This window comes from Schistocerca americana, chromosome 2 (genome assembly GCF_021461395.2).
Source record: "Schistocerca americana isolate TAMUIC-IGC-003095 chromosome 2, iqSchAmer2.1, whole genome shotgun sequence".
Classification (NCBI taxonomy): Eukaryota; Metazoa; Arthropoda; class Insecta; order Orthoptera; family Acrididae; genus Schistocerca; species Schistocerca americana.
In genome coordinates this window covers 425,370,336-425,442,424 of record NC_060120.1, presented here as the reverse complement: position 1 = coordinate 425,442,424, position 72,089 = coordinate 425,370,336, and positions in this window count along the sequence as shown.

Here is a 72,089-nt window from a genome sequence, read left to right as displayed (position 1 = left end):
TATAAAGGTCATATCTGACTAATGTCACGAAATATGTGACCTCGTCACTTACCGGCACATACTTTGCTGCATTTTAGATAGTTTTGTTGAGTTCGGTTTTTCCTGTCTACTTTTTCATTGTATACGGTGAGAGCTCCAGTAACTATCGCGGCGACCAAGGGTAATGTTTAGCGGCGGCATGTTATTTTCCGTTTGGACTCGCTTTCAAATCAGTAAATGCAAATATAACACTGTTTTCATGTGCTTTTATGTAGTTTTATTTGAGTACGGTCTTTCTTTGTGTGGATCTGAAAACCTTTATGTTACAGTACAATGAAAATTTCTCGCAGTCGAGTTTAAAACTTAGTACTATTTGTTGAAGCATATGCTGCGTCACAATTGCTGATTAGTTATAAAATTTTCTGTCAGGTTAGAAATTCTTCTATGATTATGTTAGTAAAGGGTGTTGTGAGCTAAGTGTTTATCAAGTTGCATTTGGTAATCGGTTTTCTGATTGTAGGGATGAAAGGGGGGATATCCCAATTATATAGAACTCTTCGTTGCTTGTGGTTAGTAAAGGATTAGTGGTGGGGAAAGTTACACAGAATTAGTTATTGTACCAGTTGCAGTTGTTTTCAGATTCTCACTGGTTCCAATTTTCTGTGTAAAAAGGAGCCTTTCAGTGCTTTTGGTAGTGATGGGTGAAAAAGGGAAAAAGTTACGGAAAATTGCGTACTTTATCAGTTGTGGTTGTTCTGAGAATATTACTAGTTTAACAATTCTTTGCTTTCAAAATAAATAGATAAACTTAAAAAGAAAATGAATTATGATCAATGGTTTTACAGAAATTACCTAAACCGCGAAAATGGTTTGCTGTTGGCACCCTACAGTCATGAGCATCTATGAAGAGTGCTTGAAGGATGATGAAACCAAGAGTAGGCAAGGTCAAGGCATTGGGCGTCCACTCATTCTCAGAGAACATGGAAATCGAAAGTTTGTCCGTTGTGTAAAGCAGAATAGGCGTCAGTGCAAGACCTGGAAAGTACCGTGCTGGTTCAGGCACACTGTTGAACATGGGGCACAACTCAGACGACCCCTACGTTTTCGAATTTTGCTCACCGACGTCGTCAGTTAAGACTGCAGTGGGTACGCCACTATCCAGATTGCACCGTGGATCAGTGCAAACTTGTAGCCTAACAGCATAAATCACGCCTCTTGTTACACTACGCCCATGTTTGTGCCCGGATACACTGTCATTCAGGCGAACTGCTGCTCGAAATCATGTGGCACTACACTGACACCGCCCTGTTGGTGGAGGCAGTGTTCGCCATGTAGGACGCTCAACTGGGTTGCCAAGGGAACAGTGGTCGTAATCGAAAGCGCAGCGACAGGTTTGGACTGCAGGAATAATACTGCGGACCATCCACATCCCTTCATCAATGATGTCTAACGCGACAGAGATGCCATCTTCGAAGCGATAATCGTGCTACGGTGGTTTTAAAAGGAGGACGGTGAACTTACGCTGATATCGAGGTCACCAAAGTTGTCCGATCTGAATCCGATGGAATACATCGGCAACGCTCTCAGGCGGCAGGTAAGCAGCCCCGAACCACCAGCCCGAAATTCACGGAAATTGCGTGACCTCTGCGTAGACATTGCATGGGCGCTTAATTATTTATAACGCAAATAATTTTTAATTTTTAGTAGCTGTATGTCCGGCTACGAAGTCTCGTAGCTGGTTGGCCCTGACTAGTATTAGTACGCAATCTGACTGCATAGAATAACAACAAAGAATGAAAGAAAATTTCCGTTAACACAATTAATTAATTAAGTCCCCAGCAGCTATGAAACTACGAAACAACAAGGCACAAGTGTAACTGTTCTGTGTGTGGAAGTGTGATTCAACGTACACATCTGGCACGGCTCTTCCTCAATAAGACAAGATATTTTAAATTCCATTTACAGTGAATTAATTAAATAAAACTGAAATACTATAATTGCACATAGAAACCCGAATTACAGTCTGATACATGAACACAAGCCAGATGCCTTGTTTACTGAACCTGTGACCTAGAGGCATTGTTAGTCAGGAAATTTAAAAAAAAATTAAAAAAATGTTTTTTACCTTCGTATATATTGACTAAAAATACACTCTGATCATCACAACATCCCCATTCGAACAACATCTGCTGTCTAGCCCATGAAAACAACTGCACACGACATGGCCTCAAATAGTACAGCTATCAACATCCTCTCAGCAAAGCACTAACCACCACAACATCTGAACAAGCACTGCCAGTGGAGGCGGCGGAATAAAACTCTTTGGCGCAATCACTGGTGCTGTGACTCAGTGTAGCCACCTTTCAACATCTGTTGCTCCTTACCTACGGAGACCTGCCAATGACTTGTCAAATCCATGCCAAGCGGACTCGCTGCTGCAGTGTGTTCCAAATTTGGACCAGCACGCTATTAAAAACGTGGTCATAATGTTTTCGCTCATCAGCGTATACTAAAAAGTAAACACGGCAGAGAGTGAGAAAAGTTATACAAATTGGATCACTGCTGCTTGGTGAGTTGGTCTCCAATAATTGTGAAGGACGGTCTCTTCACAGCCTGAACAATGTTCCGTATCTTACATTGAGGAATGTGGAAGGACCTTAGCGGTATGGTGCAAAAACTGGGTGTCCTTTGGAAACTGTTATTCACTATCCTGTCTTTCCACATCAGGAGCAAAAACGGAGGCTGAATTTATTCACATGGTTCTTTTTTGAACCTATTGTACGTTATAGAACCGTAAATCGTCATTGTCTGTGATGAACGTAAGATCATCTAACAGTTACTGTCACTACAAATGCAAAATCTTGCCCATTCAAGAACCCCGTGAGCTGCTCTACAAAGGTTCCAGAAACCTTGCTAAGGTTTGAATGACTACATGGTCAAGTAGTTGTAGAGGTCATCAGACATTCGTCATGGGCATCCGCACACAATTTCATGCAAGAGCGGGAATATTGTAAATCTGTCATTTTTATGTAACTGGTTCCATGACATGTTAATTATGTATCGTTCCCCACAGAACCAAATTTGACAGTATATATACAAAACTTACTGTATTCCATACTGTTGACAGTAGTCCATAGAACGTTTTTAAGGTAGATTACTTTGAAACCTAAATGATACGCCAATTTAATTAGTATAAACAAAGCACATTTTTTACGTTATTAATATTTATATCAATGCCATGTTTTTTCCAGTGAAATACAGTTAGTTTCTCGGAGCCAGAACAGTGCTACACTCGTTTTAGGGGCATTATAGTGAACTGACGTTGATGTCTCGGCGACCGAGTTCACCTGCTGTGATTCCTATGGAAACCATGTGGGTCGCTGTCACGCGCCATCACCGCGTAAGCAAATCAGTGGCCCGTTATTTACGCGAATTACATGACCTGTGCCACATAGCTTCATAGACCTACCACCAAATTGTGAGATGCCCGCTATGCAGAATCAGTGACGTATTTCAACCCAATCTATTAAAGCAGGTGGTCATAATGTTTTGACTCATCAGTGTGCGCAGTATGGTTCTGATACAATAAATTAACGAATGAACTATACAATTTATTTACACATCATCAGTTTAAGCTAATTTCTCATATACCTATACATATATTTGTTGTGTTCGTGCCTCCCCCCCCCCCCTCGCCCCTTCCGCAGTACATTAAATATTTACGTAAGGTATCCTGTACATGATCATAATTTATCAGACAGAACTTGTACCAAGACTAGACCTTAATGTTATAGCCCACGATCAAATGTAGGCGTTTCACGTGGATAGCATCTCAGCCTTATAACGTATCGGAAATGAACCTGACCAGTGTACTGAGGTGACAAAGGCATAAGTAGTAAGTGGTAACTAGGAATTCGGGTGGGAAAATTTGGGACTGGGTCACCCTAATGGGCAGGACTTGGGACCCTATCTAACTGCCTCAGTACTCAACATGTTTAATACATAACTTGCCTTTATTAGAGTCAAACGAGTTTTAAAAATAATCAGCAATGAAATAGAGCGAGTGGACATCCAAACGATGACTTTTAAAAAGCTGCCACTAATTATAAGCGCCAGCACCAAAATGACAGAATTTTAAAACAACTATATTTAGGAAAATTCACTGAGCAGTCTTTTTATCTAAATAGCCTTTAGGCAGCTGTATTAACGTGAACTAACTGTCAGTCAGTAGACGGCAATGGTACATGAAATATGTCTGTCGATACGTCCCTCGTATCGACGCGAATCAGAGAGGTTTGTCTGTGCTGGTCAGGAAACGCGCCGGGCTGATAACATCCGTGAGTGGCGCGAGCGGTAGTTGGTTGGCAAGGGGCAGAGGGAGCAGTCTGCCCTGTGCGAGCGACGAGCGGAAGGACCAGCCGATCTGAAGTACAACACTCTGTCGGTTGGGGTCTGGTGTGCGAAGTGACAGAAAGGAAGCGGCGGTGGCCCTCACAGTCGTGAAGTGCAATTCGGTTGATGCTGCAGGATCCCGGCAAAACCCACGACAAGCAGATGACAGCGGGTGAAGTACTAAGTTATGTGCCTTTCACTGTCGATTTGAAAGCTGCTTACAAGAGTCGGAGGCTTCCCATGGTTCTTCGTTCGACTGTCTCCTTAATTTTGCTGTGGTAACTGTCACAGTATTTAGTGTCCAAAAATTTTAATAGAACAGCCAGTAAAAAACTGTATCGGTTTGGTGACTAACTGCCACAGTTTGTCGGTGCACGTAAATATATTTGAACATTTCTTGCAAGTTCGAAAACTGATGTCACAGTGTGTTAGTGGTTGAAAATTTCATTTGAATAGCCAACATAAGGCTGCATCTGTGTTGCGAGTAACTGCCACAGTGCGTTAGCGCACGTCACTGTATTTGAACTATTTGTTTCAAGTTAAAGTATAAATGTCACAGTGTATTAATGGCGGAGAAGTTCATTGGAACAGCTAGCACAAACCGTTTCTATTTGTTAGTAATTGTCACTGTGTGTCAGCGCACGTAAATGCATTTGAATGTGTGTCTCTAATTAGAGAGGACGTGCTACCATCAGTTAGTAGTAGTTAACTCACTTTGTTAAAGACAGTGTAAAACTGTTACTACTTTGGAAGTAACTGCCCGAGGTTGTAGCGTTCGTAAATCGAGTTGATTTTTGGTTATTGTCAAAGTTTGTCATATAGTGTTAATGGATGGACACTTTGCACAGTGTGTATATACCGGTTAATTGTTAGAAGCCAACTGTTCCAGTGACATGATGTTTGAAAGATCAATTATTTATTTTCAAGGAAGAGTAATTGCTGCTATGGGATACCACCCTAAGTTTATTATTCAGTATATGTTAGTTCTTACAAAAATTATTGCTGTAGGGGAGTAGTCCCCGTAAATTACACTTTGGAGAATGATTTTTAAAACACATGTTCCTCAGTGACAAATTGTTTGCAACTTTTATTTTTAGTAAATTGTCGTTCTAAAAGTCCAGTGGCTTTCACTCCAGGATCTTGTGTATTAGTTTACCAGCTCTACGGTACTTCCGTCATTTCACCCTACGTTCATAGGTGGTATCAAATGATTACACAGAACGTGGTTACGATCTATTGTTATTGAGTAAATGAGCTTTTGAGGCTCGTCATAAGGTTAGAAGAACGAGATGAGGTTTTTCAAATAACAGAAGTGTCAATATGTCAGACTGTGTACCTATCGGGGGAGAAGTGCTTAAGCTGGCTAATAGCTGTGGTAGATATGGAAGGAGCGACTTTTATTCTCCTTCGTAAAAAAAAAAAAAAAAAATAACTTAGATGGGGTCGTGCGGCTAGAAAGATCTGTGTGATAAATATCTGTACGAAGCTCGGGGCATTGCTGAAAGCCTGGCCAAATGCGTGGAAAGGTTTTGGGTTGCTAGGGTGGCTCGGTACCTGGAAGTATCCGAGACGGAGGCGATAATGAGCACATTCGACGGTTTGAGGCGGGTGGGGGGGGGGGGGGGGGGAGTGGAAGGTCACAGATGATAGAATGACATTTTCACTCTACAGCGGTGTGTGCGCTGATATGAAACTTCCTGGCAGATTAAAACTGTGTGCCGGGCCGAGACTCTAACTCGGGACCTTTGCCTTTTGCGGGCAAGTGCTCTACCAACTGAGCTATCCAAGTCGAGTCGCTAGAGCACTTTCCCGCGAAAGGCAAAGGTCCCGAGTTAGAGTCTCGGCCCGGCACACAGTTTTAATCTGCCAGGAAGTTTCACGTCACAGTTTATGTTTGCTAGTAAGCCACAGTCATTTGTGGACTTTGATCATTAATACAGAGAATGTTAGGTACGTCGATGACAAACAGTAAGGAGTTAAAAGGGGTCGCAGGGGATGCAAGAAGGCAAGGGGCAGGCTCCCTCCAGTGGAAAAAGGGATATGAGTCAAGATGCGTTTGCGTCAAGCGCGGTGATACAGAACACCTGGTAATGGATTTTAAAGTTTCCCATGGAGCGGGCAGCGCAGATAGCTAACGCCAAGAACCCACAGGGGCTTCTGGAAACAGGAGGCCGCCACGTGCATGCAAATGGGTTTGTGCTGTAAACGCTGGGGGATAGCCATATTTGTGCGTGAACATGGAAAGGGAAACTGTGTGTACGGTTACTGACTCTGGGAGTAGTATCTCCATCAGTGATTGTGAGTGAATGAGGTCTGGCTGGGATAGGAAAGGTATAAACAGGAAGGGAGGTCTATTGCAATGTATTCGGAGACCTGTTGCAAGTGATCGGTCAGGTACAATGCAAGCTTGACATTTGTGGGTTTACCTGACCGTCTGGGTCTGGGTCTGGGTTGTAAGAAAGTTAACAGTTCGGGTTTTGTCTGGATGTGATTTCATAGAGCAGTCCCAGAGTTGACTGGATGATGTCTGTACTTTAAATTTTGCAAGGGCAAGGGTGTTAAGTTTTGTCACTAACAAGAGAATTTGGGTGTGTGTCTGACGGAGAAAAAGGTTGGGGGTTACAGAGTTGGTCAAGGAGAAGAAAATGAAAGGCAACAACTCTTAGAAGTCTTGGACAGGTTTCCTGAAGTCCTGACTGAGAGTTTGGGAGCTACTAACGATATCAAGTGCAATCTTAAATTAATCGACCAGGTTCCGATAACGCAGACTCCGTACAGACTCTCACCGCTCAAGAGGCAGGAATTGCGCAAACTCATAAATAAACTATTAAAGGATGTCATGATTCGCCCATCTGTATCGCCATATGCCATCCCACATGTTCCTAAGCCAAATGGGGGAGGGTACCGTCCGGTAGTGGATTATCGTTTGCTTAATCAATTTTAGTCAGTACCTCTACAGATTTATACAATTGTTTCACCTGGTTTTAGGCGCTCACGTCTTTACCGTATTGGATCTTAATCGGCATACCAACAGGTATCCTTGGCTGAGAAATCCAAAGCAGTGGCAGCCTTTTGTACATTTTTGAGTTTAACCGAGTAACATATTTCGGGCAAGAGAGTTAAAATTTGTCAATCACTAACTCGAGTCATGGCTAATTACTTCAACAAATTTGTCCCCAATTTTGCCAGTTTGGCAGTTCCCCTAAACCAATTACGATGGAATGGAGAGAAATTTGTCTGGGAAGAGAGCCAGCTCTGAGTAGTTTCACTCTTCCTTTCACCGTATGGGCCGATACATCATGCAGAGGAACCGCAGCTGTTCTTTTTCAGGAGCAGGAGGGAAATCGTGGACCGTTGGCTTATACATTAAGAGCTTGAACCGGTCCGGAATTGCAATACTCTTTATATGAACAAGAAGCTCAAATGGCTCTGAGCACTATGGGACTTAACATCGATGGTCATGAGTCCCCTAGAACTTAGAACTACTTAAACCTAACTAACCTAAGGACAGCACACAACACCCAGTCATCACGAGGCAGAGAAAATCCCTGACCCCGCCGGGAATCGAACAAGAAGCCTTTGGTGTGTATTTGCCGTGGAGAAATTTGAATTTTACATTGAACATCGCAAGTTTCGTCTCGATAGTGATAATAAAGCTGTAAGTTGAGTGCTCGCACTGCTGCACAAAACAGGGCATGTAGCTCGGTTGGATGTTCAAATATGTGCTTCCCAGTCTGAGATAGCTGATAATGGGAGAGGTGAAAACAGCCGATGCGTTGAGTTGAAGACACCGAGAATAAAGGAGCAGCGCTGTGCCTACTGCAGGCGACAAGGAGTAGGTGTCCAGACACCAAGTAGTCACTGCGGTGTTGACAGAAATTCCTAACCTTTATTGTAACCTGGAGTCTGAACAAGAGTAGGAGCCAGAGTTGCGCAGGTTTCACATATAGGTTAAAGGAGGTAGGTATGACAAGCGCTACTTCAAAGAGCGAGAGATTTTCTGTTATAGAACAAAGCAGAACGGTAAAAAGATCTGTTTACCCAGTAGTCTAGTCCCAGTCGTGTTCGCGCATTTTCACGAATCTTTATGTGGGAGGCATCTAGGCGTTAGTAAAACCTTCGCTGAGATAAGCGATCAGGTCACCTGGAGAGGAATGAAACATAACATTCACAATTTGGGAGGATAACGAGAATATTGTAAGAAAAAAAGGATTTATACAGTCGACCCGTGAATTCCGCCCCCTCGACAAACTTTTCACCGATTATTTAGGTTCCTTGTCACGCACTAAAGGCCAGCCGCTGTGGCCGATATGTTCTAGGCGCTTCATTCAGGAACCGCGCACCTGCGACGGTCACAGGTTCGAATCCTGCCTCGGGCATGGATGTGTGTAGTGTCCTTAGGTTAGCTAGGTTTAAGTAGTTCTATGTCTAGGGGACTGATGACCTCATATGTTAAGTACCATAGTGCTTAGAGCCATTTGAACCATTTTGAAAGCATTAAAGATAGAAACCGTATCTTGTTTGTCGTAGTCGATGCCTTTGTTCGTTTCGTATGGCTAGTTCCGAGCTGGCGCACGACAACAGGAATTACGATTAATCATTTGAGCGCCATATTGGCGAGTTTTGGTCCACCTCGGCAGATAGTCAGTGACAATGCGACTACTTTCAAATCGAGTGAGTTAAAGGGGTTCTGTTTTAGCCGAGGAACTCGACATGTGACAACGACACCTTTTAATCCCCAAACTTCTTTCGCAATTTGAAGGCGCCACTCATAATTTACCACGCTACCTCGCAAAGAAAATGGGATAATTCCTTAGACTGAGTCTATCCTTTAACACAGCTTGCCATCGAGCTCACAAGAGTACTCCAGTTCGACCGATGTTCCCCTATGAATTAAATTCGCCTTTAAGCAATTTGTGATCACTGAGAGATCTTCTACCAGAGCAAGTGAATCCTGATAAGATGACAACCAGGTGGGAATTTGCACGGTGTACCTTCATGCATGCCCATAGGCGGCAGTCTCAGGTCTATAATAAAGGACAACAAGACATAGCAATGAAAATAGGGCAACGAGTGTTCATGAGAAATGTGTGGGGACAGAGCAAAAGAACTGCCTATGAAATGTCGGCAATGTTATCAAAGCCCTTACACCAGTAACTTTTTTGGTGGACACGTCAGAACCGTAAACGGGTTACCTGTATCAGCTCAATCGGAAAAGTCAAGGAATCAATAAAAGCTGTGTTTCTGGTTCTTCGGTACTCGCTACTATTTCCTCACCCACGTCCCTGGGTGTTCGCCCTCAAGAGGAGGAGATTGATGCATGTCTGTTGATACGTCCCCGGTATCCCTAGGAGTTGCCGACACAGTCGTGAAGTGCAGTTTGTTGATGCGGCAGGACCCTGGCACAACCTGCTACGATCCGAGGACAGCGGGTGCTATACTAAGTTATGTATCTTTCACTGTCCACTTGAGAGCTGGTTACAAGGTTCCGAGGCTTTCCGTCGTTCTTCGTTGGTTTATCTCCGTGATTTTGGTTTAGTAACTGTCGCAGTGTTTAGTGTCCAAAAATTGTATTTGAACAGCTAGTACAAAACTGTATCGGATTGTAACTTCCACAGTATATCAGTGCACGTAAGTATATCTGAACATTTCCTGCAAGTTAAAGATAGATGTTACAAAGTGTTAGTGGCTGAAAATTTCATTTGAATGCCCAACATAAGGCTGCATTTGTTTTGAGAGGAACTGCCTTAGTGTGATAACGCACGTCAATGCATCTGAACATTTATTCCGAGTTAAAGCATAAATGTCAGTGTGTTAACGGCGGAAAAGTTCATTTAAGCGACTAATAAAAACCGTTTCTATTTGGTAGTCACAGGGTATTAGAGCCAGTAAATGCATTTTAATGTGTGCCTCTAATTAGAGAAAACGTGCTACTATCAACTACTTAGTAATAACTGCCCCAGACTGTAGCCTTCGTGAACGGAGTGGAGTTCAGTTTATTGTAAAAGCATGTGAATGCTTTCACCGTTAATGGTCGGACAGCTAGTACATTTAGCCAAAATAAATTGATTAGTTTTTAACCAAATCACTTTTGAACAGCTGCTGTTAATTATGAGCGGTTGTTGCATAACCAACACCGGGGGAGGGGGTGGCACAAGGGATAGACCGAGGGCTACGGATAAGCGGATGTTACTAACATGGACAGGATGGCCGCCTCACTTCCACTCAAGTCTTCAAGAGACTGGACCGCCTTCACCTTTCTCTGGTGTGTTTTCCCAAGTATCATGTCCACTCCCATAACCGGCAGTCGAAACAAGTCTCGGTGTGTTCACACGAGCCGATTAGTTCTCTCGTGCACGACCCGGAACTCCAAACCTGTCGCGTCCCCGACCGACTCGCTCTCACACCGCACGCTCACTGCCGGAAACCTTATTGTTTCGCGGTTTTTGTCCCCCACTGATAGCTCCACCAGCGCGCCTCCAGTGTTATTAAGACAAAGATCGTCAACGAGAGGCGAAATTGTAGAAGGTCAAGCTCTTATCGCTACTCTGATACAATAAATTAACGAATGAACTCTATATCAATTTAAGCTCGAAGACTAGAACCTTATGTTTCACTTGAATACCAGCTCAGCGTTAAAACGTATCGTAAATGAACTTGACCAGTACATTGTGGTAAGAAAACTCAATGGATATCGATATGCACGTTTGCAGATGGCGGTAGTATTGCGTTCACAAGGTATAAAAACGGCAGATTCTTATGAAAGACTGCCGACCTGGTTATGGCCGCACGATGATAAGAACAGACTTTGAACGCGTAATGGAACTTGGTGCTAGATGCATGGGACATTACATTTCGTAAATCTTCAGGGATTATGATATTCCGAGATCCAGTGTCAAGAGTGTGCCGAGAATACCAAATTTCAGGCATTATGTCTCGCCACGGACAAAACAGTGGCCCATGGCCTTCACTCAATGATCGAGAGTAGCGGCGTTTGCTACTGTTGTCAGTGCTAGCAGACCAGCAACATTGCGTGAAATGGCGACAGACATCAATGTGAGACGTACGACTGATATATCGGTTAGGACGTTGCGGAGGGAGTTGGCGTCAATGGGCTATGGCAGCAGACGACCGATGGGAGTGCCTTTGGTTACAGCAGATTGCCTGCAGCGCCTCTCCTACGCTCGTGACCACATCGGTTGCAACCTATGCGACTGGAGAATCGTGATTTGCTCAGAGTCTAGATTTCATTTGGTAAGAGTTGATGGTAGCGTTCGAGTATGGCGTAGATTCCACGAAACTGCGGACCCAGCTTGTCAAGAAGACACTGTGCTAGCTGATGGTGACTCCGTGGTGGTGTGGGCTATGTTTACATGGAATGGACGGGGACCTCTGGTCCCACTAAACCAATCATTATCTGGATATCTGCTGCCATTCACGGACTTCATGTTCCCTAACAATGACGGAATTGTTATGGTTGACAGTGCGCGATCTCACAGGGCTTAAGTAGCTCGCTATTGGTTTCAATAACATTCTGGATAATTTGAGTGATAATCTGGCCACCCAGATCGCTTGACATGAAGCCTATCAAACATTTCTGGGTCATAATCCATGGGTCAGTTCGTGAAGAAAATGCTGTACCGGCAACACTTTCGCAATTAAAGACCAATATTTCTGCAGGTGGTTTCCAACGTCTTGTTGAGTCCACGCCAAGTCGAGTTTCTGCTTTACGCCGTCGAGCACGAGTTCCGACACGATATTAGGAGGTATTCCACGACTTATATCGTCTCAGCGTAAATCACTATGGAATCAGATAGAACTGTACACAACGAAATGCAATAGCAACTTGACATCTCCACACGAATTTCGTTTGCAGGTGTTTGTATAAAGGAAATATAATAAATGGGGCCAAATTCATTATCCATGAGATGCTATTCAGCCATTCGTCAAATCACTTGATCAATTCTAGAAGGACAGGAAGTTTCTTTAAGAATCGCATTGTTATTAAGAATTAAATGCCGATGTGATGTATTTATCTGGGCGGTGCTTACAGCGATATTCCTTCTTATGCGGTGCTGTTTTCTGAGTTCACTCTCTGGACTCGGTCAGAACAGGAGAGTGGTATCGAATGCTTCACTAGAGTCTTTCACAGGCAGCATCATTGAGCAGTGTGACCAGAAAATTGTGCTGGTCTCCAGAGCAGCTGTTAATCCGGGAGCGGCGTGAGGGCGCGCGAAAGGAGCAACGAAACAATCGCTCGTTAGGGACGGCTGCTCGTTTAGCGGGCCATCACGCCGACTACGCAGGCACCCTGGTGTCTCCATGACAACGGCACACTGGAGACGCGGCGCTAAGGCCGCTCCTCCCATTTGAACTCGTAGTGTACGGTCTGCCGCCGACTACGTAGGAGAGACACCTTCCTTCTAGGTTGTAGGACACCGATTTACATTTTAAATAATCAGCATAATCTAGCGGCGCCTGGAGAGACACATCGCTTTCAGAGATTCCTGTGGCTGCAGAAGACTGCAGGGAGGGGCCACGGCGCGCCAGCGGCGGATTACGGCAAATGGAGGCGCCGTAATACGGAGGTCGCGAGACGGCGACTCGTAAAGCGCCGAAGCGCTGGCTGCCCCTTATCCGCCACGGCCCGCAAATAGTGATGACTTCGAGGAACGCTCCGGAAATACTGCCTCTAATCGCGGCCCCGAATCGCTCCTGCCTGTTACAATCCTACAGCTTAATTAGAAACCGCTTTCTGCGGCGACTGCAAAGAAACAAAGAAGGCTTTACTGTCTCGACGTCGGTGAGAAAAGACAGAAGAGGGAAGACTTAGGACGCATAGTCACAGAAGGAACCACTGTATAATTCTTTTGAATGTCGATGCTTGTGATCGATGGTCTGTGGGACTTCCACCGTTCACTTACGTAATAAAATGAAACACCTGAAGCCGTCGTTTTGATGTTATTTTATCATATCGCAATCAGTTTCAATAAGTCAATAAACCACCTTCGGGCTTTATATGATGTTGAGAGGATGAATTCCGATCGGATACACGATCTCATCAGTGAACAACATTTGTGAACTGGCTACTTTAGAATACTGTAACAGTGATGTTGTATCTGCAGCCAATTGATGGTTGCAGACACGGCATCGCTGTTACAGTTCAGGAGGAAGTTGCCCTGGTAAATAACAAACTCAAACCCTAAAATGCAGCAGCCACCGACGGAATTCAACCAGAAACTATCAGAAATACAGTACTGCAGATCATACCATTCCTGACTCAATTACTGAATGACAACAACAACTCGAGATACCCACAACATGGAAAACTGCAAATACAATAATCATCAAGAAGACTGAGGACAGATACCCGACGGATCAGAGGCTATACAAACCTACCTGCTTGACAAACATGTTGGTCAATGTTTAGGAGGCGCTGCTGTACAACGGGCTTCAGTCGCACAGAGAGCTCTTTGGGGTTAGCCCCCGCCAATTCTGGTTCAGACCTCAGGAATTCATAGATGATGCCATTAACAATGCACTGCAGGTAGTACAAACTACACAAATACGAAGTTACGATAGTAGTTGTTACATCCGGCGCCTTTAATGACCTATAGAGCCCTGCATAGTTCGCAAGATTTAGAGAAATGCTGGTACCCACAACGTTACGTTGCAGTCTCCTAGACTACTGCAACAACAGAGCTGTAGAATGGCGCACTGGCAATCAGAAGGTTGTCAAAAAAATTACGAAATGCTTCCCACAGATGTCTTTATGCTGTCCCATATTCTAAAATTCTTTGAACACTCTTGATGAGGACAACAGGGTGACAGGAATAATTGCGATGCAGACAACATAATGGTGATTACATCGGCCAACTCAAAAGTAAATATTCAACTAAAGGCAACACAGATACCGGAAAACTAATTAATTGGTGCAAGAACAACTGACTTAAAGTATCAGCCAGCAAAACTGCCTACAGGGAGCATTGCAAAGAAACTCAACAATCAGACTTGGCAATAGCACCATATAACGAAAGCTTAAGACAAGATATCTCGGACTACATGTTGGCCGGCCGTTGTGGCCGAGCGGTTCTGGGCGCTACAGTTTGGAACTGCCTCGGGCATAGATGTGTGTGATGTCCTTGGGATAGTTAGGTTTAAGTAGTTCCAAGTTCTAGGGGACTGATGACCCCAGCAGTTAAGTCCCATAGTGCATAGAGCCATTTGAACCATTTTGAACTACATGTTGACAGAAAACTCTCATTCAATGACCACGCATAACTTGCAACTTACAAAGCGACGAAACTGATGCATAAACTAGCCAGACTCAACAGACTCACCACTGCACAGTTTAGACTACCACTACAGATGATACGAACCTATTGCCTTGTTTGAGTCCATTCTGAGTTTTGGAGCCAGCATCAGAGTCCATGGTCTCTACCTCGCATCATTCTAAACCGATGTTCGGCGCGGGTGGAGAAGCATCGTATTTAGAATGTCAGGAGCATTTGGGACAACATCTATAGAGCCATTACGCGTCGTAAGGGCTGTGTATGTAATAGATATTACCGTACGTTTGAGTTGCAGCATGCTGGATGGAAAAGGGAAAACAGGACAAAGTACAGGGAACTTCAGGCCAATAAATAACTGACAAGAAACAACTTAACGAATGGCAAAATAACACCTGATAGACCGAATGGGGCACAACAGACAGGGGACATAGTATGCACACATTCGTCTCGAGCATCCGAGAACGAATAAGCATAAAATATAGAGATCCTACATGTGGTATGGTTCACTTACTTACAGGGCATGGACCGTAGCCACAACATCTCAGTCGTGTTGGACTAAGTGACACAGACATATGAACATGTGGAGAAATCAGCACATGGTACGATTCCGACAAAAACACAACCACTGACTCGGATGCCTCAACAAACTCAGAACAAGACAACATGGATACATAGAACATAATAAAAGTAAATAATACAGCAATGAAAATAATAAAAGTATGTACAGAATATTATCAAAGTTCGAAAATGTATAAGGATCCTAACTATAGACTAGTAATACGTAAATAACTGCTAAATTTAATTTAATAACGGCTTGCCTTGAAGAAATACACTGAGCTAAAACATCGTGGGGAGGCGAGGCTCGACAGACTCCTGAAGCTCTCCTCGCACAGAAAATGCCATGTAACTGCTAGCAATTATTCAAAACAGTATGTATCTCACTGTTGAGTGAAACGAGGCACCAGAGTGTTTAGCGGCCGTCTTAACAATTGACATAACAAGGATATGTTTCCAGAGTGTGCTCATGAGATCCTTACACCCAAAGCAACTTAAGCCGAGGACGAACTGGAGGTTTAAATACTTCCACGTTATGACTGAAACGTTTCAGACATGTATTTAATATATCGCATGACGAAACTGTGGCTCTGCGCACTATGGGACTTAACAGCTGAGGTCATCAGTCACCTAGAACTTAGACTTACTTAAACCTAACTAGCCTAAGGACATCACACACATCCATGCCCGAGGCAGGATTCGAACCTGCGATCGCAGCGGTCGCGCGGTTCCATACTGAAGCGCCTAGAACAGCTTGGCTACACCGGCCGGCAATGAAAATATGTTAGGAAGAATATTTTATGTCAGTTGTTGACGGGGCAGATAATTTAAAGGAAGAATACAAAAGCTGTTGTCAGTAATCGAATTAATTAGAAGTGGAATTTCAATTACCGAAGGAAATATGCGTACGATAGTCCAGAAGGAACCAAATTGTGACGAGAGTGAGACAGTTCAGAGCATAGATACAGAAGAGGGAAAACAAAGCGTTAATACTCAGCTGGCCAAAGACACTGGCTCATTCTATTACGTTGGGTCGGTATCGAAACCTGCTCTACTCACTGAAACAATATTAGTAACAGTACAGGCCCTATGCTCCGTTCTACGTAATCCATCTTTTAAAGGTCAAAACCATTTAATCTTGCCCTAGAATTTCTTTATTCGTCATGAGGTAGATTCTTGAAGACAGGTATGACAGCATCGTTGTAGGGGCAGACAAATTAACAATATCAAGTTTGCAGATGATTTTCTGGAAACTACAATAGACGATCATCAACTGAAAATCATTATGCTAAGGTTGGCCGAACAAAGCAGATAATATGGTATTGAAAACAACAACACAAAAACCAAAGACATGATTGTTGACCGACCTAATAACAACAGACGTGACATCGCAAGAATTATTAGCTATTAGGTCGATAGTGTGTGTTTCCACTGATACTGTAGACGGCGAGCCTGAGAACAATAGGCGCATTCCGAGTACGAGAAGTTCTACACCAAAACTTGCTCTTGTGGAAGCAAAACTCAGTCGGTGTCAAGACAAAGTTCACCTGTTACGAACTGCAATCTTCCCTACCGAACGCTATACAGCAGAAACGTGGACGATGAAAACAGAGAACCATCGCAGGATTAATTCTACGGAAATGTGGTGCTACAAAAAATTACTTCTTGTACGATGGATAGCATATCGAACTAATAAATCGATCCTGAGATAGGTTGGCACCACAAAAACGCTATCGACTCATGTCGATGAAATCAATTTAAATACGTTGATCACATTGCCAGTAGGTATGAGGCAATGGAAAGAACCATTATAGAGGCAAAAGTCGACCGCCGAAGACTTAGTGGACTGGCACCATTGCGGTGAAAAGCCCAGATTAAGAGCCTGATGGGGATGGGCTTGCAGCAAGCAAGTCAACACCCCCGAGACAGAGCTTCGTGAAGAAGCATACCACGTCATGCCACTATACCACTGCGTAGAGTTAAACCCTAAGACAAGTGGCTCCGGTAGTTAAGACTAGAACCGCAAGTCTTTACAGAGACCCTTTGTTTATACACTCCTGGAAATGGAAAAAAAGAACACATTGACACCGGTGTGTCAGACCCACCATACTTGCTCCAGACACTGCGAGAGGGCTGTACAAGCAATGATGACACGCACGGCACAGCGGACACACCAGGAACCGCGGTGTTGGCCGTCGAATGGCGCTAGCTGCGCAGCATTTGTGCACCGCCGCCGTCAGTGTCAGCCAGTTTGCCGTGGCATACGGAGCTCCATCGCACTCTGTAACACTGGTAGCATGCCGCGACAGCGTGAACGTGAACCGTATGTGCAGTTGACGGACTTTGAGCGAGGGCGTATAGTGGGCATGCGGGAGTCAGGGTGGACGTACCGCCGAATTGCTCAACACGTGGGGCGTGAGGTCTCCACAGTACATCGATGTTGTCGCCAGTGGTCGGCGGAAGGTGCACGTGCCCGTCGACCTGGGACCGGACCGCAGCGACGCACGGATGCACGCCAAGACCGTAGGATCCTACGCAGTGCCGTAGGGGACCGCACCGCCACTTCCCAGCAAATTAGGGACACTGTTGCTCCTGGGGTATCGGTGAGCACCATTCGCAACCGTCTCCATGAAGCTGGGCTACGGTCCCGCACACCGTTAGGCCGTCTTCCGCTCACGCCCCAACATCGTGCAGCCTGCCTCCAGTGGTGTTGCGACAGGCGTGAATGGAGGGACGAATGGAGACGTGTCGTCTTCAGCGATGAGAGTCGCTTCTGCCTTGGTGCCAATGATGGTCGTATGCGTGTTTGGCGCCGTGCAGGTGAGCGCCACAATCAGGACTGCATACGACCGAGGCACACAAGGCCAACACCCGGTATCATGGTGTGGGGAGCGATCTCCTACACTGGCCGTACACCACTGGTGATCGTCGAGGGGACACTGAATAGTGCACGGTACATCCAAACCGTCATCGAACCCATCGTTCTACCATTATTAGACCGGCAAGGGAACTTGCTGTTCCAACAGGACTATGCACGTCCGCATGTATCCCGTGCCACCCAACGTGCTCTAGAAGGTGTAAGTCAACTGCCCTGGCCAGCGAGATCTCCGGATCTGTCCCCCATTGAGCATGTTTGGGACTGGATGAAGCGTCGTCTCACGCGGTCTGCGCGTCCAACACGAACGCTGGTCCAACTGAGGCGCCAGGTGGAAATGGCATGGCAAGCCGTTCCACAGGACTACATCCAGCATCTCTACGATCATCTCCATGGGAGAATAGCAGCCTGCATTGCTGTGAAAGGTGGATATACACTGTACTAGTGCCGACATTGTGCATGCTCTGTTGCCTGTGTCTATGTGCCTGTGGTTCTGTCAGTGTGATCATGTGATGTATCTGACCCCAGGAATGTGTCAATAAAGTTTCCCCTTCCTGGGACAATGAATTCACGGTGTTCTTATTTCAATTTCCAGGAGTGTAGTAGCTACAGAATGAGTGACCGAGATGGACCGATCAACACGTAATACAGGATCGTCTATTCGTCAGTTAATTACGAGAATAAAGTTATCATCCTGGTATCGAACTGGGGTTAATAGACTGTGCTGTGCAATGTAGCAACACAGCTGTGAACTTGAAGTATCGACTGTGGACTAGTTTGTAAGTATCTTTAAAGCAGTCGTTTGGTACGTGCTTAGTAGGAACCGATAAACTGGAGTACAATGCTGAAGCGTTCCCTTCATGCTTTAAGTACCTCTTAATATAGTTATGATATCGATAATAATTATCGAAATGATATACCTCTAGGATTGTCTGGCACTGACATTCTTTGCTTAATAGAATAGTGGAATCATTTAAAAAATAGGAGTTCAAGTTTAATATTTCTTCTTAAGTTACTCTCGTTTGTTAAATGTTGTTAGTGCCGGATAGTACAGGCCAAAATGCAATGTTGGTCATCAGTTCGCTCGACTGCATTTGACAGCGTAAGCTAACTAATGTTACCACATACATGTAAAAATACTTTGAATACAAGGTTACCGGACTTCGTTAGAAAATGCCGGTTTAATTGAAAAAATAAAGCGCTGAAAGCGCCTTAACATTACGTCAACAAATTTACCACCTCCCGCTCATTTTGAATGGCTTAATTTTGTATTTCTGTATTGAATTTATCAGCAAAGGGACTTTGATATAATCAAGAGTGAAATAAAATCAGTTTGAACACACACAACGGTTATTATTTCAAACAGCAACAAGCTACATAACACTTACGTGAGCTCTATTCATCTTCTAGAAATAGAAGAAGCGTCGATGATTGTCAAAGATACAATTTTTGATCTGTAATGTAGTTTCTATTGTATCACTGTATCTCTTGCTTAGTGTCAGTGGTAAGACATTATCGTACGTACCGGCATATTTTTAGTAATGAGTACAGGATGGGTCACAATTGATATTTTACATATGAAAATATAACCATTCTTTATGAACTTACATTCTTATTCGATGTAAGGGGTTCTACACATAAAATAGCGCTATTGTGCGGATGTGGGTTTATGATCACGGAAAATTCCTCCAAGGTTATTACGCTCGGTAAGGAATGTGCCCTGACTTTTCATAAGATGCAATAAATTTCACAATGCTGATTTTGAAAGTGATCGGCATCAGAGGTGTGTCAGATCTAAGAAAAACAGACAGAAAATGAAGAAAGTGCACAATCTGATGTTGGACTATCAATTTTTAAGGCTATCAGAAAAAACTGATTCCGCAGTAATATGAGAAGATAAAGGACACTGCAATTGACACTGATAATGAAATGTGAAAAATATATTGATCATCAATCCGCCGACGAACTGTTATGAGTGATAGGTCGTTCTGTTATTTCAGTATATGCAGGCTACGCAACGGATGGAAGAAGTTCTGGCCACAGACAGGTTAGTCAAGCCGGACCAATCGCCATCAGCTAGTGGCGTCAATTGGATGCGGTATTCCCATGCCGCAAGCAATCCACCAGAAGGGGCGAATGCGATTTCAGCTATCGGAAAGAGTTCGAATTACTTGGTAAGGGGAATTAGCACTTGAGTAAGGAATGTTGTACAAAAAGTCCTAGTAAAAATGTAATAAATAAATAAAAATAAAACTTCAGACGTAGTGAGATAGTTCTGTTCTATTGGGTAGAAACAAAATTTGCCACAAAATTGGCCTATTAAGAATGGTCGTAGTGGAGAAACCGGCAATACAGCTTAAAAATTGACTAATACATTTTAATGCCCTCCATAACATTTTATTTGCCAGCAAAACTTTACATATGACTGTTGTTCGAAGTAATGCTTTATTTTTGTATCTTCTATTATTTAATTTTTAAGGGCATAATAAAACCTGAACGACATTGTTTTGAATGCTATAATTTTTTCTGTTAGGATAAATCATAATCCCGGGACAGCATTTAACTGAGACCAGACTCAAATTGATTGCACAGTCGATACAATTTAACTGTTTCTATCTAATTTCATATTGTTGCAAAGTAGTGTATTGGTCTAACAAACAAACGTTAAGAAAATAATGTTTACGACGATAGTGCTATTTACTCATACATAAGTTTATAGCCGTTAAGTCTATATTCTCAGATGTAATGCTATTACTCCTAAGTTCTACGTATTTAACTGAGGCGGCTGTTTCTTTGAATCAAGTTACTCATGAAGTCAAAGATTCATACTTTGCTGTAGTCGGTAAATTTTTATCGTAAATGTTATATGTAACCCACAAATAACGTTTGACAAAATATTTCCATTAAACTCTCACTAAACACGTAGAGAAACCTAATTTGCCTTACACGAAGCGAACGGGGGTGTCGAAAAACATGTAAGCGTTGTGGTTCAAAAATGTGTGTGAAATTTTATGGGACTCAACTGCTAAGGTCATCAGTCCCTAAGCTTACACACTACTTAACCTAAATTATTCAAAGGACAAACACACACACCCATGCCAGAGGGAGCACTCGAACCTCCGCCGGGACCAGCGGCATGTAAGCTTTGTGGTTGTCAGTTCCAGCTAGCCTTCGAAGTTCTACACAGACCGATACGACGCCTTTACCCTTTACCCAAAAGCACAATTCCCTTCGAACTGCAATTATCTACATGCAAGGAAATTAATGTATGAGGACTGAGGGCTGGATCTCTTCCGATTCAAAGCGTTCTCTTATCTGCCTGCCGATGTGGTCAGTGAGCGATATCGTGAAGGTGACGAGGGACGACGAATAATGCAGCAGCTTCAAAGTCTCAGTATGCAGTGCTTTTCTTATACAGATGCATTGTTTTCCGCCTATACGTACTTACACAATTCTCTCGAGCTTTCAGCCGCATCAAGCGGTCTAAAATCCACTAGCTTCGGCCGAGTACTCCTTAGCCATTGTCAAATGGCGACTGTTTTTCGGTTGCTGCTACTGCCCTTATACAGTCGCACTGACTTCTGTGACGTCAGTGGAACTGGCTCCAGAGCCATGTAAGGTAATGTTCAACATTGAGATAGCGGGGTGGCAAGCCGTTCTTAGCTGCAGGCCTCCTTTTTTATTGAACGTGATGTTACAAATTTTAATCTCGATCGCTTCCTTTTATTACTCTATTGCAGAAACAATTGGCCCGTGTAATAACAAATATCTCTTCGAACGCACTGTTGTGGATTTATTTAAGCACTCCCTGAGGTCATTGTATTTTTTGTATGATGGAGAATATTTTGATCAAACGGCTGACGGCGTCACGATAGGGAGCCCATTAGCTCCAGTTATAGCCAACCTATGTTGGAGTACATTAAGGAAATAGCCCTGGACACTGCTCTTGCAAACCGTAATTGATTTTATAGTTACGTCGACGACACGTTCGTTGTCTTGTCTCATGGACGTGCAAAGCAAGGAGAATTCTTGGACCACGTCAATAATATCCAATAATATCAAGTTAAGTAGAGGTAGAGATAGATAGGTACCTTTCTTTTCCTTGATTCCCTCATCCACCGTATAGGAAATGGGTGTCTCAGCCACAGTGTTTACCAGAAACCCACCACAAGGACCGATATCTGCACAAGCTAACAGCTGTCAACATCCGTCGCAGAAGCGTTCTGTTCTGAGGACCCTGGTACACCGAAAGGAAGGCATCACACGCTGGAAACATGCCGAAGGAACTGGGCCACTTGCGGAAAGTATTCAAGAAAAGCGACTACGACAACCGCTAGATTTCACACGCCTATCTTTAGAAAATACGTATGCCAAAGAACCCCTAGGAATACTCGCATACATTTTAGCAGTTCTGTTGCTCTATAATAGGAGTCGGCTGCTAAAGAGGCATAAAGTCGATTCGATCTTTAGGCTCCAAGAAAAATTCGACAACTCATGAGACTTGTAGAAGACAATGAAAGCCTCAAAACGCCAGGAGTGTATACAATACTATTCTATCTCTTTAGGCTCCAAGAAAAATTCGACAACTCATGAGACTTGTAGAAGACAATGAAAGGCTCAAAACGCCAGGAGTATATACAATACTATTCTATCTTTAAGTTCCAAGAAAAATTCGACAGCTCATGAGACTTGTAGAAGACAATGTAAGCCTCAGAACACCAGGAGTATATACAATACCGTGTGGACATGGACAGTAAGTCGGACGGACTGTGCATACCATTAAACTACGCTGGGTAGAAAATGAGAGACGGTTTTGCTTTCAGTACCATGAGAAATCAGCAGTAGAAGAACATGCTCTAGAAAGCGGACATATGATGGCACTCGGTCATCAGTTACAACACGGACTAATAGTTTCTGGGATAGCGTAATAAAAGAAACGATCTAAATAAGAATTAGTTGACAGCACCATCAGTAAAGACGGCAGCCTGCTGCTAAGCACGACTTAGGAGCCGCCCCTCGGAAGATTGAAGCGGACGCGGCTGGAGCGCAACGATAGCATTACTTTATATGGCCTTGGAGCGAGCACCTGTGACGTCACAGAAGGCGGCGGTAGCAGCAACTGCAAGACAGTCGCCACTTGACAATGGCTGAAGGGTAATAGGCCGAAAGCTCGTGGATTTTAAACCACCTGACGCGGCTGAAAGCTAGACAGAATTTCATCAGTATCTTTTTAGGAGACGAACTTCGCTGTCAAACTGACGGCCACTTGCTATGGTGCAACGTTAATGCGATGATCCATCCCAAACTAATAAATCGTTTGACTTGCTATGGTAATGTATTTCGCTAAATGCGAAATTGTTTAAACTTCAAACGGCCGTATTTATTAATCTGCAGTTTCCTATTAGGAGGATATCTGAAAGTCTGGCTGCATGCGATAAACAATTGTACAGGAGACATTTTGTCACCACCGTTGTAATGGGGTAGGTATCAAATAGTGCAGTATATCACATCTTGCAATGGCTTCAAATGCTTGTCTGGAATGTTCAATATTGTCATTTTGTGTGTTACATTTCGAATAGAAGTTCATGGACGTACCTTCGTGTAAAATTATGCGTATTTTGGAGCCTAACCTTTACTCTGCTCTTCCTCTACGATGTGTATCTTCCATTTTCTAAGTTAATGGCGCTCTAAATTATTATGATGTGGTCGTTAATACATATCAGTACGCTACAAATAATTAGAATATTAGTATTATTAGCAGTAATAGTTAAGTAAATTGATGCCTTTTGGCTATGGAGGCAAAATATGTAGTTAAATGTGTTATTAGTGGAAAGACATTCCTAAATATGACGTAATTTGAGAAGTAAGGCAGAGCTTGAAGCGACAAGAAATCAGTATATAAGTAGCGATCCAAAATTTTCCGTTAGATACATTCCATAAAAGGTACACCCAGATCGACCGTCGTCTTGTGTCGAATAACGACCAGTACGGACTTTGGCTCACTATTTTCGACAGATATGCTGGGCTATGTACATTCTTAATTCACCGCTGGATGTCTACCTGCGGTTGGCCATCGGCAGCCAAGAAAAGAAATCATGTTTGCCCTGTTTTGATGCATTTGATAATAACGTCGCCATAGTTCACGTATCCACATTTTCCACATGGACGTTGGGAAGACATGAATGCCACACTAATCCCTTGCCTACAAGCCGATGCTTGTGTCTGTCAAGTGCACAGGTTATAAAATCATGACCATATTTCAATAAAACATTGCAGACTGGTGTTCATTTCTTTACATATGTTCTGTTACTCAGCTGTATTTCAGTACTTCGATGTTTGCCTATGTAGTATAGCATGTTTTATCGAAATTCTCCTCGCTGTTACCATAAGGGATGTAATATTCCGTGAATTTTGTGACGATGGGGAATCTTGACAAGGGCAAGCCATTCTGATGCATTAGCAGCTATAGGCAATAATACAACAACTGTTTTTGTTGCTTTATTGAAATTTTAAATGATGTTGTTACGGACTGCAAGGCCTGTAATTTACTGTGATCAGTTTCTTAGTCTTGAATTATAGCTTCAAATTGTAACAGCAGCAGCGTATAAGCAAAGAAAATAGCAAAATTACTCTGTGAAGCCAACGGCCTTGCCACAGTGATAACACCGGTTCCCGTCAGATCACCGAACTTAAGCGCTGTCGGGCTGCGATAGCCCTTGGATGGGTGACCATCCAGTCTGCCGAGCGCTGCTGGCAAGCGGGATGCACTCAGTTCTTGTGAGGCAAACTGAGGAGCTACCTGATTGAGAAGTAGCGGCTCCGGTCTCGGAAACCGAGATACGGCCGCGAGAACGGTGTGCTGACCACATGCTCCTCCATATCCGCATCCAGTGACGCCTATGAGCTGAGGATTACCGGGCGGCCTGTCAGTACCGTTGGGCCTTCATGGCCTGTTCGGGAGCAGTTTTAATTTGTGAAAGAATCTTGCTATTCTTTCGTACATGGGCAGTAATTTTGATAAGTTTGGAGCTATATAATGGGCAGATCTAAGTTAATTCTGGAGGAAGGTAGTTTCGCTATGTCGTGTCTTAAGTATTAATTTCATAAACTGACTATTATCAAATAACTTAGTTGTATATTCTACTGGCTGAGTGGGTTACGTCGAAATGTACTGTAACCGTGAGTCGGATTTCCTGTATTTGACGAACGCAAAACCCAGTTTCTACACTTATTTCAAATTCAAGAACAAAATTATCTATGTGCTTTCTCTATAAAGTTTATCGTTTAACTACGTTTTCAAAAACTTGTGGTTTACGTATACCTCGAAATGATTCTGCAATTTTTCTATATTGGTATTAAACCACATGCAGGCTGTTCGTAAACCGAATTTTCCAAGCTATCTCCTTATTCTCAGTGTCATGCAATAGATTGTCTGTGGCTAGAGTATTTGTATGCACGCGTTCCGAGGACTGCTGAAAGACGAACAAGCGTCCGTCTGTCTCAATCAGCGGTAATTTCGCTTCTGGCTGTAACTGTTAAAGAGTAACAACTGTATTTCTTAGTTACTTGACATATTGTCTACCACTGTCGCATACCGCGCTTCTACATCTACATGTACATCTACATGGATACTCTGCAAATGACATACAAATGCCTGGCAGAGGGTTGATCGAACCACCTTCTCAATTCTCTATTATTCCAATCTCGTACAGCGTGCGGAAAGAATGAACACTTATATCTTTCCGTACGAGCTCTGATTTCCCTTATTTTATCATGGAGATCGTTCCTCCCTATGTAGGTCGGTGTCAACAAAATATTTTCGCATACGGAGGAGAAAGTTGGTGACTGGAATTTTGTGAGAAGATTCCGTCGCAAAGAAAAACGCCTTTCTTGTAATGATTTCCAACCCAAATCCTGTATCATTTCTGTGAGACTCTCTCCCATATTTCGCGATAATACAAAACGTGCTGCCTTTCTTTGAAATTTTTTGATTCGATAAAACATGGGAGAGGGTTGTTCGGCTTTCTTCTCTGTCGTCTTGTTGTTGCCTCTTTGATTAGAGTAGTCTTAACGGTGAATAGTTGAATTCTTGTCTGTTTATAGTATTCCTCTAGCATCAAGTGACACAGGAAAAATATTTCCTAAAGAACGTCGTGTTGCATTTTATTGCTGGAGGTTTATTCAAGTAAGCTGACTCAGTTTTTTGGTAACTGTAGGCCCTCAACTCTCTGTGAATTCTAAAATTGTTAGAATTATTCGGGGCGAGTATTACAATAGATTACCAAAATTTCTAGAGTAGATGACATACAGGTACTATGATTACTTCCAAGGAATGTGTAATACTGACAGCGAAATGTAGAAATGCTAGCGGGCCTAAAATACTAGGCGGCCTAAGACACCGACCCAGTTGGCTGTTCGTGTCGTGGACAGATCGTTTCAGCTTTTCAGCCACGCTCACGGTCGGGATGTCTACAGCTGTGTCGCTAAAGCAGTCGCTCTGTCGGCCGTGCTGTCATCTCGTCGTCGCCAGCTTCCTCTACCACTAGAGCAGCCGGAAGTGACGTTGTCACGTCTCCCGCATTCAGCTTCCGACAGCCGTCTGCTCGCCTGGTAAAAGCTGTGTGAGACTGAGACAACTGAAGAATACCTCGTCCCAGCAACATTCTAGTGTGATATACAACAAAGAACAGCTCGTGAGCTGTAGCGTTCTCTCCTCAAACATAACCTCTCTTTTTTTTTAATGTGGCATTTCATATTTCATTACTATTCTATTTCCTGGCTTATAATTTGTTCAGAACAATCAATTTGACTGATTGTTTTCAATTTCAGCCGTAAAAATAAGCTTCTGTTTGGCAACGCATTTCCAAGTCCTGAATGTTAAATGTTTCAATGTTTCAGAGAACTAGGGTAGTCGAAAACAATAGGGAACTGTGGACAGAAATCCAAAAAACTGCTGGTTGAACGTATAGAGACTGTAAACATTAAAGATTTTAACTGAAATACAAGTATAGAACTGGAAAAACGGTAAATTAAAACCACATGTGATGAATACGTCCATTTAAATCAGGTGATGCTAAGGAAATCTGATGAGCAAATAAGAGACTAAGATAGTAGATAGGTTTTACTATTTGGTCAGCAAAATAACAGATGACGGCCGCACTAGAGACAACACGAAATGCAGATTGACAACAGCAAGGAAATCATTTCTAAAGAGGAGCAATCTGTTAAAATATAAGATCAATTTAAACTTTAGCAAGTCTTTTCTGAAGTTATTCGTCTGGGCTGTAGCCTTGCACGGAAGAAAAACATGGACTATGAGCAGTTCAGACAGGACGAAAATAGAAACTTTTGAGATGTGGTGGTAGTTAAAAACGGGATTGGTAGATCGAATGAGAAATTATGAGTTACTGAATAGAATTATGGAAAATAATGGGCACAACTAAGAGAAAGGAACAGTTGGCCGGACACATTCCGAGGCATCAAAGTATTATCAATTTCGTAATGTGTAAGCTTTTACCAAATCTACAATACAATTTAATCAAGCAAGACACACACAACTGTCTAAATCAATTCAGAATATGTTAAAACTGTCAACTGCCCAACACACAGGCAATTTCAAGCTATTAATAAAATGGACGCATAAGTTTGGACAAGTGATTATCACAACGGACAGGGGACCATCAAAAAAATTCTCAACTGATCGCATATAATTTCTAAATGAATGAAATCTTTTTTTGTGTGTTTTTTCAAATAATCTACCACATTAAATTTAAAAGCAGATCGGAAACATTTAACTTCTGAGTGACACTTAAAACAAATTACTCGACCTTTAGAAAGAACTTTTACAAAAGATAAGTGCTCCAGGTGGCAATGACAAGCAGTGAGGCTCGTAAACGTCGTCTTGAAGACAGCACATACTAATATAATGGTGCCAAAGTAACACTTACGCTTCGTGATCTGAAGATATAGACGAGCCTATCTCAAGTTTAGCAGAAGCAGATAAATGAAAGACAGGTTCGTAAAGAAGCCTCACTTTGAATCAAGAAGGGCCGCCATGAATGACACGAACCCATCATTAAATAAAATAGCTTTTACTCACTGAACTCATTAACAACTAGAGCGAAACTCGATAAGCAAGGGATCAGACAAACACAAAAAAAAAAAAAAAAAAAAAAATAGAACAGAGTTTCTTAATTTAAACAAGTAATAGATTCAACAGTTAACTCACAGAAAGAACACTCACATTTAAACCTGTAAGATAAACCAGTATTAGAATGTATTGGATGCACAGTACGTGCCACGTTCAAGCTAACCAATCACCCTTGAACACTTGAATTTAAAAGATTAGTTTCAACGTCCAGATACAATTGTCTGTATGCATGTTACCAGTCAAAGACTGCGTTTAATTACACGTTCCTTTACACAACAGCGATATGCTTAGGGACAGCCTGCTATTCACAATTTGTAATTACGTAATTTTTACAATTGACAACAGATGACTCAATGTATCAATGAAAGAAACCTGGTCACGCGACCCTAGCCAACAGGTGAATCAGATAACAACACAATTAAATATCCAGCCATTCGCTGGTCAACCTTGAATAGAATGATGAACGTACTGGCACCTCTAACACGGAAAGGCGCTTGCTACAGCTTGCAATCTAATCGGTGTTCCACATTTCCAACTAGATTACCAGGGTGGTGATCTACAGACCATAAAACACTTGAAGTTCTCCTAGAAAAACTCTCACCATTAATTTCAAACAATTACAGTTAGGTGAGGAGCAGTCCTTCCAGTGGTTCAGTGTTCAACCGCTTTTATTTATTAACTGTCGTAACGACTTGTACTGGTCTCAGCCACAGCTCCCATAATATTTATAACTTCAACTACACATCAAACTAAACACGTCCAAAAAGTGGCTCTGAGCACTATGGGACTTAACATCTGAGCTCATCAGTCCCCTAGAACTTAGAACTACTTAAACCTAACTAACATAAGGGCATCACACACATCCATGCCCGAGGCAGGATTCGAACCTGCGACCGTAGCGCCCACGCGGTTCCAGACTGAAGCGCCTAGAACCGCACGGCCACACCGGCCGGTAAACACGTCCACCACAGTCGTGGACACCAAGCATCGTGTCCTTATGTAACGTAGCACACTTGATTCGGCGAAGAAGCACAACATCCCCTTCATACGGCTCAAGCCTTGCCTATATTGGCTAGCCGAGCTGCACCCGCGCCGTTTGGTGGGAAAATCTCCAAGAGTTGCCAGGAGAGCCATTAGAGAGATTCCCGCCGAGCAGATTTTATTGATAGCAAAGCAAGTGAGCGACGTAGTCTGCGTACAGCACAGTTCTCCCCACCCCTCCTTAATGAGCAAGAGGTGGGAGTGGGTTAGCAGAAATACGTAATTCTGGTTACGAGTAACGTGCGTCGTAATGCACTTCCCTGTGGACTGGTCTTGTGTGAAGACACTGTTTGGAGACGTCACCCTGACAACCATGTAGAGTTCCATGAAATGGGAAACATCTCAGACCTCATCATTCGTGGCCCTTTACCCCGCGCCCAGAAGATTTTTAGGAAAACTGCTTACCGTAATTACAGTATGGCAGAGTGTCTGCCTATGTTATAGTGGACATACTGCTTGCAGCAGGCAAGCCGGATATTTCTCCGCACTGCTTCCCAGTTTCTCCTGATGATTCTGGGGTCACTACTCTCTGCAAGGAGATCATTGATTATCCACGAAGTGGATAGTGGCGAGTTTATTTGGAAGCTGAACTTCAATTTAAGTGGGGCGGGTTTTTATGATTCTAGTATGGCAGTCCCCAAAGGAAGGTTCAGCTGCACAGTCCATTGACTCCACTTGATTTGAGTTTGCTCATGAAAGACGATCAGGGCGGAAATAAGGCTACAGTTAATACGCCCAGTAAACGAAGATTGTTGAAATTAACGAGTCGTCATAATGTGTAATGCCACACTGCTGTAGTAGTATGTTCTGAATTCACAGGATAAGAAGGCTTGTTCGTTATTACTAACCAGAGCATTCAGAGCCCCTAATAGAGAAAATATATGCCTTCAATGGCCAACAGTTACACTAGTGATACCTGACCTACATGGTGCCTACCACACAAGCTGTGAAAAGGTATCCTTTGCTACCAAGAAACAATAATTACATGCCTTAGTACGAGGCAGAGGATCCAAGCAATCAGTGAAAGTATAGGTTAAAAACAGTCTTGGTTGTAATTTTAGTTTTTTTTTTAATTTTTCAACTACGCGTTTCGCCTTATTTAGGCATCTTCAGGTTATCTTTTCTAGATGGACGCGAGAGGCACCAAGATCTGCATCCAGATAACCCATACTGTTAAGCACTGGTTTGTTGTATACCACATATGGGTTGGAAGAATTTCAATCAGTGAAAATTCTGGCCTACTACAGTTCTCGTACCTGAGTTTTGGGATTTGCTTTAGCCTTGGCACATCCTTCACACTGCCTGACTAATTTTGTCATATCGCGTTTTAAGGTTGACCATGTTAGGTGTCTCTTCATCTTTAATATTGTTTTGTACAATCCCAGATGTCTCCCACAGAGAGAACGATGAAAATACTTACAGACAGGCACGACTAAACCTTTGAGTACACATCTGTATTCTTATCATCTTAATTGGTGTAATAACACAGGAACTCCTTCTTCAGCGAGTAACCCAGTAGTACCTTTCCCTCGTTTCATTACCGTCTTAACTCACAAAACGATGTTTCCTTAGGCTGTTTCTTGTCTTAATTTTCGAGTAGATCAGGGTTTTGAGCGAGGACAGCTTCAATGCAAACATGTTCCTCCGTACCCTGTGAGATCTTTTCCTTCCCATCCTCGGCCTTAAGTTGGAACATTCTACTGAAGTCATCAGCTACCCAGCTATTGCTGCCTGTAAGGTGACATACCTGAAACGGGAAAGCTGAAATTCTCATCGACCATCTGGCTATTCTTCCGGTCTTCTCAGGCCATGCCAGTACCCAGGTTAAAACCTGCTTGTCTAACACAACAGGTTTATGTTCTGGTTAGGATATAAACCACATTTACCCAAACTCGATGGCAATGCCTCGAGTTCATTTATTGAACATTTATTTTCTGTAGTCGACAAAGACCTAGATACGTAACCAACTGGTGTCTGATACTTCTCACTTACCTGTAGGAGCACCATAGCATTGACTAAACTGGAGGCATTGATCTGAAGAATAAATTCTTAGTCGAAATCTGGCATGGCTAGACGAGGTGTACTGACCAGCGCCAGTATTAAAGAAACAGTAGATGCCTGCTGGCTCACACCCTAATGGAATTTATTGCTTTTTTGATGTATTCGGTAATGTGAGCTGGAAGGTGGGCGAACCTGGCAGTCAATTATCTACAAAAATTTACTATACCGATGAATGTGTGGATGTCCTTGTTGCTCGTAGGCTGTGGGAAAACGTGAATGTCTTTCATGTACTCATGGACAACCCTGATTCCACCTTTCGACTCTATGTGTCCCAGGAAAAAAATTTCCCAGCATGCTAAATTAACCTTAGGCAGGTTGACGTTCAGCTCAGCTTCCGTAAGGTGATGCAGCACCTGACCTATGAGCATTAATTGCCCCTCAGAATCCCTACTGTACATCGAAATATCGGTTAGACTCATAGATACACTTACATGTAATATCCTCCAAAACTGCTGGTAGTCAGACCAAGTTTGATAAGTTACACTGAAACAAGTTCCAGTCTCTATTCAACTCTGTAAGAGTTTTTGAATTTTCTGCGTAAGGCACCTGAAGAAAGGCCTCACTGAGTTGCAGGACAATGAATTATTAGTCACCTGAGCCGCCTTCTGACTGAGAATTCAATGATCGACCAACGGCTGTATCCTGTCACCTCTGGGTTTCGGCACCCGAACATCAAAGATGTGTAGGGCGAAACTTTTGGCCTAATCATATCTTCGGCTAACAACTGACCAAGGATCTTATGCACCTCTATTATCTTGGGAGGTGGCAGACGGTATGGTGACTGGAAGCAGGAACCTTATCTGCTAACTGCATCGCGTGGGATTAGCCGAACGGTCTAGGTGCTGCAGTCATGGACTGTGCGGCTGATCCCGGCGGAGGTTCGAGTTCTCCCTCGGGCATGGGTGTGTGTGTGTTTGTCCTTAGGATAATATAGGTTAAGTAGTGGGTAAGCTTCGGGACAGATGACCTTAGCAGTTAAGTCCCATAAGATTTCACACACATTTTTTGCTAACTGGATCTTGTACTCATTTCTCTTTGTTTACCCAATCGATCGGTTAATAACTCAGATTACTGAGCTAAAACCTCCGATAGCACCCAACCTTGTATTAGGTCTAAGCGAGAATCGTCGAAATCTAGCTCCTTAGCTTTCATAGATCCCACTGCACGACGGCGCTGATATAGTCACAGATAAAAAATGTTTCTACAGGTTTAATTTTAAAGTAAATCACTCTGACATCATAAATTTGTGTACTTCGAGTGGTTTCAAGGAAATCACACACTAATAGTACATCGGTGATTAATCCTGTGACAACATTAAATTCACTTGGCCACGACCAGTACTTTCATCTCTGTTACTGGCAGTGGACTTCCGTAAACGGCTCTGCATGCCATGAGTGAACTTTGTAGCATAAGAAAAATCTCATACCACCCAGAGTCATTTATGGTAATACTCCTAGAGCCGAACAGAGTGCATACAAGTTCATGGTTTAAGGTAACTCCGAGCGGGATCCAGCCTTGGCTTTACTGTACTGTTTAATGAACTCATAACAATAGCGCCAGCCTGCCATCGATTCCGTCACCGCCTCCACCCCTGCTCCACTCTCTTAGGGTATTGGGTAGTTTCACACCAAGTGTCCTCTCTGGTCACAACAGAATGACATAATATGACTTACGAGTTTAGGATCAGCTCTACTCACTTGGACTGTGTCCTGAAACTCTCTCACACTCTCACTAGATGTAGTGGTCCCAGGCTTCTTGTCATCAAAGGGTAGATTCTCTGTGCTTCCCACCAGATTGTCTAGTCTCATAAAAATTTGAGGCTTATACAGGAAGAGTACATGGGATTGTTCCATCTGCCTCATATCTGTAGAATACTACTCCTCTACAACACTGACACACAAAGACATCATGGCGATCTGAAGCTCAACCATAAACTGAACTAGTTTTTCGGCATGCTTCTGAGGACATTGGAAGTACACCTCCCAAGATCACTGCATAATTGATTGGACAGCTGCCTCTTCATCAGCCTGTTATAGAAGTCAGTCAACAACTCACCACTGTTAAGTGCTTCAGTTACCCACCTACCCAAGTTTCCCTGGGATAACGGAAACGTGGCCTGAAAGATGACTACGTTTAACATCCACAAAATGGCGGCTGGTTCGGCAATCGGACTGTGAGCTATAGCTCAGTATGTGATAGTTAGTATCCATAAACAAATTTGCAATGCTTGCACTACGCACTACAAATGACAGGGCAACTGGTTAAACACTTTCCCATTCTCCAGACTCAGATACTTGCTCTCAGCTTGCAGGCTTGATAAGTAAACCTGTATACCTCCCAGCCCCTTCCTTCCAGCGTAACGTCCTCGCTTCGCTTTGTAAGTTATTAACACTTGTGCCAAATTCACCAAGAGTTATCTAATGCTTCTGATCATCCTACGTATTATCCTAAGCTCTTAAATCCGATAAGCCAAATGACGTAACTGCTCTTGAATCCGAAATGTTTACAAATCGGAGGGAAAGCTACCTTGGAGCAATCAGTTTTGACAAGATTATTGTATTTCATAGGCGTCACATAGGTCTCTGGTGTTTTCTTCGGTAAAAACCAGTTTGCACACAAGTGCTGCCCTCAGATTCTCTCTCAGCTCGGTCTAACTTCCCTCAACTGCTTCGAGACGTATGCCTAGCACACGATGTGGTTCATTCTTATTTAAATATAAAATCATACGCACTTTTGTTTTTCTGGCTACCAAAATCTCGTCACACTGTGCCGTGACTTTATGTAGCTTCTGTTCTACAACAAGACATTAAATTTATTATACGACTGTATGTTACTTTCGGTAGAAAAGAAAGTTTACATTGCGTTACAAAACAAATATTAAAAAACATTTCGAATGGAATAAGCAAAGAGTGAATCCAGTTCTGTAAAGTAAGCAGCTAATTTAGAGGTTGATTCCTCAAGGAGACAAATAGTCAAAATGACAGAACTATATCGCATCAACAATGTTGCATGTTACTCTTGAAACTGGAAGATATGGTTGACCAGTGATACAGTAAATTTCAGCAGGTAAATCTGGTGTTCCGCACACGTTATTTAAATGTTGATGACGCACCACCTCGACTTCTAACTGATGACTGTAGTCGCTACTTCTGAACATGGCACTACTGATTTATGTACTTCGGCTACATTCCTATCAGATACCTCATAAGTGCAAGTACCTTTCTTTCCGAACCCGTCTAGCTATTGTCTTTTTCGATTAACTCCTGTTTTCATCTGATTCAGTCACTTGATGGTTGCTGCTTCAGAAATGAGCGAGGTGGCACTGTGGTTAAGGCACGGGTCACGTGTTCAGAAGGAGTATAGGCTATTGTTGGACTAGCTAACATTAACAAGTGGCATTGTGGCATTGTGAACTTTGGATATTCACTCCAGTATACAGACTGTCTAACACGGAACATTAAGTCCTAGTGCCCGCCTGAGGTAATAGTTTTCGTAAGGTGCTACAGATGACGTCTAACAGAAAATTACATGGTGGAAACATAGCACTTCCTTAAGCCAACCTTGTGTTCCGGCTTTAATAAGGTCGTTGTCGATGAGACGTTAAATACTAACCCCCTGCTACTTCGTCGAAAACTGAAATTGTGGGACCGTGGTTGTATAGAAAATAGAGGATCGCTCTCGCAAGGAAGTCAACAGAAAATAGCAATTATTGATAACGCTCTTTGTTTACACAGACCGTTACCGGTTTCGAACCGACACGTTCATCTTCAGACAGCTGTTCAGGATACACATTTTTTTAAAATTTAAGTCATTTTTCGCTCTTTATTTCGCGATACTGAGAAATATCCTTGGAATAGTGGTGTCCTGCAGTAAAACACAATGTCAGAAACGATCTGTTTAAGCATATCTATCTCCAACAACGATCGAACTCAGTGTAAACAAATATTAAAGATTGAGATGTTTTAGTTATGTCTTACTTACATCGAAAATTCTCAGTCCCTTGGTTGCAATGTTGTTTTTCCGTGTTCATGAAAGTAGATGTAGAGTGTAAGTAAAGGTAATGAAACATTTATTTGATTTACATATAAACATGTCATAAAGCACGAGGCACACTCTAAAAAGTTTTTGTCACATGGGTAAATATATACAAAGAGACCGATATCACTAATAGAACAGTGTCAAAGAAATTCGCTCTCAGAGTTATAGAATATGCACATTGACTTTATAGTAGAAAGTTACATTGTTTAAACTATACAGCACCACCATCCCAAGAATCTTTCAGCACATGGTGGAATAAAGAGTCAAAATCTTTTGTAAACTTCGGAACATGTATATTTATAAGTGACAAAGTGTCTGAAAATGAATTTGTCGGTTAGAATCCTGTAACGGATCTTCTGTTGCAAACAAATAACATTATCAGTAGGGGCTGGCTGCAGTAGTCTTTTTTGCAAAATGAGCTTGTATTAAATAATCTTCCTTTCTATTTATAGATGTGCTTGCTACATAAACTACAAAATTGTGAAATACAATAACATTATCTTTGAGATATTAACATCAAAGATAGGAAAAGGTAAAATTACACAGATTAAATAGGCAATGAAGAAAATTTTAGTGCCCAAATTCTGTACAGTGTGAAAATAGCAAAATTAGTGGTGCCGTTAGGTGAGAGTAAGGTTTAGCGTGCTAGGGGATCCATAAGGTTTACCAATAAGTTTTTAGAAAGCGATGTTTTCTGACTGGAATTACTAACAAACCAACTAATTATTTTAGTAGAAGTTGTGACGTTGCTACAACAAATATTACCTGTGTTCATCTATGAAAAAGGACTCGATAAGCTACCTGAGCTATCAGTAAACGTAATCTGTCCGGCATAACACTGTGTGCGTGTTGTGTGAGTGTTAGTTTCACTGTCATTTACGCCCTCAACAAAGCGTTACATGAAAAACTTTAACCTCACATTTGGATAAGCTATCTGACTGTGTATTTGAATATAAAAAGCTACAGGAACAAACGAACATGTAACAATGTTAACCTAAATGACTGCGTTTTTGAACCATAATTTACAAGCGATACAGAATCTGACTTGTGCAACGGAATTTACTGGATTAGAGTACATGTCATGTTGTGGTGTGTCAGTGTCTCTGTTTTAGCCCTAATTCTTGCACTCATCTCTTTAGAGCACTACCTTCTTCCATGCGGTTTACAGCAATTCGCAGCAGCAAGCAGCAGCAGCAGCAGCGGCGGCGGCTAAAGCTTATTGTTTGCTTGGGTCCTGTTTACTACTAAATAACTTGCAAGAAGGGATTTTATAAATTAAGTCTATTTAAAAACTTCAGAAATCTTGAATGGCAATTACATTGGTATTAATAGTGGCTGAGTGCCAGATTAACAAATTATTTCAATTTCAAAGTTACATTAACATTTAATAACCACAGCATTTATTTATTAACTAGATATGGAGAATAATTATTATTACTTGGAGGATAAGGAGTCTTCTTGAGGTCATCAGTCCCCTAGACTCAGAACTACAAAAACCCAAACTAACCTACGGACATCACATACATCTATGCCCGAGGCAGGATTCGAACCTGCGACCGTAGCAGCAGCGCGGTTCCGGACTGAAGTGCCTAGAACCGCTCGGCGACAAATGCTGGCGTTCCAATTGATACCTATATTTGGTAAAGTTTCACACGCACAACTATGTGAAATTCATTATGTTCATATCGACAGTAAATTTTTCTATCCGAAATAGCACTATGAGCATTTCAGAGGCGACCTCTACGGTAAGTTCCTACCAAATTGTCTTTCAGTTTTTCTTAAAAAAGTGGATTCTGACCACAATTTTTATTTTATCATGTTGAGAACTCGCGCCGTTTATTTTTGATATACATTGGCACATTATGACCGATTTCTGGCTTTCTAGCTTTATTATTCAGCGCCACTTATTTTTTTCTTAAAACGATGTATTTACGAAAAATGCTGATTTGATCACTCTAAGACTTGACGTTTAAAACATTATTGCATTAAAGTATATGCTGACAAAAGTTTGAAAAGGCAATTTTAAATTTTAATTTTATTCTTAACTATCGTGCAATACTTGCGCGCTACGCGCAGACGCCTTGTTGTGACGTGGCGCTACTATCAGTGAACTGGGTTAAATCCCGGTACACTCGTTCGCCTCTGTTGGTACCCACGCTACAATCAATTCGTTGTCCAACGCACTTAGACGTTCAATTTTTATTCTCCAATTTCTCAGCACCTCCCTCGTTTCCTACCACACCGAGTTAGCTCTGCTGTTAATTCCCATAATAGTCTCCTATTCATCAACACCCCTTGATTTAAGTTCGAGAACGGAGTTGTGCGCCACTCCACGGCATTCTTTATACAACTTGCCATCTGCTGAACGAGAACAACTGTGCTATTTTACTTCTGCACTTTCTTCTCGTCTGCTTTTCTGAATATTATCTTTAACAACTTTTGCTCCCGAATTTACCCAGCATCTCTTCCACCGACTCCTAGCTTGAGGAACCACATCCACCAGCTGTGACAACTGTGCCCTTAATTTACTGTAAGTGAACAGCAACCCCTGGTAATTTCCCTAAATAAATTTTTCAGTTATTCCCCTATGCCTGCTTTTATAATTCCGAAAAGGCATGCTCCAAGCTATCCACCTCATCCCTAATCTTCCAGAACTCCACTGTTGTTTTCGGCGTCCATTTATGACTAGTAAGCCACACATCCAGTTGTCTCAAGACAGTCACATCCGATTCTAGGAGCCGAACAAGTTACCCACCCTGCGTCGCACTTGCCGGCGTACAGCAACAGAAGGGCCATCCTAGTCGCCCTCGATGTCCTTTCGTATTCGCAAGCCGTAGAACAAAATTGTACTACCACCCTCTACCTGCTGAGAAGCCACAATCCACAAAAAAATAAAATCAGTAATAATGAGATGGAAAACTAACAGCTACGAAAAAACAACAAATATTCCTATGGAAATAAAAATAAATGCTCCCTGATACAGCAAATAAAAAAAAGACAGCAAATTAGAATTATGCAACTTACTTATACGACCTTAACCTAAACGGCACATCGTGCACCTTACGTTGCTCATCGACTTTAGGTTCCTTCTTTTTACCCTTTGTAACTTTCACCTAATGGTTGGTTGCTGATACTGTAGTATCTCCTCTAACATTCCTTTAAACAGTTTAAGCGACTGACGTGTGTAACACAAGGTTTTTTGTGGAACTGTATCTTCACGTTGACCGGTGAGGCCGTTTCCACAACCTGGACTGGCCCCTGGTATTCTGTTAAAAATTTCCTTGTTTACCCCTTTGATGTAGAGGAACTAGTGACCATTATCCACTTCCCTATTCGGACTTACGGCAATTTACCCATGTGTCTGTTTTGTTGTTCCTGATGTTCTAGAGCCTTCGTGTTTGCCTTTTGCACATTTCCCTGACTCTACTGGCAAACTTCTCCATCCTGTCCCAATTTAGGAATCAAAACGTCTAATGGAAATGGCATTTTCCTGCCGTACAGCATATCAAAAGCGCCAAGCCCATTGCAATATAAACCTTCGAATTACAGGCACACTGTACGTAAGGTAAATAGGCGTCCCAATCGTCGTGCGTGGAATCTACGTAATAGCTCAACGTCTTTGCAGTTGTCTTGCGTACGCATTCTGTTCTCCCATTGGTCTGAAGATGACATGAACTCGTCCGTAATTTCCGTATAAGCAGTATTTGAAATGACTGTTTCATTAAACCCAAGACAAAATTCGTACCCTTGTCCGTAACTATAGTCTCAGGTACTCCAACCTTTAATACGCAGTTGTTTACTAATGCCGGCGCTACAGTACTCGCCCGTAGCGTTGGTTCGGCATGGGTGCTGTCATAGAATTCCTGTGTTGTGAAAACGAGACAGTGGGAAACATCCACAAGAGGTTGAAAAAGTGTATGGAGATGCTGCTGTCGATCAAAGTAGAGTTAGTCGGTGGGCAAACAGGTTACTTGATGAAAGCGGGCACGGCAATATTGAGGATTGTCCTCGCAGCGGCAGGCCTCGTACTGCACACGTTCCGGACAATGTGCAAAGAGTTAATGAATTGATGACTGCTGACAGACGCATCACAGTGAGCGAATTGTCAGGCTACGTTGGAATAGGGGAAGGAAGTGTTTGCAGAATACAGAAAGTGTTGGCGTTAAAAAAGGGTTGTGCCAGGTGGGTTCCCAGGATGTTGACAGTGGCTCACAAAGAAACAAGAAAAACGGTATGCAGCGAACTTCTGAAACAGCACGAGAATGGTGGAGATGAATTTCTTGGAAGAATTGTCACAGGTGATGAAACATGGCTTTACTATTTTTCACCAGAGACGAAGAGGCAATCAATGGAGTGGCATCATGCAAATTCACCCAAGAAAAAAAATTTTAAACCACACCTTCTGCTGGAAAATTTATGGCTACCAAAACATCACAGAAGCGATTACAAAACTCGGATGGACAACACTGAGACACCCGTTTGTGCCAGGTGGGGTCCCAGGATGTTGACAGCGGCTCACAAAGAAACAAGAAAAACGGTATGCAGCGAACTTCTGAAACAGTACGAGACTATCATCTCTTTGGAAAACTCAAAGACTCTCTTCGTGGAACAAGGTTTGAAGATGATGACTCCCTTGTGTACGCTGCCAAACAGTGGCTCCGATTTTAAGTATAATATAATCATTACTTCGGCGTTATTAGAAGAGAAATTTGGGGCAATAAAGTAGAACCCGCTCAGATAGCACCATGATAAGCTGCGCGTCGAATGGAGGGTTCATTTCAATTTCAAATTTGGGTTCAAGTTCTTGTATGACACACAGGTAGTCTGTTGTACCATTGACACCATTATGTAGCAGAGTTTCTACGGATTTAAGTAATCGTTTAGCACTTTTTCGAGGAGAGACATTTAAAGTCAGAGATCGTAAATGAGCCCCAATGAGGTACACATCACACTGTGTGGCGACAGTGATGATGATGTAGGCATGAGGCAAAACTCATCTACGCCACTGTTTCACATACAGGCCACTGGCGTAGTACGTCGTATTATCCCTTACCAGTAGGATAAATCTCGTAGGAAATGCAGTTTAACTCGCCGATCCCCGCATAGGCTGGGGTACACATTACAACGATGTTGATAATACACAGGGCAATGCATCCCCCATGCACAATTGTCTCTTAATACGTTTGCATGTTTTTAAAAATGAAACTTATGGATTAGTTTCTGTAAATGGTAATTTGAGAGCAACAATGTACATACAGGGGTACAATGACTGAGACTCAACAGTGTTAAACTGATTACGCTATGCACTTTTTATCCGGCCAGAGTGGCCGAGCGGTCTTAGGCGCTACAGTCTGCAACCGAGCGACCGCGACGGTTGCAGGTTCGTATCCTGCCTCGGGCATGGATGTGTGTGATGTCCTTAGGTTAGTTAGGTTTAAGTAGTTCTAAGTTCTAGGGGACTGATGACCTCAGAAGTTAAGTCCCATAGTGTTCAGAGCCGTTTGAACCATTTGAACCATGCACGTGTTATAGTTGCTTTCCCTAATGTGTCTAGGTGTTAACAAAATACTGTTCGTTACAGTAACAATAGTGATTTTATAAATGGATGTGTCGGTTGACCAACCAGGCCTTATCATCGAACAGTCACGCTCACTAGATGCATTGGGGCTTGTAGTAAGTTCAGATTATGTGATTTGTTGAGCTTCTAAATACCACGCACATTGACAAGATCTCTGTAATGTAAGCACTCCGCGTCTACCCACGCATTTAGCAACATTTGGACATTTCACTGAAAGCCCACTCAATGTCACCACTGTCCTCATAACGAGTTGTGGGACACCAGCGCCGTTTCCCGATGATTGATACATGGTAATTCTAAGATATTAACACAGGTAAGACGTGTATGGAACCACTTCTAGGTTTAAATGGTTTTTTAGCAGTGTGTGTAAATGACGTTCCAAATGCTCATACACGGATATCGGACACAATGGTGTGATTTTTCAATTTTTAAAATTTTGTTTCTTCTTAAATTTTATTAATTTTAATTTTATTTCGTTTCGATTTTAACTAAGAGTACGTGGGTTTTCGCACGTATAATGGCCTTTTCAATTATAATTACTGCGTTAGATTCCCAAAATAGTGTATGATGAAGTCACAGGGAATAAACAGGAACGTAGTACTTAGGATGATGTTTCGGAAGAGACATTATTTGAGTGTAATCCGTAATTAGAGATGCATATCAAGCCAGCAAACTTGTTTAATCAGGATGTTTGAATTTGAAACACTGTTTCGTAGGAGGGCATTGAAGTGCACCTGTAATTGGATTAGAATATCTAGTTAGTAAATTATATCAGGTCTTGGTATGTATATCTGAAGGGTGGCGAGATGTCAGAGGCACCATATGTAAAAGGTTGTTCATGCGGCATGCGTGACCAGTAACGTAGAATTGTTTGGAATTGCGTAAAATTCACAGTAGGGTTCGCATGAATAGATACGCACTTTGAGTATAGGACCAGGCGAATTCAAGGTGGTTGCAAATGACGTGATGCAGTGGTGATTCGGTAATATGAGACGTTATTTTAGCAGGATCGTGTTTCATACGAAACCTACTGCCTAAACAAACGACAGATGTGTCTTAAAATTTATTTACGCACGTAAATTATATTCATGTATACTTTTGGAGGACAACCATGTGTACGTATAACGTAAAATTTGTAATGGAGCAGCAAATGTTACTTGTGTCATTGTACTTTTTATTATATGTGATTGGCAATAAGCGCTCTGCGATGCCCCCTATTTTAATTCGATACGTCCATTGGCCGTGGACGCGCGTTTGAATATGAAATGCTTGTCTTCTGTTCAAATATGTGAAGGGTGCACTTCACACTACTATTTGTATTTGTGTAATACTTGTACATCTATTGTTGTCATTCACCGTATTGAAGTCAGGTTTAATAAAGCTGCTTAGACGCACCCACATTTTGAAACACGACACGCCCATTGGATACGGACGTGCAGTTGTACGTTAGGCGCGACGCTAGCGCCATCGATAGTCTGTTTCCTGTCGCTGTTGGCTCTGTTGACCTCCAGTTTGATTTTGAGTTGGTAACAGGCATTTATGGATTGTGGCATCCATCCTGCAAACATTTGTAGAGCATGTGTTCTCACTCAGCGTTCATTATTAGGATCAGACACTGTCAGTGCAGTTATGTATCTATTCACATAATTAATTTATGCTACATTTGAACTTTTCAGTGTAATACTACTTTTGTATTCACAGTTCACTGACAACTATGTACTGGTTTTGTAGCCTCAGTGGGCCAGGCTTGAAAATGGACCTATTAGGTTGGAAACTAATCGTCTAATAGCCTAAATACTGCAACTGTTGACAAAACCACTAATAAACGACTTAAGGAATTTAAATAATGTTGATGTTCCCTGTCAGCGAAATGTTGAAAATGAAGAAATGAATAACCTGCTCCAACTCATGGCAACACCTCCATGCGTTCGCTGAACTTAGCTATCCCTATCGAAAACCCCAGTTTTGACGTTCTATTCCCTGTCAGCCGCTAAACCCACTAAGCTGCATTCCGTCTGTGCACTAACTTGTACGTGGTACAGTCCATCGGTACGGTTGGAGCAATCCCGTTTGAGTTTAACAGCTCCTTCCCTTGGCGGTGCTTTCCACCCTTCCCACTTAAATCCCTGGTGGCCCACTACGCCACAAGCATAGCAGTCTGCCGGCATACGCTGCTTCCTCACATGCCACTCACGACAACATCTGTAACACTTGACTTCAAAGACAAACATGTAGTGGTTCGCTCCCTGGTTTGTGGCCACATCCACCTTCTCTGTATGCTCTGCGTTCCTAAGAGTTGACTCTAAGTTCTCCAGGCTCTCCATCCGTACCCTTCGTGACATTTCAGCGAATACACGACGCGAAAAACCATCCACCGCTCTATTTTCTTCCTCATGTAACAGTACCCTATTAGCTGCTGCATTCTGGATATATACGTATGTATTTGCGTTCAACGTATTGATTCTATCCGGGAATGCTTCCACGGTGTCGTTGCACTGCATTGACAACGTACCTAATTTCTTCCGAAAAAATTGTGCTTTTTCTGATTTTCGTACCGCTGGTACAATCCCGCGGCTCAGTCACCAAACGTGTGTTCTCCAGTCAATGACTCGTGTTAACAACGTATGTTATGGCGCTCCTTGACAAATGCATACTAGCAACATGCAGGGTTACTTCATCCGACCAACCACGTGCTTCTGCAACGTCCCTTAATGACAATTGTCACGTCCTCCGTTGCCTTGAGCGAGAAGGAATTAATCAGTGCGACCACTGCCGGGGCATATTCAACAAAAGGCACTGCCAGTCGAGACTTCTCTCCCATGAATCGTAACTCTCTTTTCGAGCCTGTAAGTCACGACTGAGTTCGAAATTTCTGTTTCGTGCCTTCAAACTGTTCTGTTAACGCTTGAATTTATTGAGTTAATGCAGCAACAGAATACTGCGTGCTCTACTTCCACCTTCCTGATTAAAAAAAAGGCAAAACAAGAACTCCCATTTAAACCTACACAAAAAAAGTGAGCACAAATTAATTCGTCCTGGGAAATCATCGACCATCTACACTCAATACAACTACTAGACAGATGACCAGTACTCCTATATACAGAACAAACAGCTGCTACAGCATGCTACATGGCAACTGTGCCCAGACGAACTGCAAAATGGACACCTCACAAACTTAAATTATCACACCCACCATTCACTCTAAACAAAGATAAGTCCACAAGTTCCTATAGCTTCACGAAAGTAACTCTAAACATCACGTACCCTTGCTCACACAAGTGACTCTAGCAACGAGAGCAAACATAAATAATAATATAAATAAAACTTAGACTCACTGAAGCACATTATACTCAGCTGGTACCGCCAAACCTACGTCAAGTGCCAGTGACTCATTCACCACTCGCTAAACCGACTCTCTCATTAAAACATACACTACTGGCCATTAAGATTTCTCCACCAAGAAGAAATGCAGATGATAAGCGGGTAAACATTGGACAGATATATTATACTGGGACTGACATGTGATTACATTTTCACGCAATTTGGGTGCGTAGATCCTGAGAAATCAGTGCCCAGAACAACCACCTCTGGCCGTAATAACGGCCTTGATATTCCTGGGCATTCAGTCAAACAGAGCTTGGATGGCGTGTATATGTACAGCTACCCATGCAGCTTCAACACGATACCACAGTTCATCAAGAGTAGTGACTGGCGTATTGTGACGAGCCAGTTGCTCGGCCACCATTGACCAGACGTTTTCAGTTGATGAGGGATCTTCAGAATGTGCTGGCCAGGGCAGCAGTCGAACATTTTCAGTATCCACAGAGGCCCGTACAAGACCTGCAACATGTGGTCGTGCATTATCCTGCTGGAATGTAGGGATTCGCAGGGATCGAATGAAGGGTAGAGCCACGGGTCGTAACACATCTGAAATGTAACGTCCACTGTTGAAAGTGCAGTCAATGCAAACAAGAGCTGACCGAGACGTGTAACCAATGGCACCCCATACCATCACGCCGGGTGAAACGCCAGTATGGCGACGACGAATACACGCTTCCTGTGTGCGTTCACCGCGGATGCGACCATCATGATGCTGTAAACAGAACCTGGATTCATCCGAAAAATGACGTTTTGCCATTCGTCCACCCAGGTTCGTCGTTGAGTACACCATGGCAGGCGCTCCTGTCTGTGATGTAGCGTCAAGAGTAACTGCAGCCATGGTCTCCGAGCTGATAGTCCAGGCTGCTGCAAATGTCGTCGAACTGTTCGTGCAGATGGTTGTTGTCTTGCAAACGTCCCCATCTGTTGACTCAGGGATCGAGACGTGGCTGCACAATCCGTTACAGCCATGCTGATAAGATGCCTGTTATCTCGACTGCTAGTGATACGAGGCCGTTGGGATCCAGCACGGCGTTCCGTATTATCCTCCTGAACCTACCGATTCCTTATTCTGCCAACAGTCATTGTATCTCGACCAACACGAGCCGCAATGTTGCGATACGATAAACCGCAATCGCGATAGGCTACAATCCGACCTTTATCAAAGTCGGAATCGTGATGGTACGCATTTCTCCTCCTTACACGAGGCATCACAACAACGTTTCACCAGGTAACGCCGGTCAATTGCTGTTTGTGTATGAGAAATCGGTTGGAAACTTTCCTCGTGTCAGCACGTTGGAGGTGTCACCACCGGAGCCAACCTTATGTGAATGCTCTGATAAGCTAATCATTTGCATATCACAGCATCTTTTTCCTGTCGGTTAAATTTCGCGTCTGTAGCACGTCATCTTCGTGGCGTAGCAATTTTAATGGCCGGTAGTGTAGTATTTGACGTGGACGAATACTTCCTGACAGTGTACTGTGTTGGAAAACGGATGAGCCACTTCCTAACAGCAAAGTTACAACCCTTGCGTACAGGGGTTGCAATATGTCAGAACAACGGTGAGGTATGGTTTGGGATAGAGGGGTCACTCACGCCGAATTGTGCAGAGAAACGCCAGAAAGTGTGTCACTGACGTTATTGCAACGCAGGTACAAAGTGGATTTTCCACTGATATCGGTGATGGCAGGGCGTGGCCTGCGTGCGTGGGTCAGCGCCAGTGCCAATGCCCTAATCTGCTGTGTTGTCGTCCGGCTGCCGAGCCTAGCAGAGGTAGAATTCCTACTCACACCACGGTTAAGGTGCTACTGCGCTTGTAGGCTGAACTGGTAGCTCGGGACACGTATGGCTCCTCTCTCAAGCGTAACTCGTGGATCCCATGTAGAGTGCCGAAGGGTAACAGCCGACCGCCGTCGCTGTGATGAGGCTTAGCAGCTCCAGCCGTCCTCCCAGGGCAGCTCAGTCCGTGACTGCTGACAGCTCTGACAATCGGGAGGACGGCAGCTTCCAGGTCGGTGTGGTTGGCCTGTAACTTAACCAATCGTCATTCTCTCCGGCTCTAGATGCCGACAGGATCGCGACACGACTTCTCTTTTGAGCCTCTCGAATCGCTTATTAATACGTCTTTTCCCTACGTCTCAGATATAGTTCCCCCAGAGGGGACAAGTGGAGTCCTCTTTAATAATTACGTTAGCTTTCCTTAGTCCAGTATGGCCGCTACATACAGGGCACTAGGAGCTGTTGTAACTACAACGTATGGGTTCTTCACAGAATATAATGGCACTTGTCAGCGCGAATGACGCCTGCTGCTTGAATTCTGCGGGCATTCTCGATCCTTCAGCGGGCGGCTTATTTGGTGAAGGCAACTAGAATCGCAACGTGGGTACAGGCTAAGGTGTCTATTTGTAGTGTCAAAAATGGGTTCAAATGGCTCTGAGCACTTTGGGATTTAACATCTGAGGCCATCAGTAACCTAGACTTAGAACTACTTAAACCAAACTAACCTAAAGACGTCACACACATCCATGCCCGAGGCAGGATTCGAACCTGCGACTGTAGCAGCAGCGTGGTTCTGGACTGAAGCGCCTAGAACCGCTCGGCCGCAACGGCCGGCATTTGTAGTGTCGTACCCAGGGTTGTTCGTGGTCCTCTGGTTATGAGCGGAGTGGAAGGTCTAAACCTTATGCTCAGACGGCTCTGCGACGGTATCGGATGCGAATTTCGAGACCTCCACTATCGGATACAGAACTATAGGTTTTCCCCTTGATAGGTCAGGCGTGCACTACACGCTGGAAGCGGCTACTAAGATAGCGGAGTGATGTGGCGTGCACATAGGGCTTTTCTAGTTAGTAAAATCCTCCTTTGGGATCAAACAGGATTTTCCAGATAAATTAGCCCTGAGAGAACTTCTTCTCAGGCCAGGAATAGAAAAGGTTAATACGATTTTAGTAAACTGCAAGACCATCAAAAAATGTTCATATGTCTGTGAAATCTTAGAGGACTTAACTGCTAAGGTCATCAGCCCCTAAGCTTACACACTAATTAACTTAAAATGTCCTAAGGACAAACACACACACCCATGCCCGAGGGAGGACTCGAACCTCCGCCGGGACCAGCTGCCCAGTCCATGACTGCAGCGCCTTAGACCGCTCGACTAAATTCCGCGCGGCTGCAAGACCATCCAAGGCTATAATGCAAAGATAGTATTTCGAACAGAAAGTTGGTTGAAACTGGACGTTAATCACAACGAATTCCTAAGTTAAGACTGGATAACTTTTAGTCGCCAGTGATGGTGGCGTGTTTATTGCAGTAAAGAATTCGACAAAATATGGAGAGGTTATCACTGATTCCGATTGTTAATTAACCTGAGTGAAGTATTAAAGATCGGTCAAAAATAGTAAAGCTTATATAGACTGCCTAGGTCGGGAGTTCTAGTTGCATAGCGCTCCAGACAGAACTTTAAGAGTATAGTTAATAATTTTGCTGATCATCCCATTACAATTGGGGATGACTTCCATCTGACAGGTATTCACATCTATCAGAACTAGTGGCAGAGACAGGGATTTGAGTGACATTGTTCTGAATGTCTTGTCCGAAAATTACTTTGAGCAGATAGAGAACCAACCAGTAAGGGTAACGTCTTAGACCTCTTGGAAACAAACTGACCTGAGCTTATCGAATCAGTTAACATAGAGGAAGATATCAGTAATCATAAGGCTGTGATAGCATCTGTGACAAATGGATCTGACAAAGAATGTTAAGAAAGCTAGGAAGATATTTTTGCTTAGCAATAGGATAGAAATGTCAGAGTACCTGAGCAGTCAGATATTCGATGATGAGGACAAAGATGTGGAAAACAAATGGAAAAAATTCAAGGGGATCGTACAATATTCCCTATAAAAATATGTGGAAGAGCTGATAAGAGCTCGCTCAGGCATCTCGCAGGCTATAAATAGCCTGGCTGCGGTTAGATGAGCGGGACTTTGGATCGGAGGACCGTGCTGTTAACTTCGCTCAATTAGCGCTGTGTTTTGCTGTGCATTGGCTTGCTACGTTTACTTAGTATTAACGTACCGCTGCAATGCCTCGCGTCTTCGGCGGTATGTTCCTGTATATAGGTCATTTCAAGCAATCATCGCTCACCTTATTGGGCAATTTAATAAGCAGCATCTTATTGGTGGCCCCAGTGGTTTTCGTGGACTTAAAATGCAGTTCACGTGTGATGTATCATCCGTATTTGGAGGCAGTACATGTTTGACCTTGGCTGTTGTGTGGGCAGTCGTGCAGACTATGGTGTTCTTTAAGCTTTTCTAGATGCAAACATTTTGGCTTGGAAGACATGGAGTATTAGCGAGAGTACTGGACTACTACAGAAGATTCCTTATTTTGCTTTGGTTCCAGACAAGCCGTCTTTCATCTCAACTAGAAGAAAAAAGCTGCTTAATTCTGACAAGTATTTGTTTATTTGGGCTAAAGTAGGAAATAGCAATTGTAAGATGAAGATTGTAGGAGACTGTATGTTGTATTATGGACAATAAATGATCTATAATCTATAAATTGTTTTCTTTATATGACCTTGACCCCAAAAATACTACACATTGAGCTTGCCAAAAGGAGTATTGGCTCAAAAAGGGCTCTGAGCACTATGGGATTTAACATCTGTGGTCATCAGTCCAAGAAGGAGTATTAACGGATAGGAAAGACACACCATAGTTTAACAGCTGTATTGGAAATCTGCTACGTAAACAAAGAGAACTTCATCTCAGATTCAAGAGAAGTGAAAACTTAGCTGACAAACAAAAGCTGAACGAAGCGAAAATGAGGTTACGCAGAACAATGGGAGAAGCGTTCAATGACTTTGAAAGTAAAATTTTATGAACAGATCTGAATAAAAACCCTAAGAGGTTTTGGTCGTACGCAAAATCAGTAAGTGGGTCAAAATCATCTATTCATTTCCTCAGTGATCATACTGTACCGAAACGCAAGATAACAGAGAGAAGGCCAAGATGATGAATTCGGTCCTCCGAAACTGTTTCATCATGGAAGACTGTAATACGGTCCCTTCTTTCAATCGTCGTACGAACGTCGGAATTACAGATATTGAGATAACCGATCGCAGAATAGAAAAACAGCTACAAGCACTTACTAGTGGAAAGACGTCAGGACCAGATGCGATACCTGCAATCTTTTCGTTTTTATGAAGGGGCATGGGACATATGCACACGATTGTAGACTAATTATACTTTTGACGTCAACCTGTTGCCGAATTATAGAAGAGCACCAGAATCTATTGCCAGACGTTACAAGAGAGGCGTTGCGCGTCACGGAGAGATTTACTATTGAAATGTCGAGAGAGTATTTTTCATGAAGAGTCGGGCAACATATCACTTCCCCGCACATATCTGTCACTTAATGACCTTGAGGAGAAAATTCGATAAATTAGAGCGAGTGGAACACGATTGGAGGGCTCTGTTTGTGCCACAAAAAGCATCTTCCGCCAAACACGATTAGGTGGCTTGCGATGTAAGATGTAGATGTAAATGCAGATGCCAATGTCTTTGCAGTCCTGATCACTTCACACTCGTGTACAGTGCCCACCGAACCGTGTTTTCTCGGCTGCGGGCAGTGTTGTAAACCTGTCTGACAGAGTCGTTTGCTAAATATCAACATTGCCCACGCCTGCCGTTCGATATGACAATGGGTTGCGTAACTACTACCTTCCAGCCGCAGCTGCGCGGAATCTACAGGAATTCCCCAAATCCACGACTGTACTTGTTGGTGGCGCAGCAGTATCTTAAATTATGATTCTTTTACATAAAATTTCTCCATACGAACTAAATATACTGTTGTCTTCAGCAATAGGTGAACTATACTGTGGATAACAAAATTCAGTTAGGTACACCATCAATAACAAATTAGTTACAGCTGCGCGGGATTAGCCTAGCGGTCTAAGGCGCTGCAGTCATGGACTGTGCAGCTGGTCCCGGTGGAGGTTCGAGTCCTCCCTCTGGCATGGATGCGTGTGTTTGTCCTTAGAATTATTTAGGTTAAGTAGTGTGTAATCTTAGGGACTGATGAACTTAGCTGTTACGTCCCGTAAGATTTCTCACACATTTGAACAAATTATTTATGTTATATAAGTGTGGTAGATGCACGACTAAAGAATAGATGTCACAAACGGAAGCGAATAATATTGAAATCAGTAGTGGAAAGAAGGGTAACACCAGCTTCCCATATTACACCTTCCTTGAGTATGTCTTATACGTGGCTGACAATTGTATTTCCAGCTAAATATTCATCAAGCTTGCTCACGATCCAGTGTATGGACTCATGCGTAATGTGATCTTTGTAAGACTATGACTAAAGTACTCAGACATTTCCATTGTTTAGATTTTAAGTCATTTCCGCATTCATTCGAAGTAACATCTCGATAACTTCTTCCTGTTACTGAATCATTCCTTTTCTTCGTAAAACAGTGTAACTAAATTGATCTCTAATTACTGCCACATTAAGACCATCTATATCACCCAGCTAGTTGGGACAATGGTTAAATGGTTACCACACTGGAATCGCAGTCAGAATGATGATGGCTAAATTCCGCATCCGGCCATCCATATTTATATATTGAGTGACTTCCCTAAGTCGCTCCAGGTAGATGTCGGGATAGCCCTTTTGAAAACGGCACGACCGATTTCCTTTCCCACGTTTTCATAACCCGAGATTGTGATCAGTCTCTAACGACAACTGTCAACGGGACGTTAAACTTTAATCTTCCTTGCTTCCATCTGTGTAGTCGCTAAATACTATTAAAAAGACACTTTTCGCAGTGTAAGCCTTTATCGCTACTGCTTGCGCGAAAATTATGCGATACTGAAAGTCATTCCGCACGCACAAGAACTGATTTTCAAACCGCTGTGCAAGCATCGCAAACGTTGAGCAACGCTGCTCCACGAGTTTCCGTGAGTTTGCATTTTGCCACTCTTTGCCTAGATGGCTTTGCGGGCACGTACCTCGTGCTCCTACAACACGGTCTGGAAGTCTATGAGACGCCAGGCGTCTTCTGCGGACGTGCCTATATTGTGAACTTGGTGCCGAATTCGATATTGGCTCCGAATATAAGTTTCCACATAAATATGAAGGAACGGAAAATAAACGCGTTGCAAGAAAACAAATAAGAAATATCTTGCAGACCCTGTCTCCCAGTATAAATGGAATTCTCGTATCTGAAACGCAGCCATATGCATGCTCCTCACGCTAGACGTGCTGACAGAATTCGTAAACATCAGCTAAGCTGGGTACCGTGTGACTTGTTAGTTACTTATCACTAACATTAAATTAAATCATGAAAGGTACCTGAAACAGTTGACTAAATGATTTTGTGAATGCGATTGCCAACTATTCTTTCATAAATTGTAAATACGATGGTGCTAGAGTTTTTCGTAACTTCAATGGAAGCGTATTATAATTACAGGAAAGACAATCTATAGATTGCAGACAACACAAGAATTACATGAAGCTCTCAGTTTCTTTTGAATTTTGAAGGAAATGGCTCCACGCACACAAAATTTTGTGCCACGCTACAACATTTTAGGATGTTCCTGCCGTATTTTGTACCAAGAAGTGCATAAACAAGATGAAAAGGAAGAACAGATACGGAATGGAGACCGTAGTGACAGCAACTCGTGATATGGCTGAAATATTTGATTTGGAATATAGATGTGTATAAAATATATGTTGCATTTCTTTGAGATCAATTTATCCTTATGAAAATGGTTGATGATTATGATATAATATGCACAATTTAGGACAAGTTCTCATTCTAGGAACAGCAGTTCTTAACGTAACAGGTAAAGGGAAAACGGTACATACCATAACAACGTTGAAAGACTCTACGGCCTTACTCCTGGAGGTACAAATGAAACCAAAACTTTAACTAAAGCGAGAACAGAGAAATTCCGAAAAGTTTTGCGAAATAAGTAGGATGATACATACCTGCATTTATAAAGTAAAATAAAAGAAAGATTCATTTGATCGATGAGGAAAATGTTGCTATAATTCCAAGGATATAATTTCAGACTGGAGCATTAACTATTATTACTACTACAACGTGTGAAATATTTATAGCAGACTGGTATATTAGGGAACAAAACCAATATACTAATAGGCTGAAACCATCAAATTTCATTAAAAATGGATTGCAAACAATCTCGACGGAAATAAAACATTTATTTCAATGGTTACCGGTCTGGGTAATCATGGTGTAAGGGTCTGAGGATGGTTAAGTACAGACCGAAATCGGTTACCATTGAAATAAATGTTTTATTGCTGTCTAGGCTGTAACACATTTTCCAAATACTTTTAGCCAGACCGCTGTTTCTCGACGGGTAACTTTCTAAAAAATTATATCAGATTTCAGTTACAGAGCAGAAAGGTAACTGAGAAACACATGCAACATCCACCAGCATAGCATAAGAGTTCAAGAACTAAAGGCAAACTTTCAAAGCTGAATGATGAGAAAAATTTAGTCTCGCCGTTGATATGAAGATAATAGTGACATACGTAGAAAGTAATTCAGGTTATAGTTTCAGTATTTGTTCATTTAAATGTTGGAACAAATATTATTTTTTCTTCTGAAGTCCAACACAAAATTATTTTGGGGAATGTAGTTCGCTTTTATAACGACATTTTAAGTTTTTTGAGAGAACTGAGTTACAGAGAATTAGGTCTTCAAGTAACGTTAAGTGCTGAGGGAACAGTAAGTATTTTCATAGAAATGCTGCTTGTCTGTAATGCAGCACTATTATTTTTTCTGTTGTTCTCTTCCTATTAGTAGGGACGCAGTACGTCTAACTACTTGCAACTCATAGTTAGTACGGATTATTTACGTCTTAATAGTTGAGGATATACCACGATGTAATTTAACAGTAAGATCAGAGTGTACTGGTATGTGCCTTCAGCCGAGTTTCAAATCAAAAGTTGAAAAATTTTATCTATGCCTTATGAAATATATTGTAGTTTGTATGTGACCTTCAACCGAGTTTCCCAGCCTAAATTAAAAATTGGAAATTTCTTTGCCGGGCCTTAAGCCGTATGATTGTTTGGGTTTCGTATGAGGCCTTGAGCCGATTTTTATGTGAATCATTTTTGGATAAAGCATTTAGTCTATTTTAGTTGAAATTTGGATGCCCTTCCCTTTAGGTCTTAACCCGTAAAATAGTTTTCTGCATGCTGTGTAGCCTTCAGCAGAGTTTTAATCTCTCTTGAATTAAAAGTTCAAAGTCGTTGTCTTGCCCTTAAGTCATAAGATTGTTATTCTTTAGTATGAGGCCTTCAGACGAGTTTTACACGAAATATTTTAAGATACGGCCTTCAGTCTTTTCAAATTGAAGGCTCTTCTTCCTAGGCCTTAAGCGGTTAAATTGTTTTGTTGAAATGCGGCCTTCAGCCGAGTTTTCAGCTTATTTAGATTAAATATTGAAAATCTTTGTCTCGGCCTTAAGCAGTGACACTGTTCTCGATTAATGTGTGGCCTTCAGTCGAGCTCTATGGGAAAGATCTCAGCTAAGGCCTTCAACCTATTTATATTGAAGATAAATTTTTTTAAAAGATGTGAAACCTTCAGAAGAACTCATGTACTCAATTCCTTGCTTAGGCTTTGTGCCTTGGATTTTCGATGTGGCCTTCAGCCGATCTGAATTAAATCAAAGGAGGTCTTTCCTTAAAAAAACCTTGAGAGTTTGGATTCCTGCTAGTGTGATTATATGTTTTAACAAATAAAGTTTATATGTTGTTCCCTTTCCAGAAATATAATCTCAACCGCTCTGTCCTGTTAGCCCAGTGATTTCTGAACCATTCAACGATATATGGGGTTTCTGAGCCGAAGGTCCGCTAGTGTACTTTCCATGATGCCTGTCAAAACAGCTTTACACCTCGCTTGGGCCCCTCAGCACGGATATTGGGCTGTTGATGACTGGAAACATGTTGTCTGATGTCTCGTTTGAAATCATATCGAGTGGATGGACGTGTACAGGTATGGAGAGAACCTCATGAATCCATGGACCTGCATGTTAGCAGGGAACCGTTTAAGCTGGTGGATGCTCTGTAATGGTGTCGGCCATGTGCAATTGGAGTGATGTGGGACCCCTGCTACGTCTAGATTTGACTCTGGCAGGTGACACACACGTAAGCTTCCTGTCTGATCACCTGCATTGATTCATATACATAGTGCATTCCGACGGACTTGGGAAATTCCAGCAGGACAATGCGTCACCCCACACGTCCGGGATAGCTACAGAGTAGCTCCAGGAACACTCTTCTGAGTTTGAACACTTCCGCTGGCCACCAAATTCCCCCAAACATGAACATAATCGAGCATATCTGAGATGCCTTGCAACGTGCTATTCAGAAGAGATCTGCACCGACTCGTAGTCTTACGGACTTACGGACAGCTATGCAGGATTCATGGTGACAGTTCCCTCCAGCACTACTTCAGACGTTAGTCGAGTCCACGCCACGTCTTGTTGCGGCATTTTGCGTGCTCGCGCAGGCCCTGAACGATATTTAGCAGGTTTCTTCGGCTCTTCGGTGTATTTACACTTCACTGTCATCCCTGGAACTTTCTAACACCAGCACGGAATCACCCCGTGTGCCCCCAGACCGGCCGAACAGGCCATCAGCACGATTAGGCTGTGCACCTTCACATAACGAATGTCGGCCTCTACGACAAGATCGCTGACACTCTTAGGACGCTGCTGACAATCGTCGCAGCCATTCTGTGAACCAACGACCGCTCACTGACACCCTGTCTCCTCCTCTTCACTCTGCCTTTGTCTCCAAGAGACCCTCTGCCGGGGATCATGCCACATTATGGGCAGCGCCCTCCAACCATCTCGGGATTCTGACGATCTAACGCGCCAACTGGACAGAATTTGAAACGACATTCCTCAGGAGGACTTCTAAGAACTCTATGAATCAATGCCAAGCCGAAAACTGCTTCCATAAGAGCCAGAGGTATACCAACTGGACCAACGCGTTATTGTTTTCCTAAATCTGGGAAGCTCCTTCGCTTGAATAAATCATACAATTTTTATGACTGTAATCATTTGTTAGTCTGTACATGTGCATCATATATACCTATTTCCGACTCGTTGTTTGTGACTTTCTTTATACCAACCTTTCCTTTGCATGGGTTAGGATTTAACCGCGTATCGCGGTTCCAACACTCTGCAATCTTGACTTTTCCACATGTACTTCGAACTGATTAAATTTAGAGCGATTATGTTATTCCTCTTCCTTCCTCCACTATTCCTTCCCTTTCAGTTCTTTGCAGCCAGTTGGCAACAGGTATTTACAGTTTAATTGCTCGGTCATTATTTCCTGTTTTTTTTACTTAACAGAGATTTGTAGCTATAATTGCAATAAAAAGGAGCCTTGGACTTGAAGGTTGGTTTGAACTCTGCAGTACTTTAAGAAGCGCGGTCTAATGAAGTTAGCATGCACTTCTTTGCCTACAGTTTAACGGAGACCCTGAACACAATAACAAATCGGTAATTAAAGATGCAAAAATAGGTAGCAAATCCAAACTCAAGACCTGAGGATTGAACTATTGCCTGACATTACGTGTTATTATAAATTGTATCAAATTTTGAAAAAAATTCTAAATTCGGAAATGTATTACTAATTCAGAAAATAACAGGATAGGAGAAATAAGTAGTAAAAGTAACGTACTGCATTTATATCTGTTCTCTGTTATTCGTTGGTAGCGTACTTAATCTCTCGTTATACAGTCGTTATCCATTTAATATTCTATAGCGCCAGTTTTTTCATTGAATTTATGTAATAGAAACGTGAATTAACCCCATTGTTGTGTATTAAATTGCCTGGACATAAAATATTCTGTAAGTGTGACTAGTTGCTATAGAGTCGCACCTTGGTGCACTTTCTACATGTTTTCCTCTACTTGTCACAGTAATAGAAGTTTAATAGGTATGCTTAGTACATTTTTAAATAATGGCGTACACTTCTTACGTGCTTCAGTTTTTCTGAAATTACAGAAATTGCACCGGAAAGTTAAGGTTTCTTCCAAGTATTAAGATGTATTCCAAGGTACAACATGATCATGCACATAGAAACAAATCTTTTGAAACATAAAAGGATTGCAGTGGAGGAAATCTTCCCAATGTTGTATTTAACTGTCTATCTGTTACATCATTATTTTACTGCACATGAATAACCAGTAAACGAAATAATCAGTAAATGAAATTAAGCAGAAGTATTATCAAAAATCGGTTAGAACTAAACGCATTTTGACATAAATCTATTAAGAGCTAAAACCAATTTCGATTTTCTAGATAGCTGAAATTATTAAGACATTAAAGAGAATTATTTTAGAAACACTACATATTCGGTCGCAAAACACATACTTTTTCAAAGAACAAGATGGTGCAGAACCGATGAAACATGGCTTACCTGTCCATGTGTTATATAAATGGTCCTGTAAATATATAGCGTTTTAATCACTCTGAAATTCTGTACCTAAAAAATGAAAAATATTTACCAAATAGGTTTAATATATTATACGATGCTTAACCCTCGAACATGCTCGCTGATTTTCATAACACGAGCGGGCGCAGCGTACTTCATACGCGTGTAAAGGATAGCTGTCTTTATGTTACCAGGGTATACATGTATGAGCAGAACCAGAGCTTCATCACAGCTCAGTTAAACAATGATAAACCACTGTTTAATTAAACAATAATAAAACAAAGTTCCATTGTATCACTCTGTTGCCGCATTCGAGTGTTAAGGCACAGTAATGACCCACTCGGAGCATTAAAGGGCACAGTTGCATCAGATCCCCACCAAACGCCTATTCGATTACTAATTATCTCGTTATGAGGTTGTGCTACAAGCGCGGAATTTGAGTTATTTTCTTGTAAGGATCGTAAATTTTTTCTCAGCTGGCTAGCTGTTTATTTTATATTATTTCTGCTCTCTTGGGTGTATAATAACACAGATTATCACTGTGTTAGCTAAAGCAGTAACGAAGTAATATAAATGAGCTCACAATTGTAAAACAACAATGGAACGATACAAAACAATGTTATTTGTAGTTGGCGCACTTTATACACAAGGGCGTCTGCTCGAAAGTTAATTGTGTAGAAGTAAAAAATTTTTCTGGACCACTCAGTACATGCAAAGTAGAGGATTACTCATGCCACAATCTGCAGGAATCTTGCAACGAGTCTTCTTGCGCAGAAGTTGCAAAATTCGAAACACTACATTTAAAGTATGTATTACTTTTATTTCAGATGTAGCCATGAGGAATTACTGAAATATTGCATCCACCGAACCGAGATATTATTCCCCTGCATCGAAACGTATTTTAAAACTTACTTCCTAATACGTTCTTAAAGTATATTGTTCAGTGAGTGTTTTTCAGCAAAAATATTAATGTACACTGAAATACTTTAACAGTCCATTATAATTCCTCTGTGTAATCTTGAGGGAAAGGCATCATGTACTAGCACTTACCCTCCGTTTGCATTTTTCATAAAAGACTTGCTTTTCAAAAAAAGATAACATTTTTGTTAAAAGTAATTATTCTTTCCAAAGCACTCTGTTATATTGTAAATATATATCTTAGTGCCTCAGTTCATAGCATTTCGGACTTTACATTTCGCGTTGGCATTTTTCGTCCTAAAGCGTAACTATACTTTCACAGGGTAAGCAATGGACGAAGACGAAAGTGGTAAAATAAAAGGTATTCAAATAAAAATGAATTGTCTACCGAAATGAGCAGCAACGTAACAATTGATATTGTCTACTTTCCCTAACGAATTGTACACTAGTGCTGTAGTTCATTGTCTTTATACATAACTATATTAGAATTTTTTTGTCTTCTCTTACAATAAAACATTACATATATGAACAACTTGTCTTTATGAGCAGTTGCCATTCTCGGAACACATTACAAAATCTTTGGAACTCCTACAACACTAAAGACACGCGAGAAATCCATACAAATAGTATCATACGTAATTAGCTAGCAATGAATTTCCTTTTCCTGTCTTCTGTAAGCAATAGTCACAAACATACTGTGGAAGCCATTTCTATCATGATCAATTTCTAAAAATCTATTTTTTGGCTGTTAGTACTTACTAAGGGGTTCATACATACTGGCTACATCTGAAATAAAAGTAATACATACTTTAAATGTAGTGTTTCGAATTTTGCAACTTCTGCGCAAGAAGACTCGTTGCAAGATTCCTGCAGATTGTGGCATGAGTAATCCTCTACTTTGCATGTACTGAGTGGTCCAGAAAAAATGTAGACCCTCTTTGATACTTAATGTCTTTCGAAGTAAATGAAATACCGTTGCAATTTTGCACGGTAAATTAGCACATTGTTTTCTCAACAGATTACGGCACCCGTTTACCAGCAGATGACAATGGATTACGGCGCCCGTTTCCCAGCAGATGCCAATGCAGCAATGGATGAAGTAAGATTGTCGTTTAAGCCACGAAAGGCCGTATTGAAGTGGTAATGCAAGCACGAAAACATGATGGAGGTACAATGGAAATGTCGCAATGTGTACGTAACTCAGTCACGAAGGAGTATAACAAATTAACGTATTCAGGATAAATTTGAAGCCGACGGTACTGTTCTGGATGTCCAGGTCTAGCAGATGAAAAACATCTACTGTGCTGAAACACTTTACTATATCACCTTAAATATCTGTAAAGCAGTGTGCACGTGAAGGTGGAGTAAGTTGCTCAAACGTACAACGAGTTCTGAAGGCTGTCAAGTGGAAAGTGTACATTCGACGATCGCTGCAGTCTATGAATGAGGACGACCCAGATCGAATGATGGAATATGGCGAGTGGTTTGAAGGCATGCTTCGTGAGGATTAACAATTTTTCAGCGGTGGTTGTCTGGTCTGACCAGGGGCAGTTCAAACTCGACGGTACAGTAAATAGCTGTGTGGTTGGACCGTTCTTCTTCGAAGATAGCGTAGCTGATACTGCAAACATCGATTTTGCCTACAAGAAGATGTCTTTCTGCCTCATTACCACAGACATGTCAGACATACTTGGATGAAAATCTACCTGGACGACGGATGGGTCGAACAGGAGCTGTTGGGTACCCACCAGGGTCTCCAGGCCTTACACCTCTTGAGTTCTACCCATGGGGGACCTTGAAAGCGATTGCCAACAGAAGCCAGCTACACTGACAGCCGTAGTTCGGCGAACAGTACAGCGCCATCGACGTTGTTTGGCTGCTGTTGGTTGTCACTTTCAAGTCGTATAATAATCTTCCCCAGCGTACAGGAATTATAGCGGTATGTCATTTTGTTCCGTTAATAAGGACTCTCAAAGGGTGTCAACATTTTTCTGACCCCTCTGCACACGTAGATCTTCATGACTGTTCTGCAATACAGACTTAAATATTTGGCAGAGATCAAACAGAACCATTTTCATACTATTTCTTCGTAGTTTGACTCTTGAATGGCACGTAGAAAATTGAGCACTTAAATCTCTCCGTGCGAACTCTGACCTAGGTAGGCAACAATCAACAAAATACCTTTCCAATTAGTGTGATCAAGTTGTGACTGAAGTTTCGTGTCTCACCTTTTATTGTTTAGGCTCAATTTCCACACTATGCAGAGACATCTTTTTTCAACAATTTGTTAACAGTGAACTAGCAATTGTATTAAATTTCATAAAGCGCTTATTAACGAATCTGCCTACAGTTGCAGTACCTATTTTGACAAACAGTTTCAAACCTAACAGGCTCATTTTCACGCCAAGCCTACTGAGGCTGCACTGACCGTGCCATATCTTAATAATAAACATCAATGTGGCAACAAATGCTTTGTAAAATGTTTGCGGAACGAATGTCACAGTTTTGCTTAACTATTTTGATTTTGACTTGTTAAGAGGCCAGTATGGAATGCGACATTTATTCTGCAAACATTTTATAAAGCATCTGTTGCCACTTTGATGTTTATTATTAAGATAAGGCACTGTCAGTACAGCCTCTGTAGACTGGGCGTGAAAATGAACCTGTTAGGTTTGAAACTGTTTGCCAAAATAAGTACTGCAACTGTTGGCAGAGTCATTAATGAACGCTCTATGAAATAGAGATATCTTGTCTAAATCATTCTGCAATTCGTTTTTATCTCTTGATAACTTCACGAGACGGTGAACGACATCATATGCAGACAATCTGAGATGGCTGCTCATATTGTTTCCAAATGATTTTATGTAGATCAGGAACACCAGAAAGCAAAAACAACTCCTTGGGGGAACTCCAGAAGCCACTTATATTTTACTAGATGACTTCTCGACAATTACTAAAAACTGTGAAATTTCTTAGAGGAAATCGCGAATCTAATAGCTTAAATGAGATGATAGTCTATAGTCACATAAACTGCTGTGGCTGTGAGGAACGCTGTCAAAAACTTGTTGAAAATCTAGAAATAAGGAATCGACTTGAGGTTACCTGACATTACCACTTATTACTTCGTGTGCATAAAGAGCCAATAGTGTATCTCAAAAACAATATTTTCAGAATCCGCGCTAATTACGTGTCAGCACATGGTGTTCTGTTACTGCTTATGCCATTATAAGACCGCTGTTGCGTTGTCAACGACTTTAAGCACATAAATTACACTAGGCTTTAGTCACACAGACCCATCTAACTTCGAATGCAACATATGCGGTGCCTAACAGCATCAACTCACTCTCCGTCACTCTCCCACGAAAAAGTGAGTTAGTAATCAGAGCGGTATTTAGTTTTCTGCCGGCTTCAACAAACACATCGTGCACGTGATCAGCATGCGACAGCAACTTCGTGGCTTCTGCAGGAGTAGTCAGTATGTTTATACCCTCCACCCAAATTCTTTTTACGATCTTGGTTTTAAGCCTCACGCACGTAGTCGCCAGAACAGAATCTAATTTAGGGAACTTCCATATTTATGCCGCAAAGTTTCTTGCAAAGCGGATATCGAATTCCCGACCGCGTTTAAATAACGCCTCTATCTACGGCTCCCAGCATTTCCCTCGACTGTTCTCAGAAACACTGCTTCGCGCTTTCACCTTATAAGATTGTGCAGATGGCATGCATATGTTCCAATTCGAAATAAAGCGAAATATATTGCTTGTTTTGGGCATGAACTTACACAGCAAAACCTTAAATATTTTCAGTAGCCGGGCTTCATAAGCGAACGAATGACAAAGAATGTGGAAATTGCAGCTCGTTTACTTATTTGTAGATTTATTGGTACTTTTAGAAATATATTATAATACAATTAATGCCTCATTAAAAGTTAAAGTTAAATGACAAAACAAATACCGCCATATAAAACTAATTGTATTCATTTTAGCAACAGTATAATGGTAGCAGACGCCGAATACAAAAATGGAAGTAGAAATTAAGAATGAATTTAAAATCCGTTTGAGAATATCACCTATACTAATCTTTCTTCTATTTACAATATTAAAATAGTAGCTCTGCAAATTTATTCCCACCACACTGAAATGATAAAATTTAATGTTCCATGAAGATATTTGAGCCTGGATTTGTATTCTGAATAGCGCTTAAAATTGTAAATGTCCTGAATTAAAATTGTACAATCCGAAAAGAATATTTGTAAAATATAGATATTGTATTTAATTATGTTCACTAGAACAAACTTCTTTGAAATGATTTAGACGTTCAAAATTATTGCATAACAAAATGGCTCTGAGCACTATGGGACTTAACATCTGAGGTCATCAGTCCCCCAGAACTTAGAACTACTTAAACCTAACTAACCTAAGGACATCACACACATCCATGCCCGAGGCAGGATTCGAACCTGCGACCTTAACGGTCGCGCGGTTCCAGACTGAAGCGCCTAGAACCGCTCGGCCACACTGACTGGCTATTGCATAACACACATATTCACTCGATACATATAGAAACATTGCGACGATCACGATGGATTCATAAAATGTATTAGTTTCGAGTGCTTCTTTTAATCTATCTCATACGTTCCAGTAGAGCACTCAGGAAATGTGAGTTATTATTTCATCTCTACTGACCTTTACAGCGTCTGATAACTGAACCATTAACTTTTCTCATCCTTCGTATTGAAGAAATAACTGTTGAGATACGTCGCAGTGTTTTATAATACAGTATTCAAATAGGTTTTGGAAGGGTGTTAGATCTACTCTGGTTTCATATACTTTCATGCTCACGAGGGTGCAGTGTGCCAGTGAAGCTACACGCACCAACATACGTGTAAGGTATTCAACAAATTGCCTGCTATTAGTCATTTAGTAAGAAAGTTTTTAGTGTGGGCTACTAGCTTCATGTTTTCTGTTATCTCAGGTAAAATTATGCACAGTAGTTAAAATGTAGTTAAAATTAGTAAACAGAAGAAGCTATAAAATAGTACAAAATTTTGGGATGTGAAGCAAATCCACGTTTCCGTACAATTATGTGTTCAAAAAAGCCATTAAAGTCCAGCCTGACTATATTCCTGAGTTGCTTGGGTACCTAAAATAAAGCTGAAATTGGAAGTCGAGCATTTTAATCCCAGTAATTGTCACACATCTTAATAAAACGAATGTTTTGCACACATTTTCACATTTTCAAGATTTCAGTGTTTATCTTGTTGTAATTATCAACTCAGTATACAAATAGATCATAGATTTTACATGTCTTTCTCCTCTATGCATGAATGATAGACGCTGGAATATTCTGTCCGCCTGGAAATCTTCAAGGTACACGAATACAAAAAAAAATGGTTCAAATGGCTCTGAGCACTATGCGACTAAACTTCTGTGGTCATCAGTCGCCTAGAACTTAGAACTAATTAAACCTAACTAACCTAAGGACATCACACACATCCATGCCCGAGGCAGGATTCGAACCTGCGACCGTAGCAGTCGCGCGGTTCCGGACTGAGCGCCTAGAACCGCTAGACCACCGCGGCCGGCACACGAATACAATGCCATAAAACTATTTATTGGTCAAAATATGACTACTTATTATACTCGTATTTATTATCATCAGAAATTCACCATTTATGATACTCGTACTTATCAACATCAGAAGTCATCCCGTAAATTTGTGGCGTTTATGCCATATGTCGCTCCGCATTTCATTACATTTGTTGTTACACTTTACGTGAGGTATAGAATGACTAATTGAGCCCTGTAATAAATTTCAACTAGTACTAGCGAATGCTTTGGTCTAGAATCACAAGAGGAGGTGGTATACTTGCAAAAGGCCGAGTGATACCAGAAGATTTCAATTAGATTACATAATGGTCAAACAGCGATTCCGAAATCAGACACTGGATTGTAAGGCATAACCAGGAGCAGATATAGACTCAGATCGCAATATAATAGTGATGAAGAGTAGGCTGCAGTTTCAGAAATGAAATGAAATGCTTGTGTGGCATTGATGGCATGGAGACCACATCCGGGGAAGTTCGACCGCCGAGTTGCAAATTTTATTTCCGGTGTCCCCACATTGGGCGACTTGCGTGACGGTGGTGATGAAATGACTAGGACGAAATGGTTACAAGAAAAATGTGAAGAAATCGAAAAAGAAAGGACAGGCGGGAAGACTGACTCAGCATATACGAACGTCAAAACAATCCTCGGTGAAATTAAAACCAAGGGTGGTAACATTAAGAGTGCAACAGGAATTACACTGATAAATGCAAGGGGTGAGCGGATAGATTGAAAGAGTACACTGAAGGACTCAATGAGGCAGAAGATATGCCTAATGGGGAAGAAGAAGAAACAGGAGTCGATTTACATCTACATCTATATGGATACTCAGCAAATCAAATTTAAGTTCTTGGCAGAGGGTTCATCGAACCACCTTCACTATTCCCTGTTATCCCAAACTTGTGTAGAGCGCTGAAAGAACGAACACCTATATGTTTCCGTACGACGTCTGATATCCCTTATTTTATCATGGCGAACGTTTCTCCCTATATAGGTCGGGGCCACAAAATATTGTCGCATGCAGAGGAGAAAGTTGGTGATTGGAATTTCGTTAGAAGATTCCGTCGCAACGAAAACGCCTTTGTTTTAATTATGTCGGCTCCAACTCCTGTATCATTTCGGTGACATCCTCTCCCCTATTTCGCGATAATATGAAACGTACTGTCCTTCTTTGAACTTTTTCGATGTACTCCGTCAATCCTATCTGGTAATGACCCCACACTGCGCAAATGTATTCAGAAAGAGAACGAACAAGGGTAGTGTAGGCAGTCTCCTTAGCAGATCTGTTACATTTTCTAAATGTCTTGCCAATAAAACACAGTCTTTGGTTAGCCTTCGCCACAACATTTTCTATGTGTTCCTTCCAGCTCTGTAGCAAAGGGCCTTTAAACACTACCTTGGGGACCGCCAGAAATCTCTTCTTTTTACTACGAACTGTGACCTCTCTGACAGGAAATCACGAATCCAGTCGTATAACTGAGACGACATTCCATAAGCACACAAATTCGCTACAAGCTGCTTGTGTGGTACATTGTTAAAAGCTTCCCGGATCCCAGAATTACGGAATCAATCTGAAATCCCTTCTAAATAGCACTCAACAGTTCATGCGAATAAAGAGCTAGTTGTGTTTCACAAGAACGATGTTTCCTAAATCTATGTTGACCGTTTGTCAATAGACCGTTTTCTTCGAGGTGAACCATAATCTGCGAACACAATACACCTTCCAAAATCCTGCTGCGTATCGACGTTAACTGTATGGGCCTGTAATTTAGTGGATTACTCCTACTACCTTTCTTGAACATTTGTATGGCCTGGGCAACATTCCAGTTTTTGGGTATGGATCTTTCGTCGAGTGAACGGTTGTATATGATTGTTGAGTGTGGAGCTATTGCACCAGCATACTCTGAAATGAACCTAATTGGTATATAGTCTGAACCAGAAGGCTTGCTTTCATTAAATGATTTAAGGTGCTTCACTACTCCGAGGATATTTACTTCTGTGTTACTCATGTTGGCACCTGTTCTTGATTCTAATTCTGGAATATTTACTTCGTCTTCTGTTGTGAAGGCATTTCGGAAGGCTGTGTTTAGTAGCTCCGCTTTGGCAGAACTGTCTTCGATAGTATCTCTATTGCTATGCGCAGAGAAGGCATTGATGGTTTCTTGCCGCTTACATACTTCACATACGACCAGACTCTCTTTGGATTATCTGCCAGGTTTCCAGATAAAGTTTCGTTGTGGAAACTGTTATAGGCATCTCGCATTGATGTCCGCGCTAAATTTCGAGTTTAAGGATTTTGCGTCTGTTTAAATTTGACATGTTTGTTTCGTTGTTTCTGCAACAGTGTTCTAACCAGTTTCGTGTACCAAGGAGGTTCAGATCCGTCGTTTGTTAATTTATTTTGTATAAACCTCTCAATTGCCGCCCATACTGTTTCTTTGAATTCAAGCCACATCTGGTCTACACTTAAATTGTTAATTTGGAAGGAGCGGAGATTATCTCTCAGGAAGGCATCAAGTGAATTTCTTGAATAGGTATATTTTTCGTTTATTTTTGGAGGATTTGGGGGGTTACAATATTCGATCTCGCTACGACACCCTGTGTTCGCTAATCCCTGTATTCGTTTTCATGCTCGTTATTAAATCAGGATTATTAGTTGCTAAGAGGTCAGCTGTGTTTTGACAACCGTTTACTATTCACGTAGGCTCATGAACTTACTCTAAATAATTTTCAGAGAATGCGTTTAGCACAATTTCCAATGATAATTTATGGGTACCACCGGAATTAAACATGTATTTTAACCAACATATGGAGGGTAAATTAAAGTGACCACCAAATATAATCGTATGAGTCGGGTAAGTGTTTGAAATCAGACTCAAATTTTCTTTGAACCTTTTAGCAATTGTACCGTCTGAATTGGGAGGTCGGCGAAAGAATTCAATTATTTTATTCCTGTTGTCAAGAATGACCTCTGCCCATAGTAGCTCACAGGAAGTATCTGCTTCAATTTCGGGACAAGATAAACTACTTTTAACAGCAAAAAACACGCCAACCTTTACGAAACACCATTAGGTTGTTCGTAAAAGAGATAGGAGACAGAGCTGTGGAGGTCTCAAGATCAAAGCAGGCAGAGGGGATAGACCACATTCCATCAGAATTTCTAAAATCAGTGGGGGCAGCGGTAACGAAATTACTAATCACTTTGGCGTATAGAATACATGAGTCAGGCGACGTACCATCTGACTTTCGGAAAAATACCATCCACACAATTCCGATGACTGCTAGAGCTGACAAGTGCGAGAATGAGTGCAGAAGCAGCTTACCAGCTCTTGTACCCAAGCTGTTAACAAGGATAATTTACGGAAGAATAGACAAATAAAATTAAGGATCTGTTAAATGGAGAGTAGTTTGACTCTAGGAAAGGTAATGGCACCAGAGAGTCAGTTCTGACATTGAAGTTGACAACGGAAGAGAGAGTCAGTTCTGACACTGCGGTGGACAACGGAAGAGAGACTGAAAAAAACGCTTTCACAGCATTCGTCGACATGAAAAAGGCGTTCGAAAATGTGAAACGTGCAAGATGTTCGAAATTCTGAGAAAACAGCGGTAGGCAATAAGGAAAGACGGGTAATATTCAACGTGTACAACATCCAAGAAGGAACAGTAAGACAAAGAACGAATTACTCGGAATAAAAGGGATTTAAAGCAGTGATGTAGTCTTTCTCCCCTACTGTTCAGTCTGCTCATCGAAGGAGAAATGGCGAAAATAAAAGATTGGTCCAGGAAAGGGAATCGAATTGAAGGTGAAATGATAAAAATGATACGATTCACAGATTGCATTGGTACCATCTGTAAAAGTGAAGAATGATCACAAGACCGAGTGAATAGAATGAACAGTCTAATGAGTACAGAATATGGACTGAGAGTAAATCGAAGAAAGACGAAAGTAATGAGAAGTAACAGAAATGAGAACAGCGAGAAATGACGGACGGAGGAAAGAGCACATCAAAAGCAGACTGGCACTGCCAAAAAGGGTGTTGCTGTCGAAGAGAAGTCCACTAGTACCAAACATAGGCCTTAACTTGAGGAAGAGATTTCTGCGAACGTACGTTTGGAGCACAGTATTGTTTGGTAGTGAATCATGGACTGAGGGAAAACCGGAGCGGAAGAGAATCGAAGTATCTGAGATGTGGTGCTTCAGACGAATGTTGAAAATTAGGTGAACTGATAAGGTAAAGAATGGGGAGTTCGGCGCAGAATCTGAGAGGAAAGGAAAATTTGGGTAACACTGACAAGGGGAAGAGGCAGGATCACAGGAAATTCGTTAAGACATGAGGGAATAACTTCCATGGTAGTAGAGAAACCTGTGGAGGGCAAAAACTGTAGACTAAGATAGATACTGGAATACATCTATCAAGAAATAGGTTGCAAGTGCTGCTCTGAGATGAAGAATTTGGCACAGGAGAGGAATTCGTGGTAGGCCACATAAAACCACTCGGAAGACAAAAGAAATATTCACTTCGCTGTTGTTGTTGTTGTTGTGGTCTTCAGTCCTGAGACTGGTTTGATGCAGCTCTCCATGCTACTCTATCCTGTACAAGCTTTTTCATCTCCCAGTACCTACTGCAACCTACACCCTTCTGAATCTGCTTAGTGTATTCATCTCTTGGTCTCCCTCTACGATTTTTACCCTCCACGCTGCCCTCCAATATTAAATTGGTGATCCCTTGATGCCTCAGAACATGTCCTACCAACCGATCCCTTCTTCTGGTCAAGTTGTGCCACAAACTTCTCTTCTCCCCAATCCTATTCAATACTTCCTCATTAGTTATGTGATCTACCCATCTAATCTTCAGCATTCTTCTGTAGCACCACATTTCGAAAGCTTCTATTCTCTTCTTGTCCAAACTATTTATCGTCCATGTTTCACTTCCATACATGGCTACACTCCATACGAATACTTTCAGAAATGACTTCCTGACACTTAAATCAATACTGGATGTTAACAAATTTCTCTTCTTCAGAAACGCTTTCCTTGCCATTGCCAGCCTACATTTTATATCCTCTCTACTTCGACCATCATCAGTTATTTTGCTCCCCAAATAGCAAAACTCCTTTACTACTTTAAGTGTCTCATTTCCTAATCTAATTCCCTCAGCATCACCCGACTTAATTAGTCTACCTTCCATTATCCTTGTTTTGCTTTTGTTGATGTTCATCTTATATCCTCCTTTCAAGACACTGTCCATTCCATTCAACTGCTCTTCCAAGTCCTTTGCTGTCTCTGACAGAATTACAATGTCATCGGCGAACCTCAAAGTTTTTATTTCTTCTCCATGAATTTTAATACCTACTCCGAATTTTTCTTTTGTTTCCTTTACTGCTTGCTCAATATACAGATTGAACAACATCGGGGAGAGGCTACAACCCTGTCTTACTCCCTTCCCAACCACTGCTTCCCTTTCATGTCCCTCGACTCTTATAACTGCCATCTGGTTTCTGTACAAATTGTAAATAGCCTTTCGCTCCCTGTATTTTACCCCTGCCACCTTTAGAATTTGAAAGAGAGTATTCCAGTCAACATTGTCAAAAGCTTTCTCTAAGTCTACAAATGCTAGAAACGTAGGTTTGCCTTTCCTTAATCTTTCTTCTAAGATAAGTCGTAAGGTCAGTATTGCCTCACGTGTTCCAGTGTTTCTACGGAATCCAAACTGATCTTCCCCGAGGTTGACTTCTACTAGTTTTTCCATTCGTTTGTAAAGAATTCGTGTTAGTATTTTGCAGCTGTGACTTATTAAGCTGATAGTTCGGTAATTTTCACATCTGTCAACACCTTCTTTCTTTGGGATTGGAATTATTATATTCTTCTTGAAGTCTGAGGGTATTTCGCCTGTTTCATACATCTTGCTCACCAGATGGTAGAGTTTTGTCAGAACTGGCTTCGCTGTAAGCTAGCAAAATGTGTATCCAGTGCGAGTCGCGACACGGTCTCAGAGCGTAAGGTCTAATGGCTCTAAGCACTATGGGTCTTATCATCTGAGGTCATCAGTCCCCTAGACTTAGAACTACTTAAACTTAACTAACCTAAGGACATCACACACATCCATGCCCGAGGCAGGATTCGAACCTGAGACCGTAGCAGCCGCGCGGTTCCGGACTGAAGCGCCTAGAACCGCTCGACCATAACGGCCGGCCAGAGCTTAAGAACGGGGAGGTGTAGTGGCTGCAAGTTGCCGTAAACTATTGAGACATAGGGGATTCACCTACGAGGCTTGGCGCCGAGAAGTATATCTTTCATTATTTTGATTTACTGTTTGAATATAAAGATAAACTTACAACTGTACTGCTGACGTTACCTGCACTGATAATTTGTTAACCGTGGTTTCAGTAGCTCTCGGCCGGCCGAAGTGGCCGTGCGCTTAAAGGTGGTGCAGTCTGGAACCGCAAGACCGCTACGGTCGCAGGTTCGAATCCTGCCTCGGGCATGGATGTTTGTGATGTCCTTAGGTTAGTTAGGTTTAGATAGTTCTAATTTCTAGAGGACTAATGACCTCAGCAGTTGAGTCCCATAGTGCTCAGAGCCATTTGAACCATTTTTTTTAGTAGCTCTCGTTTCACACTCAGAAAGTAACTGCTAGTATCTGTTACCTTTGAAAATCATTGGTGGTCAATATAAACCAATCGCAAGCACGTTCTGGGTGGACAGGCGCCAAAATGTAAAAATAGCGCAGTAGTAATTTACCATCAGTTTCGGAAGAAACAGCACGCGAATCCGGGTACGAAGTGCAATCTCGTGTAAAAGGAAACAATTTGTTGCAAATTGTCTTGAATGTCGAACACGGGCAATCTTAAGTTAATTCTAGTGCAGAAGTCAAGCATCGGTTTCTGAAGAAGCACCACTTAATTCAGGGTGTGAATTGCTATTTCCCGTAAAGGCGGAACAATATTTTTAAATGGCCTCGGGAAAGGTACAAGTGTGATCTCGTTCTGATCCTAATACTCGTATGCAGTTTTATCTATGCCTTTTTACGGTACTCGGGAAATAATGATTGGCACGCAGAAGCTCTACTGCGAACATTGGAGTAGACAGGTCGGTGAAATTGTTCACTCCATTTTATGATTAAAAGAAAATCAAAAGGCATCCCACCATTATTTCGCAATTCTCACTTTAGCAGCGCTGACATTTTCCTATTTTTCACTTTGTTATACATTCTATATAGAATGAGCGCTAGAAACTGCGATCGGTGGAGAAGTAGCCAATCGGGACGACGACCACGTGTCATCTTTATAAGACGCCTCTAGCTGTCCAGGAGATGTGGTCCCGGATGTCACTTTCAGAAACCCGCCTTTTGTAGTGGACCTGGCGTATCTTTTTGGCGTAACATTCAGGAATCCACTGTGTGTACATGAGCCGCGCAGCACTGAGGGCGTGACGAGATAGCCAGCGCCAAGGACACGGGCACACAGGGGACGTAAAATCGGACCAGTTAAAAAATGCTATGAATTCTACTATCCCTCGAGATGCTATCTTCTGCCTAGGATAAAAATTTCTGTCTACGAGAAAAGTTTCATTTCGTGAAACTGAAAAAAAGAGTGATTATACAGTTAAGTCCTTTTTGAAGGTTGTATATTCCTTAACACCTAAAATTTAAAGTAACTTCTCCTTCTACTTAATCCTTTATGACTCTCTACCTTCTAAAAATTAAGTGACTTCTTCTTTATAAATTGACAGAATTCTGCTACTTTGCCTAAATCCAGTCGCTTGCTGTCTATGGATACGGAGATCATTGGTCATTTTCAGTAAAATTAAGCCACACGTAAAGATATTTCTTCTTTCCCGTCGTTTCCCTTGTCCCAAGTGATATGTCTAAAACAATAAATACAGGTGAAATACGATCTTGCTTAAAACTGCACTCACTTTCAGCCAGTCTCGCTCACGGGACTAGTAAGATACTATACGTCTGGTCAGATCTTCAGACACAATTTTTAAAAGCGAATGATACAAGATGAAAGCTGAAACAGCGACACATGTATAGTATACGCTCGCTAAATATGTACAAAGGAAAAAACGATGATTCAACTTGTTAAGATATTAAAGGCATTGCCTTTTTATATTAGGGAATAAGTTAAATATTGTATAGAATCTTAAAAGTCGTACTAAATTCATCACATTACTTTTTATTTTATTTATTTATTTATTTTTTGATGCAGCATTTCATGTATTTCTCTACTGTGCCAATCTCTGATATCAGAGTAGCGTAACCACTTTTCGGCCAGTTTCAAAAATCTTACAGCGTTTTACGTTTTCGACTGATTTTTCTAAGTACACAAATTGTACACCCCTGGAAATTGAAATAAGAACACCGTGAATTCATTGTCCCAGGAAGAGGAAACTTTATTGACACATTCCTGGGGTCAGATACATCACATGATCACACTGACAGAACCACAGGCACATAGACACAGGCAACAGAGCATGCACAATGTCGGCACTAGTACAGTGTATATCCACCTTTCGCAGCAATGCAGGCTGCTATTCCCCCATGGAGACGATCGTAGAGATGCTGGATGTAGTCCTGTGGAACGGCTTGCCATGCCATTTCCACCTGGCGCCTCAGTTGGACCAGCGTTCGTGCTGGACGTGCAGACCGCGTGACACGACGCTTCATTCAGTCCCAAACATGCTCAATGGGGGACAGATCCGGAGATCTTGCTGGCCAGGGTAGTTGACTTACACCTTCT